This window comes from Juglans regia, chromosome 3 (genome assembly GCF_001411555.2).
Source record: "Juglans regia cultivar Chandler chromosome 3, Walnut 2.0, whole genome shotgun sequence".
Lineage (NCBI taxonomy): Eukaryota > Viridiplantae > Streptophyta > Magnoliopsida > Fagales > Juglandaceae > Juglans > Juglans regia.
Window position 1 is genome coordinate 28,266,326 of NC_049903.1, and position 72,089 is coordinate 28,338,414.

At 37.2% G+C, this 72,089-nt stretch overlaps 4 protein-coding genes and 1 non-coding gene across 13 annotated transcripts in view; 2 read left to right on the plus strand and 3 right to left on the minus strand.

The window, feature by feature from the left end:
- The first annotated feature begins 15,986 nt into the window (after nt 1–15,986).
- Nucleotides 15,987–19,786, plus strand: LOC109020224 (probable galacturonosyltransferase 14). 2 transcript variants are annotated; one of them, XM_019002645.2, is made up of 3 exons: nt 15,987–16,465; nt 16,607–16,738; nt 18,869–19,786. In XM_019002645.2, the coding sequence occupies exons 1-3, from the start codon at nt 16,409–16,411 to the stop codon at nt 19,025–19,027; spliced, it is 348 nt and encodes a 115-aa protein (XP_018858190.2). In that variant the 5' UTR covers nt 15,987–16,408; the 3' UTR covers nt 19,028–19,786. The 2 variants fall into 2 exon arrangements, 1 of the variants encoding a protein (XP_018858190.2); XR_002000903.2 differs by lacking the exon at nt 18,869–19,786 and having other exon boundaries at nt 15,987–16,473; nt 16,607–16,788.
- Nucleotides 19,787–23,958: 4,172 nt separating this feature from the next.
- Nucleotides 23,959–27,229, minus strand: LOC109020221 (60S ribosomal protein L4). Its single transcript, XM_019002643.2, has 2 exons — nt 25,799–27,229; nt 23,959–24,447 (listed from the first exon to the last, which is right to left on the minus strand). Exons 1-2 carry the CDS (start codon nt 26,903–26,905, stop codon nt 24,334–24,336), a joined length of 1,221 nt encoding a protein of 406 aa, XP_018858188.2. The 5' UTR covers nt 26,906–27,229; the 3' UTR covers nt 23,959–24,333.
- A 17,564-nt stretch (nt 27,230–44,793) lies between these two features.
- On the minus strand, nt 44,794–50,204 carry LOC109019234 (mediator of RNA polymerase II transcription subunit 4). 7 transcript variants are annotated; one of them, XR_002000724.2, is made up of 4 exons: nt 49,974–50,160; nt 48,065–49,382; nt 45,445–45,527; nt 44,794–45,351 (listed from the first exon to the last, which is right to left on the minus strand). XR_002000724.2 is itself a non-coding variant. In XM_019001486.2 (3 exons), exon 2 carries the CDS (start codon nt 49,318–49,320, stop codon nt 48,097–48,099), a length of 1,224 nt encoding a protein of 407 aa, XP_018857031.1. In that variant the 5' UTR covers nt 49,321–49,382; nt 49,974–50,160; the 3' UTR covers nt 44,794–45,527; nt 48,074–48,096. The 7 variants fall into 7 exon arrangements, 6 of the variants coding, with proteins under 6 accessions (XP_018857031.1, XP_018857029.1, XP_018857028.1 ...); XM_019001486.2 differs by having other exon boundaries at nt 44,794–45,527; nt 48,074–49,382; XM_019001484.2 differs by having other exon boundaries at nt 44,794–45,527.
- Nucleotides 46,482–46,580, plus strand: LOC118348086. The gene has a single exon (XR_004801232.1). It is a non-coding gene; the product is annotated as a U6 spliceosomal RNA (small nuclear RNA).
- A 20,600-nt stretch (nt 50,205–70,804) lies between the features above and the next one.
- Nucleotides 70,805–72,089, minus strand: part of LOC109002208 (protein REVEILLE 8-like) — a 4,063-nt gene continuing 2,778 nt past the window's right edge. For both annotated transcript variants that reach the window (XM_018979851.2, XM_018979852.2), the window contains exons 8-9: nt 71,324–71,420; nt 70,805–71,250 (exon numbers count right to left, since the gene is read on the minus strand). In XM_018979851.2, coding sequence (XP_018835396.1) covers nt 71,328–71,420 — 93 coding nt within the window. In that variant the 3' untranslated portion in view covers nt 70,805–71,250; nt 71,324–71,327. The remainder of the gene's footprint in view (nt 71,251–71,323; nt 71,421–72,089) is intronic.

Sequence of the window (72,089 nt, forward strand, 5' to 3'; positions counted from 1 at the left end):
AGAAAGGAGGAAAGGACGAGAGGAGGAAGAGATGATGGGAGGAAGGAGGAAGATAAGAGACGAGGAGGAAGAGTGGAGGAGAGAAGGAAAGGAAGAGAGGAGGAAGAGTGGAGGACAGAGGGAAGAGAGGAGAAGAGGGGGGGGAAAAGAGGAGAGGAAGAATAGTGGAGGCGTGGAGGAAATGTGGAGGAGGAGCGGAAAAGAGATGGAGGAGATGAAGAGTGGAGAAAGAGGAAAGGAAGAAAGGAGAAAAGGAAGAGAGTAGAAAGAGTGGAGGAGAGGAAGACGAGAGGAGAAGAAAAGGAAAAGAGGAGAGGAGGAAGAGTGGAAGAAGGGTGGAGGAGGGGCGAAAGAGAGATGGAGGAGAGGAAGAGTGGAGAAATAGGAAAGGAAATAGGGGAAGAGGGGGGAAAGGGAGAAAGGATGAAGAGTGGAGGAGCGGACGAAGAGTGAAATAGATGAGGAAGAGAGGAGGAGAAAAGTGGAGGGAGGAAGAGAGGTGGAGGAGAGGAGGAGGGGGAAAATTGAGGAAGAGTGGAGAGAGGGAGAAAGGAGGAAAGGACGAGAGGAGGAAGAGTGGAGGAGGGGGAGAAATGAGGAAGAGTGGAGAGAGGGAGAATGGAGGAAAGGACGAGAGGAGGAAGAGATGATCGGAGGAAGGAGGAAGGAGGAAGGAGGAAGGAGGAAGGAGGAAGAGAGGTGGAGGAGAGGAGGAAGATAGGAGACGAGGTGGAAGAGTTGAGGAGAGAAGGAAAAGAAGAGATGATGAGGAGTGGAGGAGAGAAGGAAGAGAGGAGAAGAGGGGGGGAAAAGAGGAGAGGAAGAATAGTGGAGGCGTGGAGGAAGTGTGGAGGAGGGTGGAAGAGAGATGGAGGAGAGGAAGAGTGGAGAAAGAGGAATGGAAGAGAGTTGAAAGAGTGGAGAAAGACGAAATGAAGAGAGGGAAAAAGGGGGAAGGAAGAGAGAAGGAAGAGCGGAGGAGAGGAGGAAGATAGAAGAAGAGGTGGAAGAGTGAAGGAGATGAGGAAGAGAGGAGGAGAAGAGTGGAGGGAGGAAGAGAGGTGGAGAAGAGGAGGAAGACTGGACGAGTGGAAGACTGGAGAAGAGGAGATTTGATGAGAGGAGGAGGAGTAGGAGGAGGGAAAAAACTTAGAATAAAAAAAAATATAAATAATTTTCTGCTATGATAATACTTTTAGTTGTAATTGACTGATAAAAAAAAGTTTCTCATAATATGCATTGTAAAAATAATGCCTCAAAGAATACAAAATAGATCAATAAAAAAAGTTGAATATGTTTACCTCGCTCTATAAAATACATAAACATAGCAAATATCTTCCGTCATCAATCTTTACAAAGGTCGTTGCTACAATGCTATAAGCACATCAACCGACATGGAAAACCTGCATTATTAGACAATCCTACAGAACTACAAATTTTTTAAATAATGGAAAAGTATGATTAATCTACAAAAAATATATATAATAAACCTAGAGTTAATTAATTAAGGAAAACGTTTGAAGTTCCACATTATCAAGACTATATAATATAAAATGAAATAGAAAGTATGCTTCTAACATAACATACATGTTGATTTCTTGGGCAGAATACTGCAGTTAGCTTGTCATAACTCCCTTTCATCATCGAAGAATATATGTCGTCAGTTAAAAAGTAATAGTACAAAATTAATCATGTAATCTGCCATCAAACTATTTACCTTTACCGTCTAAATGAGGAGAATAGGAAACAACAATATCAGTTCCTAATTCAATATTTCTTCATCTCTTTATCTTTGCATCAAAATGAAAGTCATTCCTAAATAAATGACTAAGACATATAAAGAGTATTTTATACAAAAAAATAATGAGTACAGAATGTCATCTATAGACTTAGAGAGCGTCTGCCTATTTTGTATCAAAGCTATAGCCACTAAGTCTATCCAATCAAAGTCGGTACATGCCTAAGGCCTCCTCAACAAATCTCAAGGTTTGGAAATTAAAATTTAAAACCCGTAAGAAGTGAGAAAGAAATACTAAAAGCTTAATTAATCACATCCAACCAAAAATAATATAATATTTAAAAATATAACATGCAAATAGTATATTTAGGATGAAGAAATGTGTAGTAATAAGAGAGGAGGAGATGAGGATAAGAGGAAGCGAGGAGGATAAGAGGAAGAGAGGAGGAGAGGAAGAGTAAAGGTAGTAAGAGAGGTGGAGAAGAGGAGGAAGATGAGGAGAGGAGTAAAGGAAGAGAGGATGAAGACTGGAAGATAGGAGGAAGAGTGGAGAAAAGGGAGATATGAGGAAGAGTGGTGAGAGAGAGAAAGGAGGAAAGGATGAGAGGAGGAAGAGATGAGGGGAGGATGATAGGAGAAGAGGAGGAGGAAATGAAGAGAGGAGGAAGAGTGAATGAGAGAAGGAAGGAACAGTGGAGGAGAGAAGTAAGAGAGGAGAAGAGGAAGAAAAGAGGAGAGGAGGAAAAGTAGAGGCGTAGAGGAAGAGTGGAGGAGGCGCGGAAGAGAGATGGAGGAGAGGAAGAGTGAAGAAAGAGGAAAGGAAGAGAGGAGAAAAAGTGGAGGATGGGAGGAAGAGTGGAGGAGTGAAGGAAGAGTGGAGGAGGGGCGGAAGAGATGTGGAGGAGAGGAAGAGTGGAGAAAGAAGAAATGAAGAGAGGAATAAAGGGGGAAGGAAGAGCGGAGGAGAGGAGGAAGATAGAAGAAGAGGTGGAAGAGTGAAGGAGACGAGAAAGAGAGGTGGAGGAGAGGAGGAAGACTAGAGGAGTGGAAGACTGGAGAAGAGGAGATTTGAGGAAATGAGGAGGAGTAGGAGGAGGGAAAAAACTTAGAATAAAAAAAAATATAGAAAATTTTCTGCTATGATAATACTTTTAACAGTAATTGACTGTTAAAAAAAGTTTCTCATAATATGCATTGCAAAAGTAATGCCTCAAAAAATACAAAATAGATCAATAAAAAAATATGAATACATTTACCTCACTCTATAAAATACATAAGCATAGCAAGTATCTTCCGTCATCAATCTTTACAAAGTTCGTTGATACAATGCTAAAAGCACATCAACCGGCATAGAAAACCTGCATTATTAGATAATCCTAGAGAACTACAAATTTTACAAATAATGGAAAAGTATGATTAATCTACAAAATAAATATTAATAAACCTAGAGTTAATTAAGGAAAACATTTGAAGTTCCACATTATCAAGACAATATAACGTAAAATAAAATAGAAAGTTCCTAAAAACAATCCAACAAGAGACATAATGCTTCTAACATACCATGCATGTTGATTCCTTGGGCAGAATACCGTAGTTAGCTTGTCATAACTACCATTCATAATCGAAGAATATATGTCATCAGATAAAAAAGTAATAGTACGGAATTAATCATGTAATCTGCATCAAACTATTTACATTTGCCGTCTAAATGAGGAGAATAGGAAACGACAATATCAGTACCTAATCCAACCTTTCTTCATCTCTTTATCTTTGCATCAAAATGAAAGTTATTCTTGAATAAAAGACTAAGACCTATAAAGAGCATTTTATACAAAAAAAAATAATAATAATGAGTACAAAATGTCATCTATAGACCTAGAGAGCATCTGCCTCCTTTGTATCAAAACTGAAGGCTATAGCCACTAAGTCTATCCAATCAAAGTTGGTACATGCCTAAGATCTACAAATCTCAAGGTTTGGAAATTAAAATTTAAAGCCCGTAAAGAGTGAGAAAGAAATACTAAAACTTTAATCACATCTAACCAAAAATAATATAATATTTAAAAATATAACATGTAAATAGTATATCTAGGATAAATAAAGGTGTAGTAATAAAAGAGGAGGAGAGGGGGAGGAGGAAGAGGAAGAAGAAGTGAGGAGGAGAAGAGGAAGAGAGGGAGAGTGAAGGTAGTAAGGGAGGTGGAGAAGAGGAGGAAGATGAGGAGATGAGGAAGAGTGGAGGCGGGGGAGATATGAGGAAGAGTGAAGAGAGGGAGAAATGAGGAAAGGACGAGAGGAGGAAGAGATGATGGGAGGAAGAGAGGTGGAGGAGAGGAGGAAGAGAGGAGACGAGGGGGAAAAGAGGAAAGGTAGAATAATGGAGGCGTGGAGGAAGAGTGGAGGAGGGGCAGAAGAGAGATGGAGGAGAGGAAGAGTGGAGAAAGAGGAAAGGAAGAGAGGAGAAAGAGTGGAGGAGAGGAAGAAGAGTGGAAAAGAGAAGGAAAAGAGAGGAAGAATGGAGGTGTGGAGGAAGGGCGAAAGAGAGGATGGAGGAGAGGAAGAGTGGAGAAAGAGGAAAGGAAGATAGGAGAAGAGGGGGGAAAGGGAGAGAGGAGGAAGAGTGGGAGGAAGAGTGGAGAAGAGGAGGAAGATATGAGAAGAGGATGAAGAGTGAAAGAGATGAGGAAGAGAGGAGGAGGATAGTGGAGGGAGGAAGAGAGGTGGAGGAGAGGAGGAAAACTGGAGGAGTGGAAGACTGGAGAAGAGGAGGAGGAAGAGAAGAGGAGGAAAGGAAGATTGGATGAAAGGAGGTGGAGGAGAGAAAAAACTTATAATAAAAAAAAATATAGAACTGCCTTGATGTTACTTTTAGTAGTAATTGACTGTTAAAAAAATATTTCTCATAATATGCATTAAATAATGCCTCAAAGATTACAAAATAGATCAATAAGAAAAGATTAATACGTTTACCTCGCTCTAAAAAATACATAAATATAGTAAGTATCTTCTGTCATCAATCTTTACAAGTTCGTTGCTACAATGCTAAAAGCACATCAACCGACATAGAAAACCTGCATTATTAGACAATCCTAGAGAACTACAAATTTTGCAAATAAAGAAAAAATATGATTAATCTACCAAGAAATATAACAAACATAAAGTTAATGAAGGAAAACGTTTGAAGTTCCACATTATGAAGGAAAAAAGGGTTTAACAACAATGATGAAAGGATTAGAACACTAGTAATCACCAGTTACCCGATAAATTATCTCTAACATGTTTCACATATGAATTTATCTCTAGAAAATGGAATTAGTTTTTAACTGTATTGCTTCTTTGCATGACTACCTAACGTAAACAAAGTTCACTGAGCTTAACGAGACACTTCAAAAAATAAAAGTAGGAAATCATCTTTCAAAAATTAAGAGTCTCGTAGGTTTCAACCAGAGGAGGCAAACGGCAAATACACTTGCAATTGACACACTTGTGCATGCAGAATATTTGGAGTTAAAAGACCATAAGCCCCCATCCTATTCCAACTTAAGAGGACAATTCCAAGGTGTCTTACGTGAAGCTAGTAGCCCTATATAAATTCTCAAGCATACAGAATTATCCTACCAGATGAGGTCATGCACAATTACTAACACTAGGTGTTTATTTGAGCAGTTGGTTTGATATGATGTACACTAATAGAAAAGTCGTTGCCTCTCGGATCAGGTTCTTCTATTAAAACCACAAAGAATTGAAAGCAAAAATGAAAATCAATTTACCCTTACGAAGCCTGCCAATATTAAAAAATTAAAGCAATAACAAAGGAAAATCACACGTCCTTATTATTACGTTAATATACCAACTCAAAAGTCATTAGAGACAACAAACCTGAAGAAAGAGATCTGTTATGGTATTGTAATCAACTCGACAACCTCCCTCCATTTGAGACATCATTACCGCAAAGTTAACAGCTCCCTACATTCCAAAAGTAAGTATTAGCTTCATGGTTCCAGAAAGAAAAGGTCCGTGATGGGTAAATATTAAGTTGATTAAACATCGTTCAAAGATTTTGTTTTTAAAAGCAAAATATGGTTTCAAGATTTTCTCCTTATCCAAAAAATAATACTTTTACACTACAACACAATTATTCAGAAAAAGGTAAATGGAAAACATATGAAAGGAAAAGTTTTGGCTCCAAGAGGATTTCTTATTTGCTCAAGTTTCAACTCGTTTGTTTTCACAAATGAGATGAGTTGAGATTAAAGCTTAAAGTTTAAAATTGAATAAAATATTGTTAGAATATATTTTTTTAATATTATTTTTATTTTGGACTTTGAAAAAGTTGAATTGTTTATTTTATTTTGTGTGTGAATTTGAAAAAATTGTAATGATTAGATGAGATTAGATGAAATGAGGTGAAAAGAGTTGTAAACTAGTAAGTACTAAAACAACAAAACAAACAAACACAGAGATATAGTCCAATACCTGAGGATCTGAACGAAGGAATAGTTAATCTGGACTGTACCCATCCTAAAGGAATAAAGAAACAATGAAATGATCAGACCATGAATTAAGTATACAAAAATAAATGATAAATAATATAATAATAACAGTAATGCAATCAATCACAATAGCAACAATGATTAAAAGAAAAAGATATCTTCACCTGTTTTGAATATATCAAAATTTTATCAAAACCCGTCTGTTCAGCAAAAGGAGCAATGACTTTTGGAGTTGCTTTGGCTTTAATGTATATTTTCTATGCGAGATCATTATCCAGTCTTCAATGGAACAGAATAGTATGAACACAACAAAAATAAATTAATTAATTCAAATACGGCAGCATTGGGATAAAGTAAATGAGTAAATAAATTCGTTTCAGAAGTGTTTTTCATATATTTGAATCTCAAATTGCACATCAAACCATCACGAGATCCCGTAGTTCCTCACTGCATTCCAGCTTATCCTCTGCCAACCAATTCTCCAAAAGATTCTTTTTGTTTTGGTTCACAACAAGGGGTGATAATTCCAACGACTCAAAAGAATTGAGCTTTCCTTTTGTCATAAGTGTCCCGAAATACTGCAACAGAGGTGGCGTCTGCCCAGCCTGGACAGGAACACTCAAAAACAGAGCAAGATACCAACTTTATATGCCAAGGCTCTTACAAGAAATGTTCCATTCAGGAAGGAAACATGAACAAAAAACTCTTGGCAGATACCAATAACACCTGTCCATGCCTATTGATTGCATAAAAAACCTCCCACTGGTGAAGCTGCTGTCAAAAATATTGGATCTGGACAGATTCTATTTCTATAAATTGCAGTAGCGGTCAAGTCATAAACAAATAATAGCCCAAGCTTGGTGATCACGTAGATCAAACTGGATTTGTGGGATATCTGTGAATTAAAAAATTCATGACTATCAATTTTGCAGCATTTTACTGAAACAAGTACCAAAAATTAGCAACTTTGATACCTGCATTGCAACTGGAAAGCCTTCGGCAAAATCTGGGGGAACAAAAGATCTGCTTGTTTCTTTGTAAAAGAAGGCTTCCCTACCATAAAAAATGCAAATTCATATAGTTATTAAGGATGCAAGGAAAGGGGAAAAAAAAAATTGTTGGCAGGATGCAAGAAAGTTGCAGAAATAGAAAATGTGAATACATATTAATGATAACCATAACTTCTGTAAACTAATACTCTGCCTCCTGGGCTCCATTCTATAAATTAATACAGTCTACCTCCAGGAATCCCACTTGATACCAGAAATGTTTATGAATCTCAAGCTCTTACTTGCTATAGCCATAAATTCAAATACCATCTTGGCAAACCTAAAACATAGCAAAAATTTAGACTACTTACTCCAAGTCCAACTTATACAAAACTTCTAAACAATAGCTTTGAAAGTATAACCATGTGAAACCAGCATTCATTTATATTTTCCATAATTTTTCTCACCTCCACTATGATTTCATAATTTGCAACACATAGCCGCACCTGCCCTGACCTTTTTTATTTTTTTCTAAGTTGTCTGGGCAATTTTTTCTTTCTTATTTTTTTACAATTGATCTTCTAGTGTAGGGCCTAGGCGATGTGTGGAGACCCAGTCCATCAGATTTGATTCAATTTATAATGAGTTTTACAACCAAGATACCTATTTCCAGCTTGCATGACAGAAAACCAAATCCATAACTGACTTTACATACATATATAAAGAACAAAAATTTCTCTGGATCAGAGAAATCTATAGGTATGTATATGGAATTTGGAATTTGGAATATGGTAGGTAAAACCTATTCCAACCCATGTATACATTCGGTTATATCAATGTTGATTTCTAAACATAGCTCTTCACCACTCCATGGAAACAGCACACGAAGAACATATCATAAGTCATTTTACGGAAACCAGAACATTGAATAGACAGAGAAAATGAAGGCATTACTAGACAATTCTACCTATATCACTAAAAACAAAAGGAAGAGCAAACAACCAAAAGGTAATTAGAAAGAAATAGCAAGTTCACCTGGCTGGCACCATAGACCAAGATAGCTTATAAGGTGTTATCAGAACGACAGGCAAAAGAGAGAGCGATTAAATTCATCAAGAATTTGGATAACAAACACAAGTAGAGTAACACCCCGATTCCAGAGCCCTCCATGGCATGGTTCTAAACTGAAGTAACAACAGTCCCCACCCTCTCAAATTCGAGCACCAACATGCTCCACGACAAGCCTTAAAATTGATAGATTGATTGATTTAAAAAAAGAAAAAAAATGATTTAAATTCAAACGATTCGTAGGTAAAAGGCTGCTAGCAACTAGAGGATACGGGACATGCCTTCGATGATCACCCTGAGCATCAATAATAATGTAGCGAAAAAACTGCCAAGTGGCCGGCCTTAAGGTTTCCTTCACAGCCATTACAGTTGCCGTCTTTCTTGGGCCCAAAGCTAAAAGACTTGAGTATATAATAAATAAATAAAATAATGAACTCAAAAATCAATGATAAAGATAAACGAAATTACAGAAGATTTGGTATTCAAAAGATTTTACACGAGGGAGTTAGGACCTTTTGTCTTCTCACTCGAGCAACAAGCGAAAAGAGAGCAGGGCAACGTTTGGGATCAGGTCCAATTGTGAATCTCTTAGCCGAATCAATGAAAATCCCTTCGGCGAAGAATACAAATCGAACCAGCAACAGATTTACTACAATGCTTAATGTTCGGATCATCGGATGCGTCTTGATCGCCGCGAAAACCACCCTTCTCTCCATTGAAGCATGAGCCACCACCACTCTCTCGAATGGCTACCAGTTTGTGTGCGGAATCCTGGAATAGTAAATATACAGGCGTGTGTGTGTATATATATATATCGCATGCGTGAACGTGGGAGGGGAAAGGGGGGGACGTCTGTATCTTCTCGTGTTCTTTCATCACTAGAAAATTACAACGGCTATTTTTTGGATTTTGTTTAAAATTCAAATTAAAACCACGGTAACTTGCTTTATTAGAGCATTCTCGTTGTATTATGCAGAGGCAAATGTAAAATTTAAATAATATTATTTTGTATTTTGTCATTTTATTCGAAACTTATTCTCACTCCTACGTTAAATTATCCCTTATTTAATTAAAATAACAATAAAATATTATCAATTTAATAAATTTTTTAAAATAATAGTGAGTCCGCCTTTTTATATCCCCATTCTTCCTAACTCTCTCTCTCTATCTCTACATTGTACCCTTTGTTCTCTGTTTGTGTTCCAAGAAAATCAAAAAGTAAAAACATTGTATTCTTCCTAACTCTCTTTCTTTGTTTTGTTTGTTTTTTTAAAGCTTTGTGTTATGAACTTACCAGGTAGAACTCACTCTTAAAAATCGGCTTACAATGGAAGGGTGTCTGGAGACTTATTAACCACCAACCAATCTCATACTTAGTCGATGTGGTATCCTAACAACCACCATGCTCCGCAGCTACCAACCGACATCCACGGCGGTCCCAAGGCTCACACGGACTGGCTGTGCTCTAAGTCTTTCTTAACTCCGGACGAACACTGTCACGCTAACATTACCCCCATGCCGCATAAGTGCAATTGTGCAAACATGAACTGCATGTTAGACAGATAAGTCAAAAATCAAATACTCCCGAAGATCACTCTCCACAAGATCAAGAGTTGCTATTACTCAATGTTTATCATCTACAACAACTTCACCCTTATCATCTGCAACAACTCCATCTGTTATGCCTCCTAATATGTAGGAATATTTGAATTGTATATATCCACTGATGTAATTCAAACTACAACACTCACTGATTGTAAATCTATATAAAGAGTTTAATACACACGGCTGTGTATTCAAGCCAGCCTATTCTTTAAACATTTGCATGGTATCAGAGCAATTCTGCTCACGCAATTCTTGATCCTTCCTCATTCAATACAATGGCTTCCTCTTACTCAAATTCCACTGCTGTTTTTATTGCCCCAAATCTCAACCAACTGGTTTCAGCCAAACTAGATGGATCAAACTATCTAATTTGGTTGTCTCAAATGGTTCCTATTCTAAAAAGTAATAATCTGATGGGTTTCGTGGATGGTTCCGAACCGTGCCCATCACAATTTTTACTTGATGATCAAGGGAAACTCACTACTGAAATCAACCCTCAGTACACTCTTTGGCACAAAAAGGATCAGTTTGTGCTAGGATGGATTAATGCCACCTTATCCAACAAAGTAGCTCCATCAGTGTTTGGTATCACATCTGCCAAACCTGCTTGGAGTACATTGGAAAATAAATTTGCCTCTAGATCCCGATCTCGTTTTAGTCATCTAAAACGCAAACTACAAGCCTTAACTCAGGGCTCACGTAGTTGTTCCACTTACCTTGATAAGGCCAAAGAAATAGCAGCCGAACTAAGTGCTGCTGGTAAGATTGTTGATGGCAATGATCTTATTACTTATGTAACTCATGGTCTAAGTCCTATCTACCTACCATTCATGACTTCACTTTCTCTTGCCACCCGAGATCACCCTCTTTCCTTTGATGATTTTCAAACTGAACTCCTGTCAAATGAGCTTCTCTTGGAATCTCAATCCAAATCCATTCTTCCAGATATAAACAACGTTGCTCTGTTTGCACCTAAACAGAATCAACAACCTTTTAACGGCAAGTCAAAATATCATCACAGGCCTAACACACATTTTGCTTCTGGCAATCAATCCTCACATTTTTCTCATCACCGCAGCAAACAACCATTTCGTGCAGCCCCAACCCAGCAACCATACACATCTCCAACTCCGTCTCCCAAACCTTCCCAAAATTTTTCTTCTCCTCGTTCTCCTTGTCAGATCTGTGGCCGGTCCAGTCATCGTGCACTTGACTGCTTTCATCGCATGGATTATGCCTATCAAGGGAGACATCCTCCTGCCCAACTAGCAGCAATGGTGGCTCATGTCAATTCTGAACATGAGAATGAACCTTGGTTTGCAGATAGCGGGGCAAATCAACATATTACAGGCTCTCTTGAGCAACTTACTCTTTCACAACCATACACAGGACAAGAGCATGTAGCAGTTGGTAATGGTCAACGTTTAAATATTGCACACACTGGTAATGCCACATTTCATACATCCACTCGTCAATTCCAACTCAATCGTGCCTTACACTGTCCTCAAGCCTCTACTAACCTCCTTTCCATTAATCAATTCTGCATAGACAACAATTGTTTCTTCATTTTAACTGATTCTCATTTTTTTGTAAATGTCACAATGACAGGGAAGACACTACTCGGAGGCAGGAGTGAAGGTGGTCTATATCCATTTCCGAAGCAGTCAAAATCTCTCAATAAACCACATGCCTTAGCTGCTGTGTCTGGAGTGAAAGCACCACTTATCATTTGGCATTCTAGACTAGGCCATGCTTCTCTTCCAATTGTATCTCAAGTTTTAAATAAACATAATTTGTCTGTTCAAGGTTTAGCTAGAAAAATGGAATTTTGTAACTCATGTCAACTCGGCAAAGGGAAACAACTTCCTTTTTCTATGTCAAATCGTGTCTCTACATTTCTCTTAGAATTAATTCACTCAGACGTCTAGTCATGTTCTACTAACTCTATGAGTGGTTGCAAATATTATGTGCTCTTCATTGATGATTACTCTAGATTCACTTGGTTCTATCCTCTCCAAAATAAATTAGATGTTTATACATGCTTTGTTAAATTCAAGACTTTGGTTGAAAATCATTTCTCTTGCAAAATAAAACAGTTTCAATCCGATGGTGGAGGGGAATATAACTCACATCATTTTAAATCCTACCTTACCAACAATGTTATCATTCATCGTATCAGTTGTCCCCATACACCTCAACAAAATGGGGTGTCCGAACGTAAACACCGTCATATTGTAGAGATAGGATTATCCTTCTTAGCCGAGTCTCACTTGCCATCAACCTTTTGGGTAGATGCTTTTCTAACATCCATTTTTATCATCAATCGGCTCCCTACTCCAATTCTAGAACATCAAAGTCCACATTTCAAACTTTATGGAAAGCTACCAGATTATACTCAACTTCGCACGTTCGGGTGTGCATGCTTTCCTCTTCTTCGACCTTATAATTCTCACAAATTAATGTTCCGTTCTAAACAATGCATATTTTTGGGCTATAGTGCAAATCATCTTGGTTATAGATGCATGGATCCTGTCACTCAAAAGGTTTTCATCTCCAGGCATGTTGTTTTTAATGAGAGTACTTTTCCTGCTAAGAATGGATTGCAACCACCTGCACCTCTACCAGTGGTCTCTTCCCCAGGTATAATTCTTTCTCCTCCCTCATTTTCAATTCCTACAAGCCTTCCCAATACGTCTGTTTCTCAAAGCCCACATTCTACTACCTCATATCCTTACCTAGCTCCTGAGCCTCGTGAATCACCTTCTTCACCCGATCCAATCTCCTCTCCCATAACTCCAGCTAGTACATCCACCCTATCACCTACCTCCAATCCCCCTCAAATTCCACCACCTATTACCATATCCAATGAATCTCTTCCCTCCCATCAAATGATCACACGGTCTCAAACAGGTTCCTTAAAACCCAGAGATTTCTCTGACTTTCATTTATACTCTACCAAATATCCACTACATGCATTATCTAGTGTTGCAGTCCCACTTGAACCCTGCTCTTACCGACAAGCTGCTCTCTTACCAGAATGGTGTGCTGCTATGAAGGAGGAATATGATGCTCTTATGGCTAACCATACATGGACACTCTGTCCTAGGCCCATAAACCACAATGTCGTTGGCAACAAATGGGTTTATAAGACCAAACAAACTTCCACAAGTGTAGTAGAGCGCCTTAAGGCTCGGTTAGTTGCCTTGGGATATAATCAAGAAGAAGGGGTCGACTTTACAAAAATGTTTAGCCCGGTGATTAAATCTGCCACTGTTCGGGTAGTCCTTTCTCTTGCTGTTCAATTTGATTGGACTATTACACAACTAGATGTCTCCAATGCATTTCTTCATGGCATTCTTGAGGAGGAGGTATTTATGGAACAACCTAAGGGGTTTATTGACTCCAACAATCCAGACTACGTGTGCAAACTCCATAAATCACTCTATGGCCTTAAACAAGCCCCACGAGCTTGGTTTATGCGTCTGTCAACTGCTCTCCTTGAGTTTGGATTCATTTCATCTCTCGTAGATCCCTTGTTGTTCATCTATCATGGTGAAGGCTCTCACATTTTTATTCTCATATATGTTGACGACATCCTTGTAATAGGGACAAACTCCTCACGAATTGAATCTCTTATTTACAAACTGCAATCTGAGTTCAAGTTGAAGAACCTTGGTCCCATTGGTTATTTTCTCGGCATTCAAGCTACACGCGACAACATTGGACTCCATCTTCGACAGTCCAAATATATCTCAGATGTGCTTCATCGAACAAAAATGGTAGGGGCCAAACCTGCTCCATCTCCTTGCACCATGGGACAGAAACTTTCTTCCCAAACAGGTGAACCACTCACCTCAGCTCAAATCACCGAATATCACCAAACAGTGGGGGCTCTCCAGTATTGTACATTGACCAAGCCTGATATTGCCTTTTCCGTGAATCAACTCTGCCAACACATGCACAATCCTACCTCTTCTCATTGGACTGCAGCAAAACGAGTGCTTCGCTATTTAAAAGGCACAATTGACATCGGTTTATGGTACACTAAAAGTAACTGTCATCTTCAAGCCTTTAGTGATGCGGATTGGGCTGGCGATCTTGATGATCGTCGCTCCACTACGGGCTATGCAATTTTTATCGGCTCATCTCTAATTTCCTGGTTTACGAAGAAATAGTCAGTAGTTTCCAAGTCCAGTACCGAAGTCGAGTATCGAGCCTTGGCGATGGTTACGGCTGAACTTTATTGGATTCGCATGTTACTCAAGCATTTGCACATTACAATCCCAACTGTCCCTGCTATCTGATGCGACAACAGTGGTGCAATTGCACTTGCTTCCAATCCTATTTTCCACGCTCGGACGAAACATATAGAGGTTGACTTTCATTTCATTCGTGAGAAAATAGCAAACAAAGATGTCTCACTTCAGTTTCTTACTTCATCTAATCAGCTGGCTAATGTGTTCACTAAAGGCCTCAGTTCTGTCCGCTTCTGCATGCTGCGATCCAAGCTTCTGGTGACAACTCTCCCCATTAGCTTGCGGGGGGATGTTAGACAGATAAGTCAAAAATCAAATACTCCCGAAGATCACTCTCCACAAGATCAGGAGTTACCAATAGCAACTCAATGTTTATCATCTACAACAACTTCACCCTTATCATCTGCAACAACTCCATCTGTTATGCCTCCTAATATATAGGAATATTTGAATTGTATATATCCACTGATGTAATTAAAACTACAACACTCACTGATTGTAAATCTATATAAAGAGTTTAATATACACGGCTGTGTATTCAAGCCAGCCTATTCTTTAAACATTTGCACTGCATACGTGTGATGGCTCTTATACTATTTGTTATGAATCCACTAGGTAGAACTCACTCTTAAAAATCAACTTACAAGATAAGGGTGTTTAGAGGTTTATAAACTACCAACCAATCTCATACTTAATTCATATGGGATCATTACACTTGGTGTGGAAGACTTTGGTATTCGGCAACCCAATGATCTCTCTCCCTGCAAATTTCGCTTTGATAATATTAACGTTTTCCCTGCGATTTCTCTGGACATTGCTTCATCTTCAAGTAACACGAATTACTTGTTTTATTTATTTATTTTTTTTTTTTGTCATGATTTGGCTCTTCAGAGGTGATCTGTTCGAGAGGTCCTGATTGGAATTCTTGCTTCTGATATTATTTTTCTTGTTTTTGTCTTTTTTATTGTTTAGATCTGCTTTCTATTTGTTTTGTTTTTTTTGTTTTCTTTTTTTTTTTTTGTGAATGGGCGAGTTGGCCTCGCAGGATTTTGCTTTCCATCGAAGCCGGAAGCATGATTTGCTTTTGAAGAGAGAAGAACTTCACTTGCAGAGATGAAGACGTCTAGAGATGACGTTTACATGGCCTCTCAACTTAAACGGCCTATGACGAGGTTACATGTGCGTCGAACCAAGAAAACGAGAGAGATAATCACACAACTAGGACGATTTCTTGAAATAATCAGATATGAGAGAAATTTTCATACTTCATTTTTGGATATAGATCGAAGAGAAAATGGTGATTTGGAAGTGGGAATCTGGACAGAGGGAAGAGGGAAAGAGCGAAAATGGTGAAGATGAATTTCCCAGCAGCAGGTTGGGAAAGAGAGATTTTCGACGAAAATAAAACTGCATTGGACAGGATGTTTTATTGATTAAATTATTGTCTTGGCCTTTGAACAGTAAAGAGTCAAATATGACTGGGGATGGTTGTTAGTGTAGCTAGAAGTGCAGACATTTTTATATTAAGGGAAATGCTTTTTTTTTTTTTTTACTGAATTTTTTAAAAAATATTTTTTAATATCATTGTAAATTTTTTTATTTTTTTAAAAAATATTTATGATAATTAAAAAATTATATGAAAAAATAAAATTATTCTTTTTAGATCTCAAATTCGGGATAATTTTTGAGTCTCGAATTGGTAACCTACTCTCATATTAAATAAGTCAAATTATGCATTTTATTTGATAATCCAATAGCAGTGTAATAACTCGCCCCATATATATGGTCATATTTGTCGAGTCACTGTAGTTAGACCAAACGATATTTTGTTGTTTTATTTTCCCACAATATAACAGTCAGAACCTCTCTCTCTTCCCTCGATTTTCTCTTTGTTTGCCACCGATAGCTTGGCTTTCCCTCGGTTTCTTGGTTCTCTCTCTTCCCTCGATTTCCTTTTCTCTCTGTTCCCTTGTATCTTTCTCTCCGTGTGAAGCACTCTTTGATCTATGGAAGAAAAAGCTGGTCCAAACCCAGGAGCCCAATTTGGTTGTTTGTATCAATAGATGAACCATTTGCTTATCTTCCAATGCGGTCTTGTAGAATACCAACAAGAAACAGACACTTGAGCGGAAAAACCCAGAGAAATAGATCTGAATTTAGTTCAAGTCGGTGCGGGATAGGATCTGATGTTGAGGATTTTGAGGCCATTGGTGGAGGATTTCTTTTCCTTATCAATAGCATTCCATCTTTGGTGGACCCATGACTTTATTCTCACTCCTATGCTTCAGATTGTTTAAGCAGGCTTTTGGGACCAAGGTTTCTGGGTAGGGTTGATGATTCAGGAGTAAATGACTTTTTCTTGAAACTGTAATTTTATATTAAATCGTTCATGAAAAATTCAATTGCCCTATGCTTATTAACTAACGCTGGATTCTTGGTGTGGCGATGGTGTTGCAGAGACAGGTTAGAGACTTTTACAAGATTCTTAACCAAGTGAACACTGAGGAAATCCCGCATGGTCAACTTGTTTACGAAATGAAGATCAGCCAGTATGATGCAAGCACCTTTGCTTTCAAGTTAAGGGCAATGGTATGTAGCGTGTGACATATATAGAATGTGTCCAGATAATATATTATTGATAGAAGGGATTTGAAGGAAACCGAAGTCTTCATGCATTGTTATTTTTAATCTCACAATTTGTCACGCTTTGTTAATAATTTAACTTATGGACAAAAATAAATTAGAAAAAAAAGATAACAAAATAATAAATTAATAATATTTTATTATTATATAAAAATAGATGAATAATCTAACATTTTAAATGAAACAAACAAAAGGTAAAATATCTGACGTTAGCCAAAATTTGACTTTTGGGATTGCTAATCCAACTGAGGATGATTTTAGTACTGCAATTGTCTACTAATATATGATTTCCCAAAACAGAAATGTTTTGCACAAACACGGCCTATACACGGTACATCGCTCCTCCCAAAATCAAAGATAGATATAATATGTAAATAGGACAATGCTAGGTTGCACTGTAAATATGCACACGAATACAAATAGTTTTTTTTAAGCATTTTTAAACATCCTTAATTGTTAAAAATAAAAATCTATAAATAGGCACATTTGGTAGTCATATTTGGAGTCATACTATCATTTTCTATGTAAATATATTACACTGCTTGAGAAGCCCTCTAAAAATGAAGACTACTAGAAACATATAAAGGGTAATTATACTTTTACTATCCGTTACCATCTGTCTATAATTATACCTTTACTACCAGTTACTATCCGTCTACTACCCAAGCCCACGTGACTTTTTTTTTTTTTTTTAAATTTTATTTTTCCTCCTTCTGCCTTGATTCAGAAGCCCTCTGTCTCCAATCTGGCTCTAAAAGCCCACGCCAGACCCCACACTCAAATGCTCAGTTCCCCTCAGACCAAAACCCACTGTAAACGACGCAAAAAAGGAAAATTTTTGGAACAACTATATGTGCACCGGGAAACGTGTAGGGAGAGGAGAGAGACCTAAAAGTGAAAATCCAACAAAACAGATTGGGTTCTAAAGCTATCCAAAAGAGTGCACACAAAAGAACATAGAAACCCAACTTTTGTTGAAACAGATCAGGATACCATAAATTCCAGAACCAAGCCAAATGGAGAAGACATCAAAGAGAGAGAGGGGAGGGTGGAACCAGAAGTACGCTATAAGAAGGCCCCATACTAAATGTATATCAACTTCAGTGTACTAAAACCATCTCAGGACTAGTGAGCAACAAGAAGGAAGCAACAAGCAAAAGTGTGATTTTCACTTCAATGGCAAAGCACTGGGAAGACAGAGAGTTGTAATGGATTTGGTGTGTGAGAGAGGTGAGTTCTAGGATACCAACTCTAATATTTATATTGGAAATGGAAAAAGGTGACGATCAGTAAATGTAGTCGTTTTCGACTCGGTAGCTTTTGGTCGGAGGGGATTCGAGCTTCTGAGAGGAGAAGGGGTGGCATGGACGCGCAGGAGAGATACGAAAGCCAAAGGGGCTACTGAATCAAGGCAAAAGGAAGGTGAAAAAACAACCCACGTGGGCTAGGGTAGTAGATGGGTAGGATGAGTATCACAACCCTTTTTATTACGTCCCAAATTCCGTTTTTCAAAAGGAAAAACAATCACGAGTATTCACCGATCAATCAAATTGAACATCTTTTTCATCAACCAACAACCTAGGCCAACGGAACAATCTTTTTTTTTTTATTGGCATCGTGTGTCCGGGAACAGCATCCGGACTAATCCCAGGAGTGCACAGGCCCTCGACAAGAAATTTCATGCAAGTGCACCTTGCATAATTTAAGGAAAAAATCATCCAATCCAATAACCTCTAGAGGTTGTTTACACCTAACGAGATTTGAACCTTAGACCTAGGGGAGCATACCCCCAAGCTCAAGGCCCTTAACCACTTGAGCCAACCCTTACTGTATAAGTAAAATTACACTCTAGGCTGTAAAGAAAGTAAAGAAGAGTTTTGAAGAATTGTGTAATGTTCATTCGAATAGTTTAGCAGATTACAGGAGGTGTATATATACACATAATTACAACAGATTTCCTACATTTATGCAATATTCTAATTTGAGTTTGACAACTATCTAATTCAAAATAAAATCCCCAAGATCACAGCTCCTCATCCTTTATCTGTAGCTGATTTCAACAAGTGATGATTGCAGGTTTGGCTCTTCCCGATTTTCAGTGATATCAACTTGATCTTCTACACGCCCCCTCAATCTGTAGGGGAGATCACGTACAATCAGATTGAATTGAACATTTTTGAACTTGCTTGGTGGCAACGGTTTTGTCAAGGCATTTGCCAGCTGATCACGACTTGAGATAAATTGCACGAATAATTGCTTGCGAGACATTTGATCCCTAACAAAGTGGAAATCGATTTCGATGTGTTTTGTTCAAGCATGAAACACTAGATTTGATGAGAGGTAAGTTACACCAATATTGTCACACCAAAGCACAAGCGGTTGACGTACAGAGATGCCAAGCTTGGATAAAATGGACTTGATCCATGTGATTTCGGTTGCAGTGTTTGCAAGATATATGTATTCAGCCTCAGTGCTGCTTCGGGTCACTATTTGTTGTTGTTTGCAGCTCCATGAAATTAGATTAGGTCCTTGAAAAATGCAATAGGCACCAACAGATCTTCTATCATTTTTATCAGCCGCCCAATCCGAGTCTGAATAGGCTTGGAGTCACAGATATGCTGCTTTGGTGATCAAGAGGCCTATTGAAACCGTGTGTTTGAGATATCTAAGTATTCGTTTAATGGCTTGCCAATGTGATTCCATAGGCTTATGCATGAACTTACTTACTTTGTGAACTGTAAATGCCAAATCAAGCCTCGTAAAAGCTAAGTATTGCATGCTACCGACGATACTTCGATATAAACCCACATCAGTACATGGAGTGCCATCAGTTGCAGTAAGATGACATGTAGAAGCCATTGGAGTGGTACACAGTTTAGCTTTATCCATGTTGCTTCTTTTCAGTAAATCAACTACATACTTTCGTTGAGTGAGATAAAGTCCCTCTGAGCTTCGAACAGCTTCAACCCCGAGAAAGAAGTGGAGATCTCCCAGCTCTTTGACAGCAAACTCAGCTTTTAGACTTTATATTATGTTGGTGATGACAGTAAAGCTTGAGCATATAATTAATATATCATCAATATATATCAAAATGTAAATAGCCTCTGTTTTTGTCTTTAGAATAAAAAGGGAGTTGTCGGCATGACTTTCTTTGAAATTCAAATATTTGAGTTTATCCGAGAGCTTCGAAAACCATGCTCTTGGAGCTTGACATAGGCCATATAGTGACTTGTGTAGATTACACACATGATGCGGGTATTGTGGGTGAATGTAGCCTTGAGGTTGAGCCATGAACACTTCTTCATGTAAATCGCCATGCAAAAAGGCATTTTGCACATCAAGTTGAAGTGTAGGCCAACCATAAGAAACAGCATGACATAGAACCAACCAAGTTGTTGCATGTTTTATATCAGGGTTAAATGTTTATGAAAAATCAACTCATTCTGTTGATGGAAGCTTTTGGCAACCAATCGAGCCTTGTAATGCTCAATAGTTCCATCGGCTTTCTTCTTGATTCGATATACCCAGCGACAGCCCACGATGTTAGCGTGTGGTGAAGGTGCAACAAGGGACTAGGTTCCATTTTGTAGAAGAGCATCGAATTCTTTGTTCATTGCTGCACGCAATGAATATGTTTGGATGTTTCCGTTAGAGACGTTAGTTCTGGAGCTGGAGTGGCTGTTTCAGTTATCAATGCTGGTATCGAATATAGCAATGTGATTGCTTCCGGGGCTGATGAATATTGTACTTTGATCTTGTAAGCATAGGGTGGCTGTTTGCAGCATGTTGTGATGGAGTAGTGCACTGAGTAGAAGCCAAATCTAAAGTTGGAGCTACTATGTATGGTTGGCGATCAGGTACAGCAGTTACATGTTGAGTTGAGCACTCTTCCTCTGTTTCTGTAATAGAAGGTAAACAAGGTGCCGATTGTGTTCATGTGGGAAGGAGGTAAGGTTGCAAATGTGTGGTGCTAGAAGGAGCCTCAACGTTTATATTTGAGGGAAGAGACACGATTTGAAGAGTAAAGGATTCAAAGTTGGAGGGGTTGACAGGAGAAAAAATTGTTTCATCATATATAACATGTCTTGAAATATAAGTCTTTCCAGTTGATAGATCAAAACATTTATAACCTTGATGACAAAGATTGTAGCTAAGGAAGATGCACGTACAAGACCGAAAGCTAAGCTTATTTTTATTATAAGGTCGCATGTTTGGCCAGCATGCACAGCCAAAGACCCGCATGAACGAGTAATCGGGTAGACGATGATACAATAGTTCAAAGGGGGATTTGTGTTTTAGAACAGGTGTTGGGAGTCGATTGATGATATATGTGGCAGTTTGGAAGGCATCTTCCAAGTAGGCTAGCAGCAATTTTGAATGAGCCAACAAACTTAATCCAACTTCGACAATATGTCGATGTTTACGTTCAATTGATCCGTTTTGTTGACGAGTATATGGACATGCTAGTCGATGATTTATTCCATTTTGTTTCTAATATGAGTTTAAGAGGCGGATTTCACCACCCCAATCGGATTGAATGGCTTTAATTTTTCTTTCAAAATGCTTCTCAACATATGCTTGAAATTGAAGAAAGAGTGTTTCAACATCATATTTAAACTTCATTGGAAACAACCAAACAAATTTTGAATACTGATCGAGAAAACTGACATAATATTTAGCTCCGGTGGTGGAAACCATGGATGCAAGTCCCCACACATCACTAAATATTAAATCTAATGGATGATTAGAAACATGTGTAGAATATTGAAAGGGTAAATCATGGCTTTTGGCCATTTGACATTCGAAGCAAACAGAAGGCAATTTATTATTGCTAGCCGAAAGACAATTGTTGGAGAGGACTTTGTTGATGATAGGTTGCGATGCATGTCCAAGACGGCGATGCCATTCATGAGAAGAGACGTGGACAGTTGATAGAGCATAAGGGTTGCGATTGGCCGTGATGATAGACCTTCCCCGACTAATGTTTCACAAGAAAGAATTTATCGTGAAATTTAAAATATACATGGTTGTGAACACGGAATTGTTGAACAGATAATAAGTTCTTTTGAATTTCAGGAACAAAAAGAACATCATGAAGAACAAAAGAAGAGGTGGGAGTGGAGAGTTTAGTAGAACCAGTTTTTGTAATTTGCAAACCTTGACCATTTCCCACTTGAACATTATCGGAACCATTGTAATTTTCATGGTTGAGATTCAGATTGTTGATGTCGTTTGTGACATGGTGAGTAGCTCCTGAGTCTGCATGCCAATCGCTTGCCCAGTTTGCACCATTGGATGCTACCAATGGCTTGTTTGTTTTTAGTTTTGATTGAATCCTGATAAGAGAGATCAAAGCGATGGTAACATTTTCTAGTCGAATGGCCTGGTTTATTACAAACCTGACAGATTAGAGAAGGCAGATTATTGCTACGGGTGTTGTTGTGGTAGCCACCACGTTGTGCACGTCCCTTTCCAAGATATCCACCGCGTCCTCGAGTTGTGAATTGCTGAAATTGTTCTTGAGCAACATTAAGAGATGCTTGTTGAAAAGGTGAAGCAAGTTGGTGCCAAGAGATGCATGCTTTTGTGGTGAGCAACAAAGAGTAGATTTCTTCAAGAGAAATCATGTTTGTCCAAGCAGAGATGGAGGCCACAAAACTGTCATACTCATGGCCTAACCCTGCGAGCACATATGTGATCACGTCTTCCCAGGTCATAGGTTGGCCTGCAATGGCTAATTCATCGGTTAGTCTCTTGATAAACAAAAAATATTAAGTTGCGGACTTATTACCTTTGGTGTCAGTCGCCAGTTGGGTGCGTATTTGCACTGTTTTTGCACGAGATCTGGATGAGAAATTCTCGTCGAAGGCATGCCAAACAACATGTGAAGTGGTATAGTTAACCACCTGAGCAAGGACTCCTTCAAAGAGAGAGGACATTAAGGTGCTAAGAATGATGTTATCCTGGCGTACCCAGTGGGAGTAAGCAAGATTTGGTATTTCAGAGATGGTGCCACTGTCGGGGTGTGAGGTAGAAATGGTTTGTAGAGGAAGAGTTGCAGTGCCATTGAGATAGCCAAATAGATCTTGGCCACAAAAATAAGGCACAAGTTGCGCCTTCCAAATGAGATAGTTTTCAGAATTGAGCTTAACAGTAACAACATTGGTCATGGGAACGACAAATGAAGATGTTGTTTGTTGAGTAGGCATGCTGGATGAAGAAGGGGATGAGGAAGACACTTGGTAGACGTTGGTCTTTTGATGGTCAGTATGATACCATGTAAAGAAAGTAAAGAAGAGTTTTGAAGAATTGTGTAATGCTCGTTCGAATAGTTTAGCAGATTACAGGATGTGTATATATACACATAATTACAACAGATTTCCTACATTTATGCAACATTCTAATTTGAGTTTTACAGCTATATAATTCAAAATAAAATCCACAGGATCACAGCTCTTCATCCCTTATCTGTAGCACTGATTTTGGCAAGTGATGATTGCAGGTTTGGTAGGTTTGGCTCTTCTTGATTTTCAGTGATATCAACTTAATCTTTTACATAGGCCAACGGAACAATCTTCTAATAAAGATGGAAAAATTACACTTTACCCACAAACTATCAGCTATATATATACTATCCCATATATTACTATATAAGTAAAACGACAGCAAAGTATTACACCTATATTTCAGTCCCTAAAGTACCAAAAGTTTCAGTTTGCAATCTTAAGCTACCTATATTTTTTTTTTTTTCAAGTTACACCTCGATTAAGATATGGCCATTAAGATGACAAAAAACTGAACATGTCGCACAATCTTCAATGAGGGTGAAAAGTAAAACCTATTGGTAGTTTAAAATGAAAATTGAAGCTTTTTGTAGCTTAGACTTTAGAGTGCAAAATGAAAAATGACTTAGTTTGAGGGTAAAAAGTATAATTTTCCCTTAAAAAAGATTATAAAGAAAGCACCGTCACAAAACTCCCACCAAGTAACACAACAAAATTCTACTTAAAAATAGACTTTCGACCACCATGTAACCGAGGCACATATCATACTCAGAAATCAGAGCAATATTTACCATCCCAACAGTAGTACTTTTACAAAACTACATAAAGCAGGCATGAGTAGAATGTAGACGTGCAACAAAGTCATTGGAGGAGAGCTGAGATGATCACAACAAAAAAGTTGTGAAGGGAAAAATAATCATGGATTAGCATATAATATTGCAAAGGTACCAACATTAATTTTAACCTGTCAAAAAGCTAAAGTGCATAATATATCCAAAGAGAGCAAGTTGACCGACCATGTCTACTACACACCTAAAATATTTAAATTAAGTTCCGAAAACAAAACCTCTTCCATCAAGGGAGAAATCAGGGTAAAAATATGAGAAGAAAGAAAAAAAAATTAAATAGCATCTTATTACGTGCATTTCCTCCACCTAATCTCAGCCGCATCTCAAAACTGCTAACAAACTAGATAAACACAACCAAAGTGAAACAAGAAATAATAACAAGGGGTATACAGATGAAACCAGAAAAGTATTACTGGGAGAGTCCCAGCCACTTTGTGAAGTTCTCAAACTCAGTATAATCACTATCAGAGATCATTGTCTGGTACCATGCTTTCCCTGCAGCCTTGATTGCAGTAGCTTCCTCCTAAAAAATCCAAAAGAAAAAAGGAAACAACATATTTCCATTAATTAACTGATCATTGTCATAAATAGAAGCTAAGTAGATAAGCAAACTTAGCAAAGTATGCAAGCACAAGAGTTTGTACCATGGTCGAGGCTCAATTCAAAAAGAAAATTACGAATTTCAGTGTCTATGTGCATATAAGCATATTGAAATGAAGAAGACATCTAAATATGACGACAAATACACCAGTCAGTCACAAAAGAATCATATTCAATTCAGTCCAAAGCTGATCGTGCAAGAAGGAATCAAACGGGGCAAACAAGTCAGAGCACAATGCTACTCTTCCTCATAGATTTTGATTTGACATCTACAGTAATAATTGGGGATGTGACACATTTTAAGTGATCTCTTGCGCCTAAACACTTAAAATGAACAGCCACAGAACATTGACATTTGTTAAAAGTCTAGTCAAATATAAAATATGTTGAATTTTATCAAAAGAGAACTGCATTGGATTAGTTAAAAAGATAAATGTGAAACTTTGAGTTACAATAAATATATAGGTTTCTTTAAATTTGAAAAGTTATTGTTTACTCATCAAATCTATTTTTTATTCACGTTTAATCTCCAATGGTCTTTTTTATTCACATTTAATCTCTAACTGTCTTGTAATAATAACGTAAGAATCAACTTAAATTATTAATTAACATATGATTAGTGTAATTATAAAATATGAAAAAAAATAATATTATATTATTATTTAATGAATTCAATAGTTAATTCAATGTAGAGTTATGGACAAAGAAATTTTAGATATATAAAAAATATGTACTTTTCATCAAAATTTAAAGATAAATTTGATGACTCCAATATTAATACTCTTAGGATAACAATATCTAGGATGAAGAATAACATTTCTTCACAAGTTAAAAATCAGAAAAATCTTCTTTCTTATCCAAAACAAAAACAAATTAGCGATATCCAACAACATCCGCTGAGACAAGAGAGCACATTGCTAATCATAAGAACATGGTATTTAGATTAAAATGAGAGGACAACTCTAGTTTTCCATGGTAGAACATAGTATTTAGAAGACATAAATGAAACATTTTAAGTTAGGCTGGTTTGACAAGTAGGATGACACACAAAATTCTTATTTCATATTATTTTATCTAATTATTATAATTTTTTCAAATTCTCACGTAAAAATATAATAAATAATTCAATTTTTTTAAATTTTAATTCAATTTTTTAAAATTTTAAAATAATAATAATATTAAAAAAATAATATTTTAAACTTTCTTCTAAAATTAATAATAAAATGATCCGTTAATAATAAAGCTGCAATACCTAAAAAAAAACTCATAAATACCTTGGTGATTGGCTTCCTCTTCTTGTCAAGCTTCTCCTTCTTGGCCTTGACCCGCTCGGCCTCAGCCAGAAGCGCCATCCTCCTGGCTGTCTTAGCGTAGGGATTCAGCTTCAGCAAGGTGTTGAGATTCTTGAGCGGGTTCTTCTTCAAAGGCGCCCTCTTCACATCCTTCTTGATCGGTTTCACAACAGACTGCACCTCGTCCGAATTGATAATCCTCGAAAGGTCAGCATTTACCATCTTTGACCTCGGCAGCACGTACCCCTTCTTCTTCTCCGACGGCTTCTCGAGCGACCCGTAGATCGAGTCTAACTTCTCGAAGGCCGACTTTGTCCAGATCACAAACCTCCCGAGGTGACCACCGGGAGCGAGCTTCAGCAGGTTAAGTCTTTCAACGTTCACGATATCAACCCCAGGAATGTTCCGGAAGGCCTTCACGAGCTTCGCACCCTCGGATCCGTACACGATCAGTGGGCCTTTACGATTGATGTAACGGCGGTTACGCATCTTACCCTTACCGGGGCGAATCGCGTGGCTATCCTTGGCCTTTTCGGCATCGGGAAAAGCACCAATCTGTTTCAGAACCTTGAGAGCCGCGGAGGTTTTCTCAACGCTCTCGGCGGATTCGCTGATTACGAGGGGCATTTCGGGGACGGACTCGATGCGGTGACCGCGGGCGAGGACTAGGGAGGGTATAGCGGTGGCGGCAATGGCCGAAACAATTGCGTAACGTTTGAGGTTAACGTTGACCTTCCGGTGCCAGCGCCGCCAGATCTTGGTGGGGGCAAACATGCGACCCCCACGGCACATGTTCCCGAAGGCACCCTGGCCGGCACGGTGGGTACCGCCTCCCGGGACACGAGGGATACGAGACACTGCGCGGCCAGTTCCCCAGGACTCGGCTGAGGTCTGGTGGCCGGCACGCTTGGACACGGCGTACGGCTGGCGTTTGTTCTTTGAAATGTTGGAGTGGACGAAGGTGACAACGTCGGGCCGGACCGGTGCCTTCATAACGTCCGGTAGGTGAACGGTGGTGGCGGAGTCGGTGGCCATGTCTCCCTCAATCGACTGGACGGTTACCAGTGGGCGGGCGGCGGCGGCGGCCATTGGTGGAGAGTGTGAAAGTGAAGGGGAATGCTGGGGGGGGGAGACGCGGTGATGGAGGGGAAGGGACGCTAGGGTTTATGGATAGAGAGGGTGAGACTTGGGTTTGATGGGTTTAGAATTTGGGTTGGGTCGATCCCGGACCTAGTCTTAATCCGGTTTGGGTCTATGGCAGGCCCGGAGAGAGCTCCTCTTGAAATCATTCAAAAATAATGATTTTCAGCTCAATTGAAAAATAAATAGAGTATGCTATACATTTTAGATAAAAAGTAAAAAAATGGGATTTATTTATTAATTATTTATGGTTAATGATAACTTACAACTCTTTTATCTCTTATATTCAACCACCTAATTACGTCATTTCATCAAAAATAATTTTAATTTTACATAATTACTTTTAGTTTGAAATAATGATATAAAATAATTGCAAGGTGACAAGGTTATTATTTTTCTTTTATTGTAAAACCCCACTTAAAAATTCCTTAGGATTTGGCCTTAGCACCCATAATCTTAGCTAGTATAAGTTGTGATTTCTTTTTTTTTTTTTAGAGAAATTTTAGAGCTTGAATTGGCATAAGAGCTCGGACCTTTGGATTAGTTAGAATTATTAAAACTTTATAAATTTTGAGGATTAATGCCAAGAGGTCAATAGAAGAATGACACATCGCATATTGATAGGCTAGGCAATTGGATTCAATTTGGATGGATTTAGAAGAGTCTAAGAGTGGTTTATTAAGATGAGATGGGCTAAGGATAGGCATTAAAAGCTTTAGGCCCAACTTGGGAGATATAAGACCTTAGACCCAACATATAGGACCCAAGATCTTAAGTCTAACTTATTGGATATTAGACTATTGGGCCCAACTTAGTAAGATTCAAGACTATGACCCAATTGAAAAAAGACCCAAAGATTGGGACCCAACTTAGTGGACTATTGAAGCTAAGGATAGGACCAGTAAATCTGGACATAAAACTCATCAATAAGCTCACTCCTAAGCCCACAACCAATGCTTGTTCATACGGCCCAATAAAAAGCACAACCCATGAAGTTCAAGCCTTGTATTTCATTTCATTCTTCCAAATGGGACCAACATACACCATACCATTAATTTCCATCTTACCCAAGCCCCAAACACACGCCCCTAGGGTTCCCAATTCAACCTTGGTTAAGTTTTTAACTTGAGTTAAGATCACTACTCATCTCACTCATGAATAGTAACTCAAGCATCATGAATTTGCAGAGTTTTCTTGAAACATTTTTCTTCATATTTTTAAATCTGAAATTCTCGTCCTTTGCACATGTTTTGCATCACTCTTAAACAATTCTTGAAGGTTAGGATTAACCCAACCTATGTCACATGAACCAAAGGCATGCCAATGCCAACTAAACCACTAATCAGCTCACTTGAAGCAAACTGAGTACCCTTCATCAAATCACCCCAAACCAACGCCCCTTCAACCAATTTTCAAGAGGATTTCTAGCCCTATCCTCATGATGTCACCTTAGAATCAGACCTAGCAAGTATTCAAAACTGTTCCAAGAAACCAAAAACAAAAACCTAACTATTCACCTAAGAAGTGAAGTTGAATTCAAACCGAGTACCATTGGCTCTTCAAAGATTTTTTGCATTTATTTTGCTTACCTCCACACGCCACCACCTCTGCCCAATTCACCCTTAGAAGTGCTTCAAATTTTGTAATTCTTATGCTTGTCCAATCTTCTTTTATGGACCATAAATCGATTGGCTCAATGAAGAGGCACACACTTAAACCACTCGGCTAAACTACCACCCATTTCATCTCTTTCTTTTTCTGTTCGAGCATGATCACTTGGCAGCCAATCCCTCCTCTCTTCCTCACCTGAAAAAGCTTGCAAATGATTGTAATAGTACCTCAAATCAGACCAAGAGAAAAGGGACAATAAATGATGCAAAAATCTGGACAATTTTGATGTAAACCAATCGACTTCCATTGTGTGTTTTCATTTGGGTTTTTTTGTTTTATTTTTCTGAAGCAAGCCAACCCACTGAACCTATAGTCTCCTTCTAACTCTTTTCCATGGGTTAATCATGAAATATAGGGCAGTATTCATCTGAACCATAGCATGAAAAAATCTGAAAATTCACTCAACACCATCACCACCCACCTCCACCAATCAGCTCCCTCATTCTTCAAGCCATTGCAGCATACCCCTCACCCTCACTTGCCATGGAGTCCTATAAACACCCATTCCACTCCTAATTTTTTCACACAACTCTCTCTACCTTCTTCACACAAAATGGATGATTCATTTAGGTTTTAAATCTCTTTGACAAAGAAAAGTTAGAAACATCATGCATATACTTAGTTTGATGGTTTTGTGATAATTTGATTTTAATCAATGCATAAGTGTTGGGATGAATTCGTGAGACCTGAATTTATGTTATAAACATGTCCCTAAGATCATATTTATGGTTGCCACTTGATGGAAGTTGAGCACACATGCATCCATAAAGGTTGTAAACTTGAGATCACAAATAGGCCCGCAAAGATGCATGCCACGGGTTGGTTGATTTTGGCATAATTGTGAATTGATTCTTGCAATTCTAAAGGGATAAATGGTTTTAGAACATGGAAAATATGGAGTTGTGAAATTTGGGACCAAATTATAAATAATAAAAATTTAGGGTCTAAGTGGCAATTTTGGGATAATATAAGGGCAGTTTAGCAAATACTGATTTTTGAACCCTTTGATTATGAAAATCTCTCTAGTTATGCAATTCCTAACTTAAAATACCTTTTGTTACAGCCCACCTATTTACTAACACCTGAAAAATTTATAAGTTAGCTTCTAACTTACTTTTAGATAATTTATTTATGATTTATGTATAAATGTCACTTTCATGATATAAATGTCATTTTGAGCATCAAACATGATGTGACATATCATTGAGCATTTAATTACTTGCTTACATCACATGTGTAATTTTTCACCATTTTAGCATATTATATGAAGTTTGTCATTTTCTCATAAAGCATACTTCACAAGCACATGTCATGAAAAAGATTTTCAAGCATTGCATGAAAAATAAATTTTGTCACGACCCCAAAGGCTAAGATGGAGAATTATCCTAGTATAACTTCTCTGTCCACTCTGGAGTGATAACTCCTAAGTTGACAAAAAACCGTCAACGAGATTCGAATGGATTCTTTTTAAAGAATACTGAAGCGAAGTTGTTTATGACGCCTAAAGCTGGTGGGTGTATACGTTATGTTGTTATGTTATAATAAAATTTTATGTTACCAATGCGTTGAGAACAAGTCTGCAAATAACGTAGTTTCAACATGAGTTGTAGTATGGTCACCGATAAGTATTCACAGTGCATAATGGAGAGTTATGATGATACCATACGTTATGTTAATGATATGGATGACTTTAATAACGATAAAGTATTATGTTTTGAAAAAATGAAGTAAAAAATGTTCTCTATAAGAAAATGTGCATTAAAATTTTTCTTAAAAGATTTTGGGGAATATGGATTGGAGACAAATATAAATATTTTTATTTACATAACATGCATCTCATGTTTTTCATTAATTATGCATATTTTATCTCTGTGCAAGTTGATTGTTTAACTTATTGATATTTCAAGTAAATCTCACCCTTGTGGACCCACTACCATTTACCGAAATAGTAAAAGTTGTGTCATGATCAGCTTTTGACGAGCAGGATGAACCATTGGATACAGATGGTTGAGGAAAAGCCAGATCTTGAGCAAAGGCTGGATTTAATTTTAATGTTCATAGCTTTGAGTCCATATACCATAGAGCGAATGTGAGAACTAATTTGATTATGTAGTTTCAATATTATGAGATTCTATCTCCCACGTTATGTTGAACTTATGTGAACCTCTTAAGTGAGGAAGTACCTTTTTATGGTTAATTAATATTTTGGGATGTTTTGTTCATTTTGGTATCAAGTATTGCATACTGCTAGTTGCTTACTATGATGCATTGCATATTAATTGTCATGAATGGGGGTAAGTAACCATGTGTTGCATATTCCGATGCTCCGAGTCTTTATTCCATCCCAAGTGGTGACTTGGGGGCATTACATTTATCATCTTATATTTTTCTTTGTGATGTCTTTGACCACGGGTGAGATCTTCTAGTATGACATAACTTGGTCATGTTGGATAATCATAATCATGTCCAATGGGTGACCTTCTATGATTATTTGTTTCATCCTCTAATTGCTAATGATGCGAAGCGTGCTTCTCCCATACTTGGTGTCATCTGGGCACCCTCGAGCTGTTCAAACATAAATAAGTCATTTGTTGTTGTTGCAGATTGTTGCTAACATGTTAAAGGTAGTCCTAACTGTGACATCCAAGTTTAGTTTGAGGAAGTCTCTAGGAAGCATGGTCCATGCTTCGTCTTTTCTTCTTGTTGCCTTTGAAGACCATGCTTCTCTATCACCCCTTTATGTATTTTTTACTATATTATTATGTCAGGTCACTCTTGGTTGCGTACAACTTTATTACTTAGTAAAGAGGTATACAATATTGTTTTATTCACCAAAAATATTATGTACATTTGTTGTAATATATACAGAGTCAATAGTGCAATTAATGGAAATATTAAAGGGAAACAAAGTGAATGTTGGAGACAGCTTCTGGAATCATGGAGATTTGATATGTAGCTTAATACATGGATAGACTTGAGGCTATTCAGATATATTTCAATCTTTAAGTAAGTTGTCACCAACTGTGGAGGGGTTCTTGGCTATTAACTTGGCAAGATTGTCGGGTCCTTTAGTTGGAGCACTTATATGCCCCCTCAAGCTCAAAAGAGCATTGGTGACATTGAGTTTGTCTCGTAAGATAACAAATTTGGGTGAAACCAATAGTATGAAGTGAGAATATCCATGAGTTGGTCCTTGCCTGAGATAAATTGCACCTTAAGATAACCACGATTAACATGTTCCCGAACAAAATAAAAATCAATAGCCACATGCTTGGTATGACCATGAAAAACAAGATTGACTGAAATATATGTGGCACCAATATTCACACCATAAAATGGGTGGTTGATGTAGAGAAATGTCAAGATAGTTGAGAAGTTCCTAAAGCCAAATGAGTTCAACAATGCAATTTGCAAGGACACGAAATTTGGCTTCCACGCTTGAGTGAGCAACAATGAGATATTTGCAAGAGCTCCATGAAATAAGATTGGATCCATTGTAGATAAGGTAGCAACTCGTGGACCACCAGAGTAGGCCTAAAGAGTATTGGAAGGGGTCAACGTGAGAAATAGGTCATGGTGTGCGGTAGCTTGAAGATAGCGTAAAATTATCTTGGCGGTGGTCCACTGATTAACTGTGGGTCACTGCATGTACTGACATACCTTGTTGACAACAACTGAGAGATCTGGCCGTTTAAGTAAAACATATTGAAGAGCACCTATAGTGCTTCGATAGTGTGTCAGATCATGAAATGGGTCATTGTAAAAAAGTTGAAGGGAATGAGCTGAGGACATTAGAGTAGAAACAGACTTTGCATTGCGCATGTTAGTCTTAAGGAGCAAGTCTTGGATATATTTATGTTGGGAGAGAAAATGACCATTGTGCTGGAAATGTTCTTCTACACCCAAAATGAAATGAAGCTGCCTTAAGTCTTTAATTGGAAGGCTAATGCACAGGTTTTGAGCCAGTGTATGGATGGTAGTCATGGAGAAACTGGTAACAAGTATATCATCAACATAAACTAAAACATAGAGTTCCAATGAGTGTTGATAATACGTAAAAAGGGAACTGTCTACTTTGAAGGCAACAAAACCAAGTTCAAGGAGGCGGTTACTGAGTTTGAAATACCATGAGTGCGGGGCTTGTTTGAGGTCCTAGATGGCCTTATGCAACTTGCACATGTGATGTGGATACTAAGGACGAATAAATCCTTGCTGGTGGGCAATGAACATTGCTTTAGAGAGATCACCATGCCTGAAGGCATTGGAAACGTTCAACTGTCAAATGGGCCAACGATGAATTACAACAATGGAGAGAATGAGCCGTATAGTTTTTGGTTTGACTACTGGACTAAAAGTCTCACTGTAGTCGAGTCCTGGCTATTGGTGAAACCCCTTGGCTACTAAACAGGCCTTATGGCACTAGATAGTACCATCAACATTGTACTTCAGGCAGTAGACCCATTTGTTGCCAATGATGTTCATGGTGGAAGTGACAGGGACAAGTGACCATGTGCAGTTTCAGAGAAGAGCTTCAAATTCTTTGTTCATGGCTTGTCTCTATGCTGGCTTTTTGTTTGCAGCGGTGAAACATGTTGGTTCCATAGGAGCAAAAGCAGAAGTCACCGTAAGGGCTTGGTCAGAGTATGGAACAATACCGTCAGTGTACTGTTTAGGACACCAAATATTATTTTGTAGCCTTCTGCGCATCAGATGGATAGATTGAGTGGTTGAAAGAGTCTGAGGAGCTGGCGTCAGTGGTGGTTCTATTCCATGCAAGGGTGCAGACAACAAGTTCAGAGAAGTTGTATGGTTGAGTGAACAAGATGATGGTACAGTAACATCACGTAAGGCAATGGGTGAGGTAGTGGAACCCACGGTTGTTACCAACACAAACAAAGGAAGATAAGTCAGTGGGCTGGTTGCTTTAGTGGGCTTGATAGAGAATGAAGGAGAGTCGAGATGAAGTGCTTGAAAAGGAAAATGGGTCTCATCAAAGATGACATTTCTAGCTATGCAAATGTGGCCTGTAGGGTGGTGAAGAGACCTGTAGCCTTTGTGGAATGAGCTATAGCCCCAAAAAAAAAAAAAAAACAATTTGGACCTAAAATCCATGACAGGAGAAAGAAATTGATTTATGAGGAAACAAGCAGCTTAAAGGGCATGAGACCAAAAATGCTTTGGCATGAGGCATGAGCCATGAGAGAGAGTCTAGTTTCAACGATATGACAGTGATTGCGTTCTATGGATCCTTTTTGTTCATAAGTGTGAGGACAAATTAAATGATGAGAAATGCCTTGACTTTGGAAGAATTGATGTAGACGACGAAACTCTCCGCTCCAATCAGTTTGAACAAATTTGACTTTCCTTCCAAATTGGCGCTCAACAAATGTTTGAAATTGATAAAATGTTAATTTAACATCAGATTTGTGAGCTAAAAAAAAAATAATTAGAGAAATTTACTATAATTAGGGATGAAATTTTTTTGTTCTGGATCGAAAAAATTGACCGAACCGAATTCCCCCACTCAATCTTGGTCCATGGGGTCTCCAAAATTTGATTTTTGGTTTGGTCTAAGGTTGTCACTTTTTTGGGCCTGACCAAATCGAAATTGACCGAATCACTTACATATAAATTTTTTAAATATTTTTTTATATAGTAATTATATAAGTTAATTATGTAATTTCCATCTAATCTATCACCATTGACCATATAAAATTTGAAATAATATATGCTATTAATTATTAACTGATATATCATAACAAATCATATGATAATATATGTTATTATATTTAAATACATACTCTACTATTTACATCTAATTAAAATAATTAAGTAGTTTTTTTTAAGATACCTAAGTTGCAAGTAAGTATGAATAATATGTAGGCAATTAAATTATTTAATATTCATTAATTATATATAAAATGTTTGAATTTTAATATAGACCATTGTGAATACTAAAGTACTAAGTTAGTAACTATTAATATTATAAATATAAATATAATTTATTATTTTTTAATGAGTTAATTACATAATCCATATTAAAGAGCACACTTAATTTTGATTTTACTAATGTAATTAATTTTTTGTATTAATTTATCTACAAAAAAAAAAGGAAAAAAATGTCATTAGCTCATATGGATCGAATCGGACCGAATTGGATCAATTGGACCAATCAAACTGATAACTAACAGTCTGATCTGGTCCTTAGGAGTAATCGGTCCAGTCCGGTCTAAAAAAAAATGTGGATCAAAATTTTTGGTCTGTGACCCCTGGAACCACACCGAATTGATTACACCCCTAACTATAATCATTAAGAAAGATTACATAATAGAACTGGAAAGGGGCCCCATGCATCAGAATATATGAGATCTAAAGGATGACGAGAACGAGAGTGAGAAATAGAAAGCAAGTTCATGGCATATAATGATGGGAATGTACATATTTTTTTTTCAACTTTTCTCTCCGTACACTTTTCGCTTCTTTGGTTTTTGCTTTTGGAGGTGCGTTGTCAATGGCAATATTTTTCGGTGGTGATTAGCATGTAGTCCAGTTTGATGTGTAGTCCACTTTGGTAATTATTGTGTTGGTGTTTTTTGTTGGTTTCGATGGGAATGTGCAAAGATGTATTCATTGAACAGAAGTTATTTACATTTAGGAAGGAGACTGATAGGTGGTAGAGTATCACTGAGAGTAGTCGTCATGTGGTGAAATATATCTCCTTGGTTCATGAAGCTTTGGGGTGGTTGGGCTTTATGGTGAGGGAATGTACTGCGTCTTTGCGTTTTTCTGAGTTTCTAAGAACACGTAGAAAAGGAAACTCTGTGTTTTTGGTGCAGGGGGATGCAACCACAATGGTAGTTTCTTCTCCCTTTCGGAGTTTGGGCATGATAAGAGGAGGGGTATGATAGTGGTACCGAAAGGGAGAAAGGGTGAGGGGTGAAAAATATTTGGAGACACCATTAAGGAGCTTACTTTTTCTTCATCTGCCTTGAGGGGGAGAAACAAGGGGGTTTGCGTAATGTGGTCTCCCTAGGTAGGCAAACCGAAAGGTAAGGGAGATGGTGGTGCTCCATTGTTGATGGTTGATGGTTCTCTGTCCTACAGTGAGGTGGTGCAGAAGGTACTGCCTCGAATGAGTGCAGTGGTGCCAGAAGTGTCCTTCTCAGAGATCGTGCATACAAACGAGGAGATGGCAATGTGTTGTTGGGGCTAAATGAGGAAAATTTGCTACGGGCGTTGGCTGATATAGAGGAAAAGTTGGGATTCTGTTGGAAGATATATTATGCCTTAAACATTGCGTTAAAGGGGAAGAAGTAATGCAGATGGGCTTGGGCCATGATTCTGGGCAGGCTGAGTTGGTCAAGGGCCCTGGGCGGGCCAAGGGCAAGGCCCAAAGAAGGTTTGGCAGGTGATGAATCGAGTGAAGCAGAAGTCTCGGGCGCAGACCGATATTTCAATCCAGGCAGATTGCCTTCCTCCAGCGTCGTTGCAGGGGTCTCTATTGGTCAAACCCAGTGGTGAACCAGACTTAGTTTCTAGCTCGGAATTGGCCTTATTTGCCCCTAATAATCCTAGTGAGGAGGGGACATTTCTAACTCATCTATGTACACTCCCTCCCAGCTCTAAGTATAGGAGTTATCCATCTAATTGGGTTTTTAATAAGGTAGAGGAGAATCAAGCTGTTATTGGGGTTTCGTTTGGAGGTTATGAAAAACAATTCAAGGCCCTTCTTGTAGCACTTGAAGCTAGCCACTCGAAATCAGCTTCAAAGCAAGATAGAGAACTTAGATGGCTAACTTGTTCCATTAACCATGATGTGAAGCAAGGGAGTGGAGGAAGGGATAGATCGAAAAGGAGGGGCAATTTAGGTTTTTTTGAAGCCTAAGATTTTATCATGGAATGTACGAGGGCTCAATGATCACAATAAAAGCCTTTGTATCAAGTCTTTATTGCGGATGTGGAAGGGGGATGTGATTTGTTTTCAAGAAACAAAGTTGCAATTAATTGATAGAAGAATTGTGTGAAGTTTATGGGGGTGCTCGTATATGGGTTGGGCTTATTTGGCTTCTTTGGGAGCTTCAGGTGGAGCATTACTAATGTGGGATAAAAGAGTGGTAGAGGCGATTGAGGAGTGTATTGGAGATTTCTCGGTGGCGACTTTGTTTAAAAATGTGGTTGATGGATGTGAACGGGTATTTGCAGGTTCCTATGGTCCTAACGTGGACAAGGACATGAGAAGGTTGTGGGAGGAGTTGGCTAGCCTATATTCACTATGGGAAGTGTCGTGGTGCTTATGGGGTGATTTTAACATTACTCGCTTCCCTAGCAAAAGATTAGGGCATTATCGAAATTCTGTAGCTATGGAGGAATTTTTCGAGTTTATCTTTGATTTGGATCTCATGGATCTTCCCCTGGTAGGGGGAGAGTACACTTGGTCAAATAGGAGGGTTTGGTTGAGATTGGACAGATTCATTGTCTCTCCTTCGTGGGAAGCCCATTATCCGGAAGTAAGCCAGAAACGGTTAGTTCGAGTTAGCTCAGATCACTTCTCTATTCTTTTAGATTGGGGGGTATTCACAGGGGTCGCCGGTATTTCAAGTTCGAAAATATGTGGCTATCAGCGGATGGGTTTGTAGAGATGGAGAGTGCTTGGTGGTCATCATATCAGTTCATTGGTACTCCAAGTTTCATTCTTGCAGACAAGTTAAAGGTGTTAAAACAAGACCTCAAGAAGTGGAACCTGGAAGTTTTTGGACACATTGATAATCAGAAGTCTACACTATTGGAGGAACTGCAAGAGTTAGAGGGCAAAGAATTATTGGGAGATACCTCGGAGGAGGTGGTTTTGAGGAAGGGCATGGTTATGACAAACTTGGAAAGAGTTCTGTTGTCAGAGGAGACTTCATGGAGTAAAAAATCCAAGGCCCTTTGGTTGAAAGAAGGAGATAGGTGCACTAAGTTTTTTCACAAAGTGGCTAATTCACGTCAGCGTAACAATGCTATTGAGTTGCTCCAATTAGGCTCTCAGGTGATTTCTTCTCCTCCCGAGTTAGAAAATCACATAGTACACTATTATGAGACCCTTCTCACAGAATCGGCTTCTTGGAGACCGAAGCTTGATACCTTGTCTTTTGAGGCAATTGACTCGCAGAGTGCGAGTGTTCTGGAGAGACCTTTTACTGAAGAAGAGATTTACAATGTTATCTTTGGTATGTTTAAGGATAAAGCACCGGGTCCGGATGGTTTCTCAACTGGCTTCTTTCAAACTTGTTGGGATATTGTGAAAGGTGATGTAATGCAGGTTTTTAGTGAATTTCACTCTTTCCAAAAGTTTAAAATTTTTCTTAATACAACCTTTATTGCTCTCATTCCTAAGAAGCACGGGGCTTCGACTATTGAGGACTTTCGTCCAATAAGCCTGGTTAGTAGCGTGTATAAAATTATTACGAAGGTCCTTGCCAACCGGCTTAGCTCGGTGTTGGAGCATATTATTTTCAAGTCTCAAAATGCATTTATTCGAGGGAGACAAATTCTTGATTCGGTACTCATTGCAAATGAGTGCTTGGACCACAGACTTCGAGAGGGAGGCTCAAGGGTTCTTTGCAAGCTTGACATGGAGAAGGCGTATGATCATGTGAACTGGAAATTCCTCTTATATCTGTTTGAGAGGTGTGGCTTTGGGGTTAAATGGATTTCACGAATGTGTCATTGTATTTCAATGGGCCGGTTCTCAGTTCTAGTCAACGGCACACCTGCTTGTTTTTTTTATAGTTCACGTGGACTACGATTGGGAGATCCTCTATCTCCACTTTTATTTGTTATAGTTATGGAGGCTCTAAGTAGGATGGTGTAGGCTATTGCTGGGGGAGGATTTTTATCTGATTTTCAGGTGGGCAATGGCTCTAGGGGCCCTACTATCATCTCACATCTTCTTTTTGCAGATGATACTATAGTCTTTTGCAAAGCGGATAAGAGCCAAATCTAAACTCTACAAGCTTTGTTACTTTGCTTTGAAGCAGTGTCATGGCTCAAGGTGAACCTTGGCAAGTCTGAGATGGTTCCTGTGGATACGGTCCCTAATATCGTCAGTTTAGCAAGTATTCTGGATTGTAAGATGTCTTCTTTCCCAATAAAATATATGGGCCTTCTGTTGAGAGCAACTTTTAAGAATAGAGCTATTTGGGATGGGGTGGTAGAGAAAATAAAGAAAATGTTGGCTGGTTGGAAACGAGTGTATTTATGAAAAGGGGACCGTCTCACTCTTATTAAGAGTACACTCACTAACCTCCTCACATACTTTTTATCTTTGTTTCCTATGCCTGCAGGGGTGGTGAATAGGATGGAGAAACAATTTAAGGCGTTCTTATGGGGAGGCATGGGGGAGGAGAAGAAATTTCATCTGGTTAGTTGGAAAACAGTTTGTGCCTCAGTTGTGAATGGGGGATTGGGAGTGTGTAACTTGAGAACTTTTAATAAAGCTCTATTGGGAAAATGGCTTTGGAGGTATCATTTGGAGGAGGAATCAGTGTGGAAGGAAATTATTGATGCTAGATATGGTGTCACTAGGGATAGTTGGTGTTCCAACGAAGTGAGAGGGGGGTATGGTGTTGGGTTATGAAAGTTTATAAGGAAGGGGTGGCCATGCTTTGCAAATCAAATCCATTTTATGGTTGGTGAGGGCAATCAAATAAGTTTTTGGCGGGACATGTAGTGTGGAGATCAAGCTTTGGAAAAGGCTTTTTCGGCCCTATATCGTATTGCAATTAACAAAGAAGCATCAATGGTGGATGTGTGGTTATTTTCTCATGGCTCGTATTAGTGGAACATTCTCTTTAGTAAGAATTTTCACGACTGGGAATTATCTATTGTTTCAGAAATTTCCAGCTCACTTTATTCTATGGGGACCCCTATAGCACAATAAGATAGATTGAAGTGGAAGTCTAATAATCACAAGCTAGGCACAGTGAAGGCGTATTATAACATCTTGACAACACAAGATCATTCTCCGTTTCCTTGGACGACTATTTGGAGGTCTCATGTGCCTTCTAAAGTAGCCTCTTTTGTTTGGAGCACCGCCCTTTGGAAGATCTTGACCACGAACAACTTGAGGAAGAGAGGATGTGTAGTCATGGATTGCTGCTACATGTGTAAAAAGAATGGAGAATCGGTAGACCATCTCTTACTACATTGTGAGATAACAAGGGTCTTGTGGGATGAGATCTTTCCAAGGGTTGATGTTGCTTGGGTTATGCCTATGAGGGTGGTGGATTTATTGGGTTGTTGGAGGAAGATGCAAGGTTGTCATCAAGTGGCAGCGATGTGGAAGATGATTCCGTTGTGCATCATGTGGTGTATTTGGATGGAAAGAAATGTGCGTTGCTTTGAAGATAAGGAACGCACATTGGCTGAGTTGAAGAATTTTTTCTTTCATACTTTATTGTCTTGGCTTTCCGCTATTGTATTGCAGGGGGCAATGTCCATGATTTCTTGTCTTTAATTTATCGCATGTAGAATGTATTTAGGTGTTCTTCTGTATACTTCATGTGTACATGGGCTATGCCTATTTCATTCATATGTATAATATTTATCTCTTACTTATCAAAAAAAAAAAAGAAAGGGAGTTGATGGCTTTTAGACTGTTGACATGAGTTGCAGTTAGAGAAAAGCTTATTGTCACTAACAAGAAGTTTATTAGAAGAGAGGATACTACAAATGAAGCATAGAGAGAGGTGACCAAAACAACAATGCCAAGTATCAAGGGTAGCTCGTTCACTGAAACATGTAGATTTGATTGTGGAGAAGGATGGAGGAGGAAGATGGTAGAGTCTACCTTTAGTTGGTCTGCATAGGAGGATTTTCCCTGATCTAAGATCCTTCACACAAAATAAATGAGGGTGAAATTCAAAATACACATTATTATCTTTGGTGAATTGAATAACAGAGTAAATTCTTCTTTATGGAAGGAACATGCAAGAGATTTTTTAAGAGAAGAGATTTGGATGGGGTGAAAATTTGTGAGGCACCAATGTGTTAAATTGGCAAACTTGGCCCATTGCCTACACGAATAAAACATGTGCCCATATAATCCTCAACATGCATTGTCAAATTATTAAGATCAACCATGAGATGATGCGTAATAGCAATGTTTGGATACCAACTAGGATCAGATTGTTGCTTGATGAGAATTGGTCTGGTTGGCATGATAAGAGGAGTCAAACCGATGATAGCACTTTAGAGCAGTGTGGCTATGTCTGTGGCACACTTGGTAGATTGGCTTTGAGCCATTGGAAGAATAGTTGTGTCAACCACAACCTCTACCTCGATACCAATTGTTTCAATTCTAGGAATTTTGGTTGTTCATGGCAATACAACGAAAGAGAGCAATGTCGTTGCGAGAGACTATGTTGGCAGAGGCATTGCAAACAAAAGAAAATTGTTAGAATACTCATAATGGATCCTACATAAAGAGTTAGTGTTTAGAATGATCATGATCCACCCCACAATAGGGTTTGTAGGAAATGCGTGGATATTAATCTACCACTATGATTCTCTCCATAACGCTCGTATGAACTAACAATAACACTCCAAGAATAGGTACTCTAGTGTTTCCGAACTAGATTGAAACAGGGAACCTAGACTTCCTCTTCTTCAATTGGGTTTATAAATCTAGCCATGGACATTTTTGTTGGATGTGCCGCCCAAACCACTCTCCATGGAACCAGTTTCAATCTCTCTATATTTGAGTTGACCAAATCCTTTTTCACTCATTTGAGTCAAGGGGACAAAAGTTTTGTAGTCGGTTTGTTTGTTCGAATTAGTAAAGCTAATTTTATCAAGAACTCTCCATTCTTGTTATACGCCCCATTTTAGTTCATCATTTCCAACAACTTAAGGGATGTGAATTTTTAGGATATCATTGGCAGATTCATTATCAAATGTTTGCATGATCTTGCGTTCATTCCATCACCTTGGTGAGTCGAGGATAAAATTAGAGACTTTGTCCTTGTGCCTTAAAAGAGAGTGGTCTAAAGTCGGTCGGGGCCTAAAATTTTCCAAACTCAGGATCCAAGGGTCATCCTTAACATGCATCCAAATTTTCATCTATTATGCTATGGTAGGAGAGCCTATTCTAACTAAATTATTGCATTTTGCTATCCTAAGGTTTGAGTTGTTCATACTCTTCCAACCTAGTTTCGCTATGTGGGCTTCATTACCATCATACATTCTCAACCCCAACCCCTTATTCTTGTAGTAGGCAAATTCTGTTCCAAAACTTGGGCGTGAAGTTTCTCTTCTTTGTAAAACCCACCAAAAGTTCTTAAACATGGAATCTAGAGAGGTACATAGGGTCTTCCGGAACATGAAGATAGTCATGCTATAGGAGGGAAGACCCACATCCACAGTTCAGATCAGCTTAGTCCTAATTGCCTGTGAGGGGACTTTAGCTTTCCATATGGCTATCTTGTTTTAGGATCACTCTACTATATCTGCAAACTAATATTTTTGCAAATGCCTATTTTTACCGAAAAATTTGTGGAAGTCCCAAATACTTATCTTTGCTTGGTGCCCTTTTTATATTCGAGGGGGCCTAAATATCTTGGCATGTGTGGGGTTGGTATTCTTGCAGAAGTGAAAATTGGACTTGTGAATATTGATTTTCTCACCAAACAAGTTGCAGGAATCCAAGCATTTTATAACAATTTTGACTTCCTTTCGGCTTGCTCTACCAACTGCCTCCCTGTAGCCTTTTATTCCCACCCAATTGCCCCATTTGTTCTTTCTTTAAAAGGAGGCAAGGTAGCACCTCTGAGCCAAGTATGAAGAGATAGGGAGAGGGGATCCTATTGTCTCAGTCCTATAGAGGGTTTAAAGTATCAAATGAACTTCCATTTAGTAGAATTGAGTATGCTGAATTTGAAATGCATTGATTTACCCAATTAATTGACATGTCTCTAAATCAAAACTCTTTTAGTACATCTAGCATAAAGGTCTACTCCATTCTGTTATACACTTTGTCCATGACCTCTTTAATGGCCATAACACTGCATTTTCCTTTCATTGTGTAAAAGAACTTAGAAGCTAGAATAGAATTATCTTCTAGTAAGATATGATTGCTAAACTGTGGGCTACATGTTCCATTTCCATCAACTTGGAAAATTATGAATTCAAAATAATACCTAAAGTGGAATGAGTAAGCATTTTTACCAATAACGCGAAATTACAACAATTTAAAAATTAAACGTTGGAATCATACAAAATAATCAAATCAATGAACACAAAATTTTAGTGACATAGTGAAAAGCCTTTAAAGAACTCATTAATGGTACAAACAAACATCTTGGGGGCTACTAACCTAGAGAACTCATCCATTACCGAAAAAATCGATTACAAATTTTTTATACTTAGAAAATTTTATGTAATGAATCTGCACTTGTAATAAACAAGCGACCAACTTGCCTCCTACCACAGTTAGGAATGTGCAAAAATTTGAAAATCCAACTTTTGTACTGACTTTGCACCGTTCGAAGTTGGAGCTCTAATAAAATAAAGTCGAACTTGAAGTTTTTTTTTTTTCTTTTTTGCTTTTAAAGTTGGAGTCAGATTTGCTGTATGACCGACTCTGACTCCAACTTTAATAAAACTATGTATTATTTGTATATTGATCGTATATACTTATATAAAAAGTGAACTTATATTGTTAAATTCAATATTATACTAGAATGTTATAATTATTAAGGAATAATATTAATAGACTAATAATCAATTATATTTACACATTGTACATCATAATATCATTATCATACATATTACATATGTTAGGGTAGATGAAACTTGACTAGCTAATAGTGAGCCATGTAACATGTATAATATAAATATTGTAGGACTATTAATCTATTATCTAGATTCTAATAGAGTATTGCTACTATGCAGCCCCCGTTATGCGGCTCATTTTGTCCTATTGACGTGGCACCACCACATGGTACTACGTGGTTTATTAAAAAAATAAAATAAAATAAAAAACATAAAGATAAAAGGGGTAGAGGGAACCTAAGGTGTTTAATTATATATGGTAGTATGCAATTAGAAAAATGATGGTTTGTAATTGTATATATACAACAATATTAGTAAATTAGTAATGTTAATTATCAATGATTCAATATTAACAATTAAACTTAGCATTTAAAAGAATTATAAAAATGTATTTTTTAAATAGAAAATTAGGGTTTATACAAAGATTAAATTTAAGATTTAGGAGAAACAACAAAGTTTAGAAAAAACAATAGCCCAAAACTGCGTGATACGCACTAGCCAAGTCCAAAATTCCCCAACCCCGGAAAAAACAAATTTCAACCTAAACGACACCATTTGGATGATATAAAACAACATTGTTTTGTGAGGTTGTTTAGTGCTTCAGCCCATTAAAAATGACGTTGTCATCCCCCCCAAGAAAAAAAAACGACGTCGTTTAGGTTGAGATTTCTATCCCTAACCACCCAATCGCTCAAAACCTTCACAGTCTCCCTCCATTTTATTTCTCTCTTCAATCTTCATTTCATTTCGCAGTCACCCAAAACCCTCACTCCACACACTGGCTGCCACAGCCCCTAGCGGTCGGATCCTCCTCGTCCATTTGTTCCTCACCGTCATTTGTCTCCTCTCGGACATGAGGTAACATTTCCCTCCTATACATTTAATTTTTTGTTCTCTTATAGCACTGGTATTGGACTAAACAAATGTCAGTGAAATCCAAAATATAGCTAAGTTTTGTATAAATGACCTACATTGAACTAGTTAAAAACTTTTAGTTTAGACTTTGAGCTACAGTAACTCTAAAAGAATTTCTAAAGTTTGAAAGTCACTATTCAGCCATCAAACCTAGATTTTATTTACAAATAATCAACAAGGCTTTATTAAATTCTTTTTAAAAATTTCATTAGCAAACAAGGCTATATTATGTCCAGATTTTTCATAAAATATTTTTTTGTAAACAAGGCTATATTATATTAGATAATTACATTGATAAAAAATAAAAATAAAAAGAGTTGTTAGAGACACAAAGGGATTCCAGACATTGATGTGGTACACTATCAATGTGCCACGTGTTCTTTTTTTCCCCTTTCTCCCCCTTTCTCCCCCCTATCTTCCCCTCCCCCCCTCCCCTTTCCCCATGCCGGCAGTACCCAACCACCCTGGCCACCGGACCGTTGACCACCCCAGTGACGCCGTGACCGCCTTGTGCCTCTCCACACCATGACCTGTGCTGCGACCACCCTAGCCACGCCGCAACCACCTTGGCCACAGGACGTCGGCCACGCAAACCGCGACCACCCCTGCCGCGCAACCACGACCACACCACAACCAATTATAGTGCACAAAATGTGCATGGCAAGCCACGACCCGACCCCTGCCGTGAGCTCCCATGTAATATCCAACAGTGCCACTTGGATCGTCGACGACTTTTGTCCACCCTAAGGTGGTCCCCGACCACCATTGCTGGTGCGAGGCAGAGAGGAGTGGAAAGACACGGGGAGATAAGGAGCACGTGGAATCTCTTTGTGAGATCTTTTTGTGTCTCTAACAGCCTTCTTACAAAAAACACACTTTACCAATAGCATTTAAGCATTAAGCATGCCTTTAGGAGGGTGTCTATAACAAAACGGGAGAAGGAATAAAAAAAGGGAAATATAAATTATGGAGGAAAGTGACCCAATCTACTCTCAGTCCTGGCAAAACAGACAGCAACACGGAAGTCAGGGCTCTTAGCCTCTAAGCTAAAAGTCCAGAATACAGTAGATATGGGCAACAGATGTACATACCAAGATCAAACACAATTTCAAATACGTGCAACAAACTTTCGCAGGTTGTATCTCAGGGAAGCTTTCTGGATCCTCTGTGGTACCTAAGCAGTGAAAATTATAGACAAATTGCAGATAAACAGCTCTAATTAATTCAGGAGCAGGCACGTGTCTATAAAGAGTGTATAAGCATCAAACCCGGCGTGTCAACTAACCAAAATGAACCCATAAAATTACAAAACTACTAATCTTCGGTACTTATATAACAGCGTTTAACAAGATAGAATGCAAAACGCTAGAATGCAACCTGTTGGAGTGCAACCTAGTGGTTAAAGGACAGATTTGGGACGAGTCGTAAACTCCCACATCCTGGATTTGATTTCGTATCAGGAAATTCTCTAGATTTATATGATACGCATATATGGCGTCGGGGATCTTGTATCCAGGGTTTACTCCACACACAGCTAGGGGGAGGGTGTCTAAAGGGCCCTACCTAGGTGAGGTTCCATTTCATCAAAAAAGCAATATAGAAATACAAACTTCCTTGTAACATGCAATAAAACTCGTACAGCTTAATCTCTAGCATCTATACATGATATATATGAAATATTTGAAGATCTTTTGGGAAGGCATCAATCAGGCCACATGTAGTTAGCGAAACAGATCCTGCATAATCATCATACTGCAGGACCTCTGTGCACCCACAGTTTTGCACCTACAATCAAGCCACAACATATGTCAAAGCTTTGATATGAGTGTCTGCTTGATAGAAACTTGATCTATATCAAAAGTGAAACTTTTTTTTTGTTTTTTTATAAATGTCAAAAAAAGTAAGAACTAATATAGTGATACCCCATACTGAGTGATAACGATAAGTGGTGTATGGAGATCCCACATTGCTTGAGAAGTAAAAGTTCTTACTCTTTTAATGGTTCCAATGGGACAACAATTGTATCATTGACTAGTTATTTTAGAGTATAGGCCCAGTAGTGGCTTGGGCCATAGTTGGGAGTGTTACTAATGGTATCAAAGCCAAATTTCGATCCTGGGACCTGTGGGTTTGGAGACATCTGATAAAATCAGAACGATACAGAGAAGATTAGCATGGCCCATGGACAAGGATGACATGCACAAATCAAGAAATGGTATCAAAGCCTATCCCAATCAGAAATGTAGGACTTGAGCCATGCCACCTACGATGGACTAGTCCAATGAGAATGTCGGGAATTTAAGGGAAGAGATAGTGATATCCTATACTGACTGATAAGGGTAGGTAGTATATGAGATTCCACATTGCTTGGAAATGAAAAGTTCTTGTTTTTTATAATGGTTGCAATGGGGCAACAATTGTATCATTGACTAATTCTTTTGGAATATAGGCCCAGATGTGGCTTGAGCCTTCCTTGGGGGCGTTACAAAGATTCATTTAGATTAAATATATCAATTACTTGCATTCAACAGTCTTAGAAGTTAAAACATAAACTTCAACTATTGTCAGTACATACTACAGCCTCACCAACAACTTTGTACTTCAAGTTGCTCCTCATAGAAAATTATGTTAAAGATTTTGAAGCATTTTTCCAAATACACCATATTGTAAACTGCGGAGAACAATTGTTTCAGCATCAAACAATTGTATAGCATCGATTTTCATTATTTTTTTATTCCACTAAATATATTTTTTTTTTTATAGGTAAAGCAAATATTCCACTAAATATATATTATTTATACATCCAATTTCATTCCACTCACGTCAAAAGCTATAGTTCTCGAGCATCCACCTCCCTAAAGGTTTAACTTATGAGATTTTTCACAGCATAAGAGGTATGACAGCACTCCTGCATTTGGCAAAAGATTCATTAATAGGTAAAAGGACAAGGGAAAAAAATAGGCCCCCTCAATTGGTCAGTTGCAAAAGAAAATACCCTTGCCTTTCCTCACAATTGGTTTGAGTTTCCAGCCAGGTCCATTATTTTAATGTCTTATCGATCACCATCCTTATCCCCAAACCCAAAAAAAACTTTTTTAAGTTTTTCCCTTTCATTCTAAACATCCTCATTTTCATTTGATGAATACTACTCGAATGCTTGTAGAAATCTCTTGCTTTCCCAACATTTTATCGACCATAACACTTGCATTTAATCCAAACTTCAACTGTCAACGATAAATTATCACTTGTCCAAAAGCTACAGCCAACAGCTTAAGGGAAATGAGAAATGTAATCACTTAACCGTTATTCTAACAACTATTATGTTGTAGTCTTATTAATTGGTGTACCCATCTCAAATTTTGTAGTTTTACTTCAACAAATCCACTCAAGGCTTAATTATCCCAATATACAGAAGGTGAAATGACAGGAACTTCAGTCCACAAACATCATCAACTTAGAACCTATTAGTTAATTCAAGAAAATGAAATCAAATAAATCTAAATTTATCTAAGGAATGACAAGCAAAAACCTATACTTTTCACTTTTGGAAATGAGCTAAAATTAAAGGAATTCCCATGGAGATTATGTTTAACAAAATATCCCACATGTTCGTTAAAATAAAAAGGAATAACATGAATAACTCCAACATAATAATTAGTTCAAACGTAAAATAAATAAATAAATAACTCAATTAATAAAAAAGCAAATTACCTAAAATACCTCAAGCATTAGCCTTTTGATCGTCAATCATCATCCTCAGAGCTTGCATCCTCACTACTATAATCACTGCTGTCATCGTCTTGATCCAGAATATCCAGCTCAACATGCCGAACCTGTATCGGTTCAGGTGGCTTATGTTGAGGAGCGAGGGGACGCAATTGTTGCTCATCAGCCCTAGGAACAGGAAGAGACTCAAATGGAGGCAATGGCACAGGGTCTCCGGGCTTCCACCCGGGCGGGGGCAATGGCAAATTAATGGGCAATTCCACAGGCATCCCAGGTTTCCAACCTGATGGAACAGTGATATTTGGAGGAAGCAGACCCTGAATTGCAGTCATATTGGCAAGTGATTTGACATCTGGCTGTGCAGAGGGAGGCTCAACAATAGCTTCTATTGTTTTCTCCTTGGTTTCAACTGCTTTAGGTAAACCAACATCAAGATCAGCAAAATTGTACAGCTGTGAAGCACGCATTTGCTCTTCTTGTGGGGCAGGTGGGAGAGCCCCACGAAGAGGAGCTTGCCCAGCACCGAATTCAGGTGGAGCAAAGGTTGTGTAGCTTATCCGGTGGGCATATGATAAAATATCAGACAATTTGAGCTGAGATGCAACAGTGGTTGTGCAAGAAGAATCGTCCTCCACATCCTCCTCCAATTTGGATCTCTTGGGTCGTCGATAATCAGAGTAGTCATCAACAAGAATATCAAGAACACGCTCAGCATCTTTGAGTTTATGGGCAAACACAAGAAGAGCAGAATCTTTGGACTGGATTTCGCGGGCAACTTTCCTCTTAGCATCCTGAAGATCAAGAATCTCTTGGAGTTCTGCAACTGCTTCGAAGAGCTGGGTCTGTAGAAGGGTGAAAAGTGAGAGGATCTCTTTGGCTGAGGAAGGAGAGGAATCAAGTGGGTTGGTGGTGGCAAGTGATTGGGTTTGGGAAGAGAGAAAGGTAGGGAGAGACCCTCGAAAGGCAGTGAGCCAGATGGACCGATTAGGTGAGACGTCAAAGAGTTTGGAGGCTAAGGAGGCCATTTGGAGGAGAAGGGACTGGGCTCGAGGGAGTGGTGGGAGGAGAGAGAGGAGGGTTGAGGAGGTGGTGGTGATGGTAACAGTGGATGAGAGATTGGAGGAGGGTTGGTGCTGGGTTGGGTGGTGTGGTGGTTGGTGGGGAAGTTTGGGAGGTGTAGGGTTCTGAAGAGAGGGTGAGTTTGGGTTTGTAAGGCCTAGTCTTGCTGGAGATTGCAGCATTTTTTGACTGACTTATTGCAGCTACAATTTTCTTCTTCTTCTTCTTCTTCTTCAAAAGGGTCCTAAGCGGGTAAATTGAAGATTACAAACATATTTACAGCATATTGTGGAAGCTTTTTCTCCCATAAAACCCATCAGCATCCACACAAACAGGAAATTTTTGGACTGACGAGTAAATTGAATATTACAAACATAACTACAGCATATAGTTTAAGTTTTTTTTTTCCCTAAAATCCATTAGCATCCGCACAAATCCTGCTTATGTTACTTAAGTTCTCCGACACATATTACTTACCAAAAAAATTCTCCCATACATATGAACCAAAACAAAGGCAGATTATTCAAAAGGCCATGCACAGAGAGAGAGAGAGAGAGAGAGAGCTCCAAAGGCTTTGAAGCAACAGAAGGATGAAGAAATCATTCAGGCCAGGGCTGAGCATCCGCCCTAGAAGGCGGATTTCCACCCCTCCTCCATCCGGAGGGCGTATTAACACCTGATTCCAGGCCAAAAGGGGTCTTACACCGACCGAATCTACCCACAGCGGAAGGGTGTTCCCACTGGCCCATTCCGGCTTAACCTTTGGCAGCTAGGGTTAGCGAAGGACTCGATGGAGAAGGAAATAGAGAAAGAGACAAGTAGAAGAAATGCTTACCAAGCATCCGGATATGGCGGCGACCGGAGAAAAGGAAATGGCGGCTGCTAGCCGCGACAAGATCTCGGGAGACTGATCTGCAATGGACAGGTCGCAGGAATGCAACAAAGTCAGACGAAGAAGAGACAGAACATGCCAGCGAATCAGCGATCCAATTCTTTTACAACTTTCATCATTAAAGTGCGCACTCAATCGATTCTCTATTTTGCAATTTTTTGTAAGAGAATTTCTATTTATAAGCTCATACATCACATACCATAATTTTTTTTTATTTTTTTTTATTTTTTTAAAATTTTTTTGGTTTTATTATTCTTAAAATAATTAAATTATTTTATTCATAATTCATATACCACATATTTAATAAGAAAATAAAATTAAAAAAAAATTATAAAAATGATGGTGTGTGGTGTATGAAGCTTAAGAATAGAATTTTTCTTTTTGTAAAATGGAGAACAAAACACTTGATAACGTAAGAGAATAATGTTATAAATCATATTTGCATTTTATTTTGATTATATTAAATGATTAATGGTATATTCATCACTATTAAATAATAAAAAAATATATAATAAATTATCATGAATAATAATATATATCACACTATCATCCTATTTTGATCATATTAAGTAGTATGTGATACATTCATTACTATTAAATGATAAAGAAGCATGCAATAAATGATTATTTAATAGTGATAAATGTGACACATCATACTTAATAAGAAAAAAGTAGAATAGTAGTATGGTGTATAAAATTTTTCAATAATCATTTAATAGTAATAAATGTGTCACATGCTATTTAATGTGATGAAAGTGAGATAGTAGTATGATGTATAGAATTTTTCAATGTAAAATAGTACAAGCGGTTTGGCGCACCAAATCGCCTATCACTGCTAAATTACTTTTTTATTAAAAAAAAAATTGAGAGAATAAGAAGGTCTTCTGTCTCAAGAAAATCATTTACGTCTTCAATTTACACTATTTCATTAAACTGATACCTTACATGTCAGTATTGGTGCGCGGTTTGGTAAGCGAACTCACTTGCAAAAAGACTTTTCCAGGTAAAACATATATAAAATATAAGTAATGTTACATATAGTCGTAGAATGCATAAGCGTCGTGCAATCGCTTTAAAAAAAAGTGAGGTCTATTATTAAAAAATTAATTTTTTTCATGTGGGTCTCTTATTTATTTATTTTTTTCAAATTGATTGCGCGGCGCTTGCACGCTTACGACTGCAACTATCATTTCTCATAAAATGAGTTAAAGGCTTCTCTACATTTAACGTGCATTATTTTTTACATAAATATTTTTTATTATTGTTTTCATTTTCTTAATCTTTTTATATTTCTTACATTTATATTTTATTTATAAGACATGAAAAAATTATAATAGTATTAAAATCTTTTGTTTTAATAAAAAAAAAATAGCGATGTTAAAAATTTTTCAATACATGATAAAAGGACAAAAAGTTAAAAAAAAAAAAAAAGAAAAGGATGAAATAGTATTTTCATCGTTATTTTATTTTTAATTTTTTATTAGGTTATTGATGTCATTTTGGCAATAGAAAGATATTGTGTTCATATTAATATATGAAAAATATTGAAAAATATGAGAATATTACAATTTTAATAATGTTTCTTCTTGCTTTACTGCAGTCGTGCCTGCCAATCGGTCAGCCTTGGAATTGTCTTCCCGAGGTATTTTCTCGATTCGAAAGTACTTGAGATCTTTGTTTTGTTCATATACTTGGTGACGGTATTTTATCAGGTTGGATCCCCTCGCCAAATTTTCCCTTGTGATTTGCCTAACTACCACTTGTGAATCGGCTTCATCTCAACTTTTTCGCCTCCTAATACCCTCATGATCACCAAAACGACAAGCACTGCTTTATACTCAGTCTCGTTGTTTGTCTCCTTGAACTCCAATTGTACTGCGTGGTACAATTCCTTCCCCTCACTCATTACTATGACCACCCCGACTCCTTCACCTGTTCGGCTGGCTGACCTATCTACATACATTTGTCATGGATTCTTCTTAGGTGGTTTGTGGACTTCTTCCTTGAAATTGAAAAACTCTACTACAAAATCGGCTAGTATCTACCCTTTCACAGTGCTCTTTGGTATGTAGTTGATTTCATACTCACTTAGTTTAATTGATCATTTGACCAACCGTCCTAAGGTGTCTGGTTTCTACAACACCTTTTGGTGGTACAATTCCTTCCCCTCACTCATTACTATGACCACCCCGACTCCTTCACCTGTTCGGCTGGCTGACCTATCTACATACATTTGTCATGGATTCTTCTTAGGTGGTTTGTGGACTTCTTCCTTGAAATCGAAAAACTCTACTACAAAATCGGCTAGTATCTGCCCTTTCACAGCGCTCTTTGGTATGTAGTTGATTTCATACTCACTTAGTTTAATTGATCATTTGACCAACCGTCCTAAGGTGTCTGGTTTCTACAACACATTTTGTAGAGGCGACGAAGTGATTACCCTTATTGGATGTGCTTGAAAATAAGGTCGTAATCGTCTTGCTGCTACTACCACAGCAAAGGCAACCAACTCCACATTTGGATACCTGGACTCTGTTCCTCTCAACGCCATGCTTATGTAATACACCGCATTTTGCTCCTTCCTTATTCTCGTACCAACGCAGCAGATACTGCGTCTGGAGTTACTGCTAAGTATAATGACAATGGCTCTCCCGGCTTGGTGTGACTGAGTAGTGGTGGCTTAACTAGATATTCTTTCAACTGAGAAAATACTTCTTCACACTTGGCATCTCACTCTCGTGCTTTCTTAAGCACCTAAAAGAAATGAAGACATTTATCCGTTGACCGGGATACAAACCTCTTCAGAGCTACAATATTGCTCGCCAGTTTCTGTACTTCGTTCAAGTTCATGGGCGACTTCATCTCTGTTATTGCTCTGAGTTTCTTAGGATTTGTTTCGATTCCTCTCTCTGACACCAAAAAACTAAGGAACTTTCCCGACTGTACTCCGAATGCGCATTTTGTTAGGTTTAACTTCATTTGGTACTGTCGTAAAACCTGAAAAGCCTTTCTAAGGTCTTCTATGTATTGGTCAAACTCCCTACTTTTTACTAGTAGATCATCGATGTACACCTCCATGCTTCTTCCGATCTGGTTTTTAAACATTTTGTTTACCAACCTCTGGTAGGTTGCCCCAGTGTTCTTCAAGCCGAAAGGCATCACTTGATAGCAATACAATCCCCGGTCAGTTATAAAGGCAGTTTTTTCCTTATCAGCCTTCTTCATTCTTATTTTATTGTATCCCAAGTAGGCATCCATAAAACTTAACATTTTATGCCCTATTGTTGAGTCTACTATCAGGTCTATCATTGGTAATGGGAAGCTGTCTTTCGGGCAAGAGTTATTGAGGTCGGTAAAATCCACACACATTCGCCACTTCTCTTGGATTTTTTTACTAACACCACGTTAGACAGCCACTCTAGATAACGTGCTTCTTTGATGAATCCAGCTGCTAATAACCGATCCAGCTCATCTGCGATTGCTTCGTATTTCTCGGTACTAAAGTTTCTTTTCTTTTATTTTACTGGATGTACCTTTGGGTCTACGTTCAGCTCATGTTCGATGACTTCCTTGCCTATCCCGGGCATATCCTTATGACTCCATGCAAATACATCTTTATGGTCTAGAAGGAAATCTATCAATTGTTGTCTTTCTTCTTGCACCAATTTTGTCTCGATCTTCACATGACTTTCGTGATGGTTCTGCTCAAGGGTGACTAGCTCTAGAGGTTCATCTGCCTCACCATGTTTTAGGGTATCTTCATCTTTAGTCTCTAAATCCACTGCCATTACCTGTGGTCCCAGCGGGAGGATCGAATGCTTTTCGAAATCCACCATACTAACCTCCATTTGCCCTTGTTTGAGCTCCTGCACATAACGTTCTCTGGCCAAGACCAGCTCACAGCGTACCTCACCTGTTCCTCTTGGTTCGTGTACCTCGCCTATTGAGAACTTCATTTTTAGATGATAGGTCAAGGTAATGGCCTTTAATGCATTCAATGTGGGCCACCCAATGATCGCATTATATGCCGACCGAGTTCTCACTACTAAAAACTCAGTCATCGTCGTGGCAACATAAGGGTTTGGGCCTATAGATATTGGTAATGTAATGGATTCCATTGGTTGCACCGCATCTCCAATGAGCCTTTTCAGCGTAGTCGGTGCTAGTCTCAACTGCTTTTTGCCGATCCCCATTTTGCTAAAAGCATCCTAGAACAAGATATCTGCCAAACTTCCATTGTCAATCAATATTCTCCTGGTGGTGAAATTTGCCACCAACATTGTTATCACCAAAGTATCATCATGGGGGTACACAACCCCTCGGCAATCTTCCTCTTCAAAAGATATCGTGGGGGATACTTGTACTTAGGGCTGTTTGATGGGCCTCTCTACGTTATAGATTTTTTCATATCTTGCCCACCTTGCATAGGTCTTTCTCCCTGAGGAAGTTCGGCCACCTACTGCATATCCGCCGGAGATAGTGTGTATCTCACCCAGAGCTTGGTTTCTTCGGTTTTCATCTGCTCTCGCTCTTCGGTCCCAAGGTTCATTTGACCTCCTCTCCCTTTTTGGTGATTCCCGTCGCCTGGGGCTCTTACTTCTTCTTTTCTTGTGCTCATTCTTCCTTTCGTTTGTTTGCCGTGGGGGGTCATGTTTTGGGCGATCAATCTTTCTAACTCGCCATTGTTCCTCATTTATTCTACTTTGCATTTCAGGTTGTAACAATCCTCAATTCTGTGTCCCTTTGTCTTATGATAAGTGTCGTACTTCTCAATTTTTCATTCTTCTCAGCTGGTTCTTCTTCTTTTGTCTTTTCTGAATAGTGTGCATAACCACCACTATGTCTTCTTACATTACCATCCTGCCTTGACTCTTGCTGGCCTCTCTTCGCCCTTTGTCCTCCATCTCGGTCTTTCCTCTGTCATCCTTTCATTTCCCACTCACTCCTTCTTTCTGGTTGGGTGGTCGAAGCAATCAAGGTATCTTCAGCATTAACAAAATCAGCAGCCCTATCCATGAACTCTCGTAAGGTAGAACGGGTTTTTGGGGCTAGCTCGGCCATAAAAGGGCTCATTAGCCAAATACCTCACAATAGTGCTGCTAGCATGATTTTCTCGTCTTAGTCATCTGTCGTCATCTTTTCTTTATTAAAGCGTGTTAAATACGCTTTCAAACTTTTATCCTCCCTTTGTTTGACAGTCAATAAGTAGGCGGCAAATCTCCTGCGTTTTCTACTTGCTATGAATTGGGTCAAAAACCGTCAGCCAGCTCTTTGAAACTCTCTATGGAGTTTGGTTGCAGTGCACCAAACCATCCTCTCGCCGATCCCTTTAGAGTCAAAGGGAAAGCTCTATAATCAATTTCCCTCAAGAACCCATGAAGTGTCATATGAGCTTTGAAAGTCTCAAGGTGCTCCACGAGATCTTTCAAGTCGTTGTATAGGTCCATTGTCAGGACTTTAAATTTTACGGGCAGGAGCATCACCAGGATTTCTATAGAAAACAGTAGATTTGTGCTTGATAGCAATTGATCTACCGAAGAAGACGTTCCTATCTTCTTGGCCTCTCCTCATATTTGTCCATCAAGCTACGCACGTCGTGGTGCAGTTTCTTTGCTTCCTCGCTCTCTTGTCTTGATGGGTTTTTCCTATACTATTTGCCTCTATCTCTACCTTGTCAGCCTAATTAGGTGTCGCATCCTCGCCTGACGGCCCATTTCATGACTTAAGAGTCTCATTTTCCTTACGTAAGGAATCCATCTTCATGGTAAGCTTTTTTTTCATTTCCTTCATTTCTGCGATCTTCTCTTCCATGTTTTGTGAAGTTTCTCTTTTATCTATAGTTGCCTAAGACCGAGTAGTGATGGGCATGTAAAAAGCATGCAAAGTGTGAGACTTAATCAATCTCACAGGCGGCACCAACTATTATGGACGTGTTTCATCGCCACCACCTCATGATCATCTGGGTAACTGGAGAGGATATTCCAACCGATTAGTCCCTAAGATGGACCTGGGCCCTTACCAACGGCTAAAGCCCATATCGTTACCGAGGAGCCCAGCCCAGTACAAAAGAAACTAGCTCATGGCCAATAATGACTATATAAGCTAATACTGACAAGATAGCTATCCCGCCTATCCAGCCAATGGTAAAAGATAAGGGAGGTTATTATTCGAATTTTCTAAGAGATGAATCATCATCTCTAAATTTGAATTTGAGTAAGAGATAACCACTATCCATGAGGAAATAAAGATAGATCACGAAGCTCTATATAAAGGGAAACCCAGGTAAGTAAAAGGTCGAATATTTGTTATTATTGTTATTATCTTCAAATTACTGACTTAGAGCATTGGCAATAGTCTAGCCATTGTAAAGTCTAAAATTTAGCTAGAATCTTAACTTTTAGCTATAATATTAATTTTTGACTAAATGAGTCTACATTGGACTAGCTATCTTAAAGTTAAAATAATAATATAATATTATATTTTTTTTTAATTTTTTTTTTTTACAAATACAATTCATATATTTCCTAAATCTTCATGTTTTGTAAAAATAATGTATCTACTCTATCAATATTCGCAATCAGTCGAATAAATAATGTGCATGCCATGCATGTTTTACCATTCAAAGAGAGAGGAAAGTGATGAAATAATAAAATATTGCTTTCCATTATGAATAGTAGCTATTCATGTTTGGAGAGGACTTAAGATTTACTGTAACTCAAGTCTTAAGTTTAGGACTTTTGGCTAGTCCAATGTAAAAGTTTTTTCTTATATCTAGCTAAAGTTTAGACTTGCATTGGCATTTGGCTAGTCCATTGCCAATGCTTTTAGGCATTGGAGACGTTCTCTCGGACCTCCAAGCTCTCTACACTTTGGTTGCATGTAATCTTGAGGTGGTGGTGGTGAAACACGTCCATAACAACTATCGTTGGTTGACTGAGTGACATGAAGGGTCGTATTGTTGGTATGGTGGAGATTATTAGAACTCTAAGACTGTAAAATAGGGAGCATGTTACTTTTGTATCTTTTGCTATTTTCTAAATCTAGTTCATGTTATTAAAAATTATCAGTAGTGCGTAAAAGTGTTTCTACATATGTTTTGTCATTTTCAATCAACAATTATTAAGAAATCTGTAAGGTTCAAGTTGCTGCACTTCCAAAACAAGTAACCCAGAACTCGTAATGCAAAGCTCAAAAACACTCAACACAAGAATTGACTTAACAAGATTTCATTAGTAAACCTTGTAGAGAATTTTTGAAAAATTCTCAACCTCCCAAAACAGACTCTCAAGATCATTCACATCGAAACCATTATTCCTGCCTCTGCTTTTATAGAAGCAAATGACCAACTAACTTTCTAAAACAATCGTATAGAGTAAAACGCAAGCATACAAATGTCAAATGCATCTATCTATTTACATCATGAAACACAATGTTTCATTTAAGCCTCTCAAAACAGCTTCTAAGAAAATAAAACGCAAACTCTTCTCTGAAGATTAAAATGATTCGTTTCATTAAAGCCCTTCCTTCCTTCGATTCCTCTCGACGGTTAAAACCGTTGCAACTGACTTCCTAACAAACTTCATAATAGACTTCTACCATGGCTTCCCTAGTCTGCTCCACTTCAAGGCCTCTGTCAGGCACCCGTGACATAATCTTCTTGCTTGCCCAGTAGTATATTGTATTCAAAATTTTGCAAAACAACTTTTGAATCATCGTTAACCCAAAATAAATACTAATTTTAATAAATTATATTTTATTATCTATATCATTTAAAATAAATTTAATTCGAAATCTCTTAGGTTTTGTTGAATCAGTGTCAAACATCATTTTAAAGGTCGTTGGCAAAGTTGACAACCATTTCCGCCTTTTGTTTGAACGACATTGTTTCTCTATTCGAACTACTGCCTTTTGTTCAAAATTTCATATATTGTAATTCAAGCAATCTGAATTTCATTTGAACAGAGTTCATTATTTCAAGTCCAAAAAGTAGGCAATTCTCCCAACAACATGTCCATATGGACTACTATAATACATTCGAATAGAAAAATATGTCCGTTCCATTGCTAGACGAGCCATTAGAATGGTAAACCTATTTGGGGACGATATATGTTCGCCCCAGCTCAATATTCTCAAACAAAAAAAATTATTGTTCGAACGCATATTGGATTGCTAGCACTTTCTGCGATGAAACATCAATTTCGTCCCTAAAAGTGACTTTTTATGACAAATTTCAATTTGTCCCAAAAAGTTTCATCTCAAAATATTAAGTTTGTTGTAGAATGGATAACAACCATTTTATTGTAAAAGATAGGTTGTGTTTTGCTCAATGTATCTCTAAGAAGGATTAGATTGGAAAATAGAGAGATAATTATTTTACTACTTTTACGCATCTTTTCAATAGGATATCATCATTATAAAATATAGCTAGATACTGCAATTAATACAGCTACTTTACATGGATTAACACAACACTAATTGTCATAATTAAGTTCTAATGTTTGGAAAAGAATTAATACCTTATTTGGTGTCATTTCCAAATTTTTTTATTTGGCTATTAAAACATTACTGGAAAGGCTTGCCGGCCTCTCCTATATGTATTAGCTCCCTCTTATTTCACCACCTCCACACAATCTCTCTCTCTCTCCCTCTCTCTCTCTCTCTCTCCCTTTGCGTGTGTATGTGTGTGCAGGTCAATATGTCGATTAAGTTATCTTCTTACTTGCCCTTTAGTATATAAAGAAATAAAAATCTAATTATAAGCGATTCTACTCACTAATACATGCATTTATTCAATATGATTGGTTAAAAAGTAGATTTTATTGAAAACAGTGCTAATTTAAATTTAGAATATGACGACAATAACATTAATACGTAGATTAGTACGCAAACTTGCTTGTATTCACAAAGGAAACAAAGAATTTTGCCTTCTCGAGAGATCCTCGAGCTATAGCACTACTCTTAGTATATTGTATTCACAATTTTGCAAAACAACTTTTAAATCTTCGTTAACCCAAAATTAATAGTAATTTTAAAGTTATATTTTATTATCTATATCATTTAAAATAAATTTAGTTCGAAACCTCTTAGGTTTTGTTGAATCAATGACAAACATCATTTGAAAGGTTGCTAGCAAAGTTGACAGATTTTCTAATTTTTTCATTGACATTTTATCAAACTAATCGAGTCAGACTAATCAAATACACGCTTTCCAAAAAATAGATAAACAGATAAACTCTTCTGTTTATAATTATCTCGTATGAGTAACATTTTCATCTTTTTAAATACTAGTATAAATTACTAACATGCACAATATTTAAAATATAATCTTTTACTATCACATTTTATGTTTTTAAAAAAACCTCAAGAATAAAATATGTATTGAAAACCATTACTTTAGGAACTAGTTTGAACGACATTGTTTCTCTATTCGAACTAGCGTCTTTTGTTCAAAATTTCATATATTCTCAGTCAAACAATCAGATTTTCGTTTGAACGGAGTTCATTATTTCAAGTCCAACAAGTATGCAATTCTCCTGACAACATGTCCATTTGGACTACTATCATATTTTTGAATAGAAAAATATGTCTATTCCTAAGGGTGTAAGGAGTTCGGTCCATATCAAAAAAATCGACCGGACCGAAGTTGAGACTGGTCGGTCTTGGTCTCACAAATTATGGATCAAAGAAATTTCGTCCGATCTCGAGGTCTATAAATTTTAGACCGGATTAGACCGAACTCCTATATATATTTTAAAATTAGTTTTAATCATTTAATATATTATTTTTATTTTGTAATTATATAAGTTAATGATGTTATTTTCATCTAATTTATTATTATTGACCATATAAAATATAAAATAATATATGCTATCAATTAATAATAAATCATAAACCAGGTGATAATTTATATCATTATATGTAAATAGTTAATACATCATATATCCATACATACTATATTATTTACACTTAATTAAAATAATTACGTAATTATTTTTTTAATAGCTAAGTTACAAGCAAGCATGAATAATCTATGTACAATAAAATTATTTGATATTCATTAACCATATATAAAATGTATGACATTATTAATAATTATATATACTAAAGAGTAAAGTCTAACTTAGTAAGTAGTAACTATCAACATTATAAATATCATTATAGTAAAATATTTTTTTTAATGAGTTAGTTACATAATCCATATTAATAATTCACTTCATTTTAATTTAGTAATTTGAATAATTTTTTTATTAATTTATTTGAAAAAAAATGAAATAAAATAAAAAATAATTTGGTCGGACCGAACGGACGGTACTAGACCGATAGCTACCAGTCCGATCGGGTCCCTATGCATGTTCAGTCTGGTACGGTCTAGGGAGAATGATGTAGGGGTGGCAATATGTGACACGACATGTTAACCCAATACGAACACGACACGATAAAAGCGGATTAGAGTTTAGCCTTAACGGGTTTGGGTTAAAACGAGTTGACCCGTTAAAACATGATTGCTTAACGGGTCACTAACGGGTCAACCCGTTATGACCTGTTAAGAAAATTAAATTTACTTTTATACCCTTAGACCTAAAGGGCAAGGAGGATGCTCCACTTCCTTCTTCAAGTTTCAAATTTGTTTAAATCTGTGTTTTTAATTTTTTATTATATTTGGGATTGTAACATTAATATATTTACATTGTATGTTTTGTTTATTATATTTGAAATGTAATTTTAATAATGAATATTATTATAAATTGTGTGGATCATATTTGTTTGGATTGTAATTTTAGACTTGTAGTTAGTTTTTCATTTTTTATAGATATTATTTATATTTAAATATTTATATAAAATCAATTAAGTCAAACGGGTCGTGTCGTGTCATGTCGTGTCAATTTATTTCTTATTCATTAACAGGTCATAACGGGTCGGGTCGGGTCGGGTCGTGTCGTGTCAACTCGTTATCTTACCGTGTCGTGTTCGGGTTTGAAATTTTGACACGAAATCCTTAACGAGTCGTGTTCAGTGTCGACCCATTAAGTGTAATGTACATATTTTGACACGACACGAACACGACTCGTTAACAAGATTTTACACCCCTAGAATGATGGATCTTCGATCCATCACCGGGAATCAGACCAGACTAATTTACACTCCTATCTGTTCCAATGCTAGACGAGCCATTTGAATGGTAAACCTATTTGGGGACATTATATGTTCTTCCTAGATCAATATTTTAGAACAAAAAAATTATTGTTCAAATGCATATTGGATTGCTAGCACTTTCTGCGATGAAACATCAATTTCGTCCCTAAAAGTGAGTAAAGGGGACGAATTTCAATTTGTCTCAAAAAGTTTCGTCTCAAAAGATTTTGTTGTAGAGTGGATAACAACCATTTTATTGCGAAAGATAGGGCGTGTTTTGTTCAATGTATCTCTAAGGAGGATTAGATTGGTAAATAGAGAGAATTATTTTACAAGCATCGTTTCAATAGGATATCATTATTATAAAATATAGCTAGATACTGTAATTAATGCAGTTACTTTACATGGATTAACCAATGTTAATTGTCCTAATTAAGTTCTAATGTTTGGAAAAGAATTAATACCCTATTTGGTGTCATTTCCAAAAGAATAAATATAGATAGAAGCCATTATTAGGAGCATCCATTTTGCACTCATGATGTGGTATCATCTAAACCACACATCTTCCCAAGTGAGTGTTGGGAACAATCAACTAGAAGCAGTCACGCAGTGAGTGCAAAGTATGCACTGCTATAGTGGCTTCTCTCTAGCATTACTCTTTCCAAAATATTTTATTTGGCTATTAAAACAGTACTAAAGAGGCTTGCCGGCCTCTCCTATATATATTAGCTCTCTGTTATTCCACCACCTCCACACAATCTCTCTATCTCCCTCTGTGTGTGTGTACATATCAATATGTCACCGATCACAAATTGGAACAACTCTCAAACTTTAGTACTGAATTGGGCATCATAGGGTGCGAGATACAACCATATGTTCCAAATCCAATATAGGATCAGGGTTTTTTTATCTCCCACCCTTTGATGCTTTCCAATTCACTACTCTAGCAATGAATTGGAAAGCATCCAGACCTTGATCACAGTCGGCTAATCCAAGTACTTAAAGAAATGATTGTCGTAAGTTCCTTATTCTCTTCACTTGATTGTAGGCTAAGTTTCATGTTGGTGGTAAATGAGTAGTACTGCAATATGATTATATATGGACATATATTATTTTCATAATCCATGCTAACTATATCTCATCTTATATTTGAAATAGTAATAAACATCTAAGTTAGAACATACATCGGTTTGGCAAACATGACACATGATGTGAAATCAATACTTATCTCAGACGCTTAAGTTAATAGGAACTTAATTTGTTGTATTATACTCTATTACCACCCCCGCCCGCCTCACTTGTGGTTCAGACTATTTCCTAATAAGTGGACCCAACAAGTGTAGAGTCAAGATTCGATTTCAGAACCACTCCTCTAATAATATGTGCAATCACCACTTAGCTAAAAAGATTTAGATGATGGAAAGGTACTTTTGTTATTGCCTACACAATGGTCAGCTTTAGTTATTGCCTACACATCTATAGTTTCTAAAATCAATTGCAAATCTAAGCAGAAATGCTTGTCATCCAATATTTGTGAAGGATATGCAACTGAAACAGTGGAAACTTCTTAGAGGTTTCATATAAGAAATTTCTTGATTCTGCAATTCGTAACTGAACTAGAAAAGTATATGTTAGTGTGCGCGTGACTAAGCATTACATGCCATATCCTGCACTTTATTTGCCATTGGTGCAACAGGAGAAATGGAAAGACTTCTCGAGTAGATTGGGTGTAGACCATCGACCCCTTACTTATAACGCAATTGTTCTTAAAATTTGTGACAATGAAATACATGGATAGAAGACAAAATAACAGTGATGCCTATTGTAAATTGAGAGACCTACAACACATTTTAACGAGTCTAACTTTTGTTCATCACCACATGTTAATGTTATTTGAATTCGATTAGTATGTAGAATCAAAAGATTGACTAAAAAGAGCAATTCGAAAAATGATTTTATTTTTTCTTGATTCAAATCTGTTGATACCGTTTCTTATGCACATTTAATTTAAAAGATTAGTTTCTACTATTAAAAAATTAATTTTTTTTATGTAAATCTCATGTTTTATTCATTTTTTTCAAAGTAATTACGTGGCAGTTACACAGTTCACGATTGCAAATATCTTTTCTCGAGTAAAACCTGTAACTAGGGGTGTAAATTCAAACCGAAAAACTGGACCGGACCGGACCGGTTTTGAATCGGTTCGGTCCGAAACCGGTTCTTAGAATGTGAAAACCGGCCGGTTCCGGTCCAGTTCTGGTTTTAGGATTTTTCGGACCGGACCGGTTGATAAAAAATATATATATATAAAATAATATTTGTATTATTGTATATATAAGTTTTATACAAAATAATATATATATATATAAGTTTGATATATTATGTATAATTATAAATTTTTATGTGAAATTTTTAAATATAATATATATATTTATATATATTTATATATGAAATAATTTCTTATTATAATTTATAAATTATTACATAAAATGTCAATACTAAATCACTAAAAGTTTATAACTAATATTAATAGTCTAATATAGACTAATGACTATAACTATACTTATAATTAATACTACAAGTTTTTACTAAAAGTTTATAATTAATACTAATATTAAATATATAGTTTATAACTAATACTAATATATAACTTATAACTATACCAATAGTCTAATATTAATACTATTATATAATCTAATATATTAATAAAAGTATAAAACAGTTTTTTTTAAATCAATTTTTTTTTTTATAAATAAATTTTTAATGAAAAATTGTGAAACTTACATTTTAAGAAAACCAGAAAATCGGACCGGACCGGACCGAAAACTGGTAAAATCGGAAGTACCGGTTTAGGAGGATAACCGGTGCGTAATCGGTTTTGAAAAATACAAAACAGGTACATACCGATTCGATCCTAGATTTTGTCTAAAATCAGACCGAACCGGACCGGTTACACCTCTACCTGTAACCATGGTATTCCAAGAAGGCATGTCCCCTCTCTGGCACTCTCTCAAACAAAAGCCTCATCCAACCTCTTATTCTATGCATAACCTATAATTATAGCATTCCAAGAAACTACATTTTTTTGGGGCGTCCAATCAAAAAGTGCCCTTGCCTCATCAATCCTCCTTTTTCTCTACAAACCCACAACCATCACACTCCACGATATAACATCCCTTTCAGGCATCCATTAGCCTCTGTGCCTTGTCAATCATCCCACATTGTGCCAATGCCGCTATAATGTATTCCAAGAAACCCCTCTCCGGCATCCTCTCAAACAAATCCAAAGCCAAATCAGCCTTACCATTTCTTGCATACCCATCAATCATTGTGTTCCAAGAAACCACATTCTTAACCGGCATCTCATAGAACAACCACTCTGCTTCCTTAATCCTATTTAACCTTATATTCCCACTAACCAAAGTCGTCCAAGTAATCACGTTCTTCTTAGCGTCCACTCTATCAAACAACCTCCTTGCGTCCTCAACCATACCACACTTGATATACCCCGTGATCATTGTCGTCCATGTGACCACATCTCTCACACACATACCATCAAACACCTGCTGTGCTTCTCCTATTTTACCCTCTCTACAAAACTTGGTGATCAGCCAATTTGACTGTTCGGCATCCATATAGAATTTTGGAATCCGATAACAATGGGATACTACTTCAGACACTGTTCAAGATTGGTGACCTAGCAATACTACTGCACAGTTTTACATTAATTGATACTCGAAAATAAACTGACATGTTAAGCAAGAATCTAGGAGTATCCTTATAAGAAATGCTAGGTGAACTTCAAAAAAAGAAAATGGAGAAAACCACTCATTCACTTCATATATGTTGGAAGCAACTTATCAAAAAATATATACATGTTGGAAGCGTTGGCAAGATTTCACGCATCATTTATTTCACCACTAACATTAAAAAAATGGCTCAATACGATAAAATTAGTTCTTTCTTTGGCATCCCACTGCTTTTATGTTTGAAGCTCTTTTTTTCTTCTTCCGGTTCTTCGAGCTTACAAAACATCCCCATAGCCATGATGATGAGCCTCTTCATGAAAACACTCCCACATAAAAGAAACCTTACTGTAGTGATTTACTATACAACGTTTGCTGCAAACATTAAGAGGCCGACTAAAAAACGGAAGTATACTCACAGAAAGGGTTATCAGTATAACATATGAGAAACAACTAGCAGGGTTCCAAGAGACAAACCCAGGTAGTGTTGAATTTGACAATCCAATCAATCAACATGGAAAGGACCAATCTCGCCGGTTTTGAGAAAGCTGGCAACATCATCAGCAACGATCAGGCAAGAAGAAACCCAGCCAGTCAGAGCCACCCACACCATCTCTGCCATCGAAAGGGTCACGGCCCATGGCATTGTCATTGTCTCTGAATCTCTCTGTTTTTGCTTTCCAATCAAACGATTCAAACCCAGATATCGTTTTTGTATTTAAAGAAGACCCATTTGAGGATTAGAGCACTTGTTTGGAAATAAAGAGAGTCATCGGAGATAATAATTAAAAAAAAGGGTGAAGTGAAAGGAACAGGCAAGAGTCAAAGGTAAAATATATGTGCATGGTAGGCTGACATAAGAGACATTTATCCCTTATTCAACAATCCAAAGTAAGTTTTGTGACAGACTCTTAATTATTTATTTTTTAAATTAGAGACACTTTTATTAAAGTTACTTTAATTAATTCTTCTTTCACAAAGACCAATAATCCTACCAAACTTGTTCTTAAAAAAAGAGGATTTTTTAAGAGACCAATTAAAGTTTTTAATGTGATGTGTGGGGTAAGTCATTGATTTTTCCAAAAATTTGGTAAAAATTGTATAAATCATTGATTTGATTATCGAACTTGTTTTCTGAATTCCGTTTCTTTTGGAATCACCGAGAAACAGAAAAAAGTTTGTTGGAAAATGGATCCCTTATCACACAGTAAGAGATGTTTAGAAATATTTGAAAATATTATGAATTATCTAGATCAAATGGAATTCAAAGTCAAAAATCAATTAAGCCAATTCACTTGTTATTATAGTACCATTGGAAGAAACTCGTCGATTTCTCCTATTTTGTGTAAATTCAATTGATCTTCTCTGATTTACTAGCATTTTAATTGAACGTCTTAGAACATGGGATTACTTCTACTATGTGAGTGCCCAAGTTTGTGTGAGTGTGTGTCTTCTTTTTTTACTAGGCCCAAGTGATTGTAGTAAGTGAATTCTTTTATTTTATGTGTTGAACTGGTGTTCATGTGAAGTGAGTGGATTTCGGGTCCAGTCCGTGTGCATGTAAACCAAACCCTTTCCCCACATGAAACGACTGCAAACCCTTCTTGAATGGTGATTAGGGTTGGTATGGTTAAGTGTAGCTAGGGTTTTGTGAGATGCCTATGGTGGATTTCGAGATTTGGAAGAGTTGGCTTAGAGTTGAAGTTTAGGATGATGTTAAGGTTTGGGAATGAGATGGAAGAGTGAGGTTAGGGTTTGGTGGTTAAATGAGTCTAGGGTTGCTTCTTGACTTTAGGAATTGATTAAAGATAAGATGAGGAAGATAGGATTTGGATAAGGTAAGTGGATGAAGATAGATGGTGTTTGAAAGAATCTAAGGTTGTTCCTAGAGTTTAGGGATTGACTAGGATAAAATTAAGGAAATATTCCTTAAGTGGTAGGAATCTCTTTAGGTAAGTGTTGGATTTGGTATTGGCTAAGGTGGACGGATTGGGGTTGACTTGGTCTTTGGAAGATTGGCTATATTTGGTTGGTTTAGGAATGAATATGGAAAGTTTGTAAGATGGAGGGAATCTTTGAGGGAATATAGGAATTTGAATTTGAACTAAGATGGCAAGTTAATAGTTGACTAGAGAGATTGTAGGAAGAGTGATTTAAGGAATTGAAGGTAACTGTCAATTCCTTAAATTAAGGGATTTGAAATGGGAGGAAGTCAAGACTCCTAAAAGGAAACAATTACCTTATAGGGACTTGAGGTGGACGGTTAGGGTTTTATGGGTGGATGACTTATGTGTAGCCAAGTATGGTAAGTGTAAGTATGAAAGATGAGAGGCAATTAGGATTTCGATTAGGTCAATGTTTATGATGGATGAAAGACAATTATGGGAAGTGATCTATTTATGGAAATTAGGGCAAACACTAGGGTTGGTCGAGTTTTGTAGGTGGGAAGATCAAAATGGATGGATGGATAATGTAGTGGCCAAATATTACCAAGAACTCTCAAGAACAATGCAAGCACTATTCACAAAAAGTAATTGGATCAATAGAGAGAAAATGGAAGATCAAATGCGTGTATAGTATTGAATGGATGAACAATGGATGAATAAGATAGAAAAGATATGAACACTCAAAATTAATGAATGAACACAAGGATAAACATAAACCAACTTTGATTCACGAATTTCACAAAGTTGACAAAAAACAAGATAGATTGGATCACACCAATTCACGAACGTCAAGAATTTTATATTTTATGTTTTAACAAGTTTTGTTTATTTTTTCTAATATGTATAATATTGGTTTTAAATTTTGGCAATTTAGAATGATATTTGGATCCAAAATGGCCCAGAAACTGGTTCTGAGCCCATTTTGGGCCAGATAGGGGACGGACGAACTAAGGGTCCAAATCTACCCCCTAACACCCAGATGTGGGGCCCCGCCCAAGGGACGGGACCTAATTCCAAAGGGCAAACCACACCCCCTGCCCATGCTAGGGGTAGGGTGTGGGAACGAGGCAATACCCCTATCCCGAGGTTTGAGGGTAGCACCCCTAATTTTCTGCAGCTATAACATCCTACATCATTGTTTAAGAAGTTTAAGTACGTGAAAAAACTTATGGTATAGTACTCATTTTGTTAATCTTTTGATTTTCATTTTTTATTTAGGTTATTTTTATAATTTTGAGTATGGATGGACACATTACAATCACATTAATACATGAGGAGATGTTGAGAATATTTATAAGAATATTACTTGTCATTTTCAACATGTGTTACGCGAAGGGAATAAGATGGTGGATTGGTTGGCAAAGGATGGTGTAAATGGCATCGATTTGGTCTATACTAATAATTCTATTTTGCCTCGGGCCCTTAAAGGATTGTTGCGTCTGGCATTCCTTCATTAAGATGTCGTTGATATTTACTATTGCTAAGTTTTATAGGCTTGTTTAGTTGTATTTTCTTTATAGGCTTGTTTTGTTTGCTTATTTTGCTTTATGTTTTTTGTTGGTTGGTATTTTCCTTGAATGTAACCACGGTATTCATCCGCCACAAGTGATAACTTATTAATAAACTTGGGACGGAGCCGCTATATAGGTGGCTACCGGCTCTTTCCAAAAAAAAAAAATAGTAGTTAGAACAAATAAGTACACTTTTTTAATATGAATAAAAATTATATTTAAATGATATAGAAAAATAACATATAAGTTTATGTATGGTGCATTGCAAAAGTGTTTAGCTAAAATAGATCAAATAAGTTTTTGTTAACTAAAATACATAAAAGTTTAGGTAAACCATTAAGGATGCTCTAAATGTAATAAATATAAAGAAATAGATGGAAAATAAAAAAAAATAAAAGAAATATTTACATAGATGAATAATGCATACCAAATATAGGCAAACGCTTTAGCTCATGGATTTTGCATTTATAATCCAAATTCCAATAGATGGTGTTAGCCATTTTACATTTGTATGCAATATGAATATTCTATTATAAGGGCTTATTTGGGGTTGCGTTATTCGTTTTAAAAAATGTTTCAATATTTATAAAAGCTCTTTAATGAAAAAAATAAGTTGATAGGTATTATATATTAAAATACTTTTAAATCTCAAATAAACTAAAAAGTACGTTTGAAAAATATATTTTTTCTCAAATGTGATTTTCTGGATAATGTGGAATGTACTTCCAATTTTAAAAAGACTGTCAATGGGCGAAAATACCCATATAACTTTAAGATAATTACAACTTTCAAACTTTCAATAATATTGTTATAATCTTTAAAAAATAAAAGGATCTTTTATGTCATTTTTGCCTCAAATATCACTTTTTTAATTTGTTTCCAAACAAATGTAATGTGTTTGAAAGTACTTTAAATATATGATTACCAAATAGTAAATAACTTTTTAGTAGTAGAACTTATTATTTAAGCTATAAACCCTAAAGTTATATATTATATTTCTCACTACAATCCCAAACATGCACCAAATGTTTTAACAAAACAATTTCTTAAAAATAAAATAAAAGAAAAATATGAAAAAAAAACCAACAGATGGCCATGCGCCAAGGCTGCGTTGCAACCACCTTAGTGCTTTTGTGTCGCACCTCCCGATCACTACGTTCACGGGCCATTTGGAAGACAAATCCATTATAATGAATATTTTACAGTCTTTCATGGTCTCTCATTTCTCTTTGTACAATGGAGGTCGAAGACTTCTTTTTTGGGAAAAATAATATCCCGAGGTTGAAGATGACCTATGTGTTCTTGCAATAGTCCCACCACCCGTCTTCCAGATCTTAGATCCATTTTTATTGTGGCACTGTTAGTGGTAATGGGGAAGTCAGCTTTATGTCACTCCTTCCTTGCGTGTCAGACTTGCTTTCCTTCACTTTCTCATTTTTCTCTCTTTTCTCTTCCCATATGACATTTGATTTTTTTTTATCCCCTCATTGTCTCTTCCCACTTGCCTCCTTCAGCCACTTTAGGAGTGGTTGATGGTGATCACTCCACAAGTAGTCACATATTTGGTCTACTAGCTCCATCTAAGCTACTCAAAAATATACATCCGATCATGAATTTCCATGTTTGTTTCTGTGACCGTTAGCCACCACCCTTCATGAGTGCTTCTTCCTTTTCGGTTTCTTTTAATTTAAGAAATTGAGTTCGGCAATTCTTTCATAGGAAAGAATTTTTCTATTGTAAAACCAAATCTTCATTTATTAAAACGTTGAAAGTACTTTAAAGTTTAAAATAAACAATTTAAAAGGGAGAAGTTCGACAATTTTAAAAGGGATGGCTAAAGATAAGGCTCGGAAGTTGCCAGGAGACTTGAAAAGAGTTGGGACTCTAGATGTGAAAGATTGTCACCCTATTAGCTTTTTGTTAATGGGGTGTATAAAATCATATCCAAAGTCTTTGCAAAGGGAGAGTTCACTTGACTCAGTACTAATTGTCAATAAATGTTCGAAAAGTAAAATCAAAGCGGGATTGCAAGAGTTGAAAAAGTTTGAAATAGATACACAAATACATGAAAGAAATAGACATAGCAGCATGGATCATAATCAAAAGAGAGAAAGAAGAAAGCATTGTCGTGCAATGGAAGTAGCGAAGATAGAACGCAGCGTGGGAAAAGCAACATGAATGCTTTAAGTTGAAGGAAAAAGCCACAAGCACGGCTTGATTTCACGAGAAAAACTTGCTCAAAAAAAAAAAAAAAAAACAACAGCTGCAGTATATATGCAACACAACTCAAACAGAAACAGAGCTTCATTATATTTGAAACTGAAAATAGCAGTTCTACTAAATTATGTCCGTCCAAATGTGCCAACTGAGCACTTACACCATTGGGATTTAATAATCAAATAGATCAAAAAGCGATTATAACATGGGAAAAAAATACCTAGATTCCAAATGCTGAAACAACAATTAATATACATAAATTCTTGAGGTTACACTTCTAGAAAGACAATCCTACATATCAGAAATGGAATGCTTACATACATACATACATACATATATATATATATATATATATGTATAAGATGAGACTACAACCAAAGAAATTCTCAAAAAGATATACAGACTGGTTTAGTTGAAGGCCAAATCAATAGAATAGCAAAAAAACCTTTCCCATTGAGGCCACTAAACATTAAGGTCCTTGTGGACCTCGAAGATGAACTGAAAGTTCTTCCATCAGCATCGCTTGACACTCTTTTGGCTACAGCTAAATAGTCACATTCTTGAACTTTCAGAGTCGAAGCAAGTGCAAATTAGGAACCTATTGCACCTGTAGTCTAATGGTGCCAGCTACGGAAATGGAGAAATTCCATTAAATACCACCAACTTACTGCAAAGGGAGATGTAAAAGGTAAGTATGAAATAAGAGAAGTACATACTATCTGTAATTTGTAAGAACTAACCAGTTCAACAGGATAAATCGCTGGTCTGCTTCTTGGCAACAAATCCAGCAGTGACTCCTGTTCTGCTATTGATGTCATATGATGACAGGACCTTCCTCTGAATCAATCCATAAAAATCAAATGGTCAAGTTCACTGAATGGTTATCCAAGAAATGCAAATGTAAAAGCCCACTAAGGAATAAGTACAGAACCTGTCCAAGGAAACTTTTCAGTTCTTTTTTTTTTTTTTTTTGTATTTTACTTTTCTTTCATCTCCCCTCCCCACCCCCCTCCCATCTCACTTTCATCACACTATGTAAAATGTAACACTTTTATCACCCTTGGATCATCTTTTATTTTTTAAAAGAAATATTCAAAGGTTGATGAGCAGTACCTTATTATAATGGCATGGAAGTGGGATGGCAGTGTGGCATTGAAAATTTTCCTTTCTAGAATCATACAATGCATATATTTTTTATATTGGATATTAAATTCTGGTGTGGGCATTCACATATTTTTTACTGCTTACAGATATTTGTGATTGGTTATTCACCATGTCTATTCCGCATCTCCATTTCTCTTAAGAATAAGAACAGTTCTAGAACGATATCTAGTGAAAACCCAATCACCTATTAGCGAAATAGGTACTGATATTTACCATTATTCACAAGTTTTCCATCATATAGGTAATGTGTCTTTGATTGTAAAATCTTTTATCTAAAGCAACATTACTAATTCTATAGTAATGAGAGTAGAAGTACGACGAGAAAATTAAAAAAGAGTCGAA

Bases quoted from the DNA above. Each gene is read 5' to 3' on its own strand.
- LOC109020224 (XM_019002645.2), top strand. From the start codon at position 16,409: ATGACTTTATTCTCACTCCTATGCTTCAGATTGTTTAAGCAGGCTTTT. The intron at 16,466-16,606 runs GTTTCTGGGTAG...ATGGTGTTGCAG, and splicing joins AGCAGGCTTTTGGGACCAAG to AGACAGGTTAGAGACTTTTA. The intron at 16,739-18,868 runs GTATGTAGCGTG...TGATGATTGCAG, and splicing joins CTTTCAAGTTAAGGGCAATG to GTTTGGCTCTTCCCGATTTT.
- LOC109020221 (XM_019002643.2), bottom strand. From the start codon at position 26,905: ATGGCCGCCGCCGCCGCCCGCCCACTGGTAACCGTCCAGTCGATTGAG. The intron at 24,448-25,798 runs GTATTTATGAGT...TGGATTTTTTAG, and splicing joins AGAGGAAGCCAATCACCAAG to GAGGAAGCTACTGCAATCAA.
- LOC109019234 (XM_019001486.2), bottom strand. From the start codon at position 49,320: ATGCTGCAATCTCCAGCAAGACTAGGCCTTACAAACCCAAACTCACCC.